At 42.0% G+C, this 72,089-nt stretch overlaps 2 protein-coding genes and 1 long non-coding RNA gene across 4 annotated transcripts; all 3 read left to right on the top strand.

Annotated features, from left to right (window-relative positions):
* Positions 1-9,453: 9,453 nt before the first annotated feature.
* Positions 9,454-21,665, top strand: LOC125308569 (olfactory receptor 52D1-like). The gene is given in 4 exon segments (XM_048265132.1): positions 9,454-10,128; positions 10,130-10,339; positions 21,416-21,529; positions 21,612-21,665. Coding segments are annotated over 4 exon segments (1,053 nt in total).
* Positions 21,666-25,235: 3,570 nt separating this feature from the next.
* On the top strand, positions 25,236-26,013 carry LOC125308039. Its single transcript, XR_007195817.1, has 3 exons — positions 25,236-25,374; positions 25,686-25,736; positions 25,892-26,013. It is a non-coding gene; the product is annotated as an uncharacterized LOC125308039 (long non-coding RNA).
* Positions 26,014-27,406: 1,393 nt separating this feature from the next.
* On the top strand, positions 27,407-55,229 carry si:ch1073-429i10.1 (delta(14)-sterol reductase LBR). 2 transcript variants are annotated; one of them, XM_048264220.1, is made up of 12 exons: positions 27,407-27,435; positions 45,197-45,254; positions 45,369-45,480; positions 45,586-45,773; positions 47,016-47,070; positions 47,977-48,171; positions 48,268-48,368; positions 48,472-48,591; positions 49,437-49,605; positions 49,743-49,823; positions 49,935-50,057; positions 54,862-55,229. In XM_048264220.1, exons 2-12 carry the CDS (start codon positions 45,228-45,230, stop codon positions 55,020-55,022), a joined length of 1,332 nt encoding a protein of 443 aa, XP_048120177.1. In that variant the 5' UTR covers positions 27,407-27,435; positions 45,197-45,227; the 3' UTR covers positions 55,023-55,229. The 2 variants fall into 2 exon arrangements, with proteins under 2 accessions (XP_048120177.1, XP_048120178.1); XM_048264221.1 differs by lacking the exons at positions 27,407-27,435; positions 45,197-45,254 and having other exon boundaries at positions 45,401-45,449.
* The last annotated feature ends 16,860 nt before the right edge of the window (positions 55,230-72,089 follow it).

The following is a 72,089-nucleotide window of genomic DNA, read 5'->3' as shown; positions in this document are numbered from 1 at the left end:
CATCATAGCAACTCTGGATGCAGAAAAGCTTTTGATAGGGTGAACTGGAATTTCCTGTTTTCCACATTAGGAGGTTTGGCTTCGGGAGTCGTTCATTAACTGGATTAAACTTCTATACACCTCTCCTTCAGCCACAGTAATCACCAATGGACTAACATCACAAAGTTTCACTCTTCACCGGGGAACTAGACAGGGTGCCCACTCTCCCCTCACTATTTACAATCTTCATTGAACCCTAGCAGCTGCCATCCGTCAGAACCCCTCATCAAAGGTGTCCAGACTCCATATATGCATCACAAAATCAGCCTTTATGCTGACGACATTCTTCTCTTTCTTCAAGACCCCACAACATCAGTAGAAGAAACCATCAAACTCATTGACACATTCTCTAAAAATTTCTGAATACTCAATCAATTGGAATAAATCTGCAGTTCTCCCATTACATCCCAACAGCTGGGATGTGACAGCCAACTCTTCACCTATCCCACTCTGCACTAACTATATCACTTACTTAGGGATAAAAGTCTCCTCCAGGCTGTCAGACTTATTTAGCCTAAATTATTCCCCTACTCACTTCAATAGATGATGACCTTCAACGCTGGAAGAACCTCCCATTATCCATCATGGGCAGAATCTCAGTAATCAAAATGACAATACTGCCCAAAATAAACGATCTATTCTCTATGATTCCAACCCAGCCCACCACCCTCTGGTTTAAGTCTCTCGATTCATTAATCACTAAATTCTACTGGAAAGATAAGACCCCAAGGATCAAACTCACCACTTCCAAAACCAAAAGCAATGGGAGGACTAGAGGCCCCACACTTCCAGCACTATGCTCTGGCCAACCAGCTCCACTTCATCCACAAATGGCTACACCCCACCCCTCAGACAACACCTGGTTAGACCTAGAACAAACAATCTGTAAAGAAATTAAAAATCTCCCTTTCTGCAGTCAGTCGGTCAAAACATCCATCCTTCAAAGCCCCAACAATTTCAGCTACTCTGACAGCCTGGTGGAGATTCTACCACATCACTGATTCACCTGTAGCACCATCAATTAGCACCCGATTTGGAATAACCCAGATTTCACCGTCAATAAAAAAACACTTAACTTTCACACATGGATGGGAAGGGCATCACTCACCTTCAACACATTCTTCAAGACAATAATCTGGCCTCATTTTCCTGTTTGGTCCAGAAGCACGGCATCGAGAGTAAACACTTCTTACAATACCTGCAAATTAAATCATCTATCCTAGGAAAAATTAACATCCAGACAGCTAACCTTGACATTCCCCACCAATCTCAGAGCTGCTTAATATTCCCTCTCCCAAAAAAAATACTCTCCCAAATTTACAAAATTATATCTCGTTCAGAAAAACAATTGGCCTGCCATATCACAAATGGGAATCAGACTTATCAATTACTCCCCGGTGCCGACTTCTGACCAAAATGTGCAAAAACATCTACCTCATGACAAAGAATAGTAATCTACAACTAATACAATACAAGGTTCTTCACAGATTCCACTTCACTGCACATAAATTGGCTAAAATGGGGTTTGGCTCGGATCTTTGCACTCACTGCACACTAAATAACCCAGATACATACATTCATGCGGTTTGGCATTGCACTCCAATCAACCACTTCTGGGTGAGTGTCACAAAATCTCTCTTCCATCTTTGGCTGTCACATCCCAGCATCCCTTCCTTATGCATACTTGGTGATACATCCACAGTCAATTTAAGCAACTCCTGCAATAAAACACTGCTGGTAGCGCTGACTATCGCCAAGAAAACAATCCTCATGAACTGGAAATCTAAGAACAAAGCTCACATCACTCATTGGAAAAACTTGTTAACAGACTATATATCATTAGAAAACCTATCAACTACAAACTTAATCAATACTCAGGATACAACCTCTCCTTGGTACCCCTTTATCACCTACTTACAGTCCTGACCCTCTTTGCCTGAGTTCCATCTCCACACCATCATAACACACTTCATCAACAGATACACATATCATCGAACACTGGGCAGGGGAGGGTAGCTGGAACTATTATTGTTATTATTATTATTATTAGTAGTAGTAGTAATATAAATAGCATCCCCTTCTTTCCCTCCCCCTTTTATTTACATTCTCTGATAACTTTACTAATTTCACTCTTTCTCTCTGCCTCTCCCATCGTTATTCTGATGGGGCCCCATTGGATGGCTTGGGAGACTCGGTCCTGGCAGGTCGCTGTGTGGTTTTGGCATTGGTTGGGTCCTGTGGGTTATCTATTGGCCCTGGGCCCCCGGTGTGCACCCTCCTCATACGCTCATGCACACGCCTTGTCCTGGAAGCACATAGCACACTTTACTCTCTTTTAATTGCACTACATGTTAGGTGACATACATCAAACATAAACAAAAACTACAAAACAGGCTAGGGTAAGAGTGGAGTGCAGGTAGATGCCTCATCAGGTGTCTATCTGCATGCCTCACTTATTTTAATGCACACATTGAGGAGGTATACATCTTACACAGGGTAAGTGTGGTGCATGGGGAAATCCTGACAGATATTCACCATGCATGCCCACTTCTTTTAATGCTACACTCTAGATAGATCCCTCAACCTAGCCATTCACATACTGTACATATTTAGGTCAAGAGTGGCGTATTGGGTGAAGGTCTGGGGGCGAGGTGTGGTTGGTCGTGGTAGTGGGGGGGGATGTGCATATGCTGAGGGCCTGGGGGATGGGTGGCACGCAGGTCCTCCCTCTGTCAGCCTCGTCGCAGTATAACTGCGGGGGCTGGGTGGAACTGTGGCCATTAATGGGTGCCCAGGTTGGCAATCAGTCAGGCAATCAATCAGGCAATCAGTTATTCCTATTATTATACTTATCTTTAATAGAATAATTACAACTCCTCTCCTCTCTCCTCCTGGCCCAACAGCAAGCCAGCCTTATACTGTACATATGCACACACACACACACACACACACACATACATCCTCACATCCTCACCTCACCCCCCATCCCCACCCCCATCCCAACACCACCTCATTCACACTCTCAGAGCTACCATCCGCACCCCGCCCCCATCCCCCCTTCTTTTCATTCCGGTCATCAATTTCATCCCTGATAATCATATCTGTAATCATCCTGGACGCTACTCATCCTTAGCCTTTCTGTTATTAATGTTATGTTGTGTTATGTTTGTGGAAGCCAAGTCAATGTGATGTCTTGTTAAGTTACAGTATGTGTTTATGTAATGTACATCTGTTTGTCGTTTGTAGTATTCTTGTGCATGTCGTAGTGTTGCATTTTCTGTAATGTCAATGATGTTTGCAAATAAAAAAAAAACCTGATCCCAAAAAAAAAAAAATACAGAAAAGTGTGCCTTGAGACAGCAAAGACTACATTTCCTGGGTCACGAGATCGACGCAGACGGCACACGGCCTGACCCAGCCAAGGTGTCCGCTATAAGCAATCTGACTCCACCCACTAATGTCCATGAGCTGAAGAGAGTCCTCGGGATGGTGAACTATTTAGGTAAATACATCCCAAACTTAGCTGCAGTGGGGCAGCCCATGGACGAACTGCTAAAGTCCAAATCTGCGTGGACATGGGGTCCAGTACAGCAGTCAGCATTCCAACGCATCAAAGAACTTCTTACAACCCCACCCACTCTGGCGTTTTATGAAATCAACAAACCCACTGCTGTCTCTGCAGATGCCAGCAGCTACGGCATCGGGGGCGTGCTGATGCAACTGCACACTGAGGGCTGGAAGCCTGTAGCCTATTGTTCACGGCGTCTGAGTGGGGCGGAGACCAGGTACGCTCAGATAGAAAAAGAGTGCCTGGCGAGCGTCTGGACCTGCGAACGATTTGAGAAATATTTACACGGCCTAGAGGGGTTCAGGCTGATCACAGATCACAAACCGTTAGTCCCGCTTATGAACTCCAAAGACCTGGATACTGTCCCCATCCGCTGCCAGAGACTCCTAATGTGACTGATGAGGTTCAACCCTACAGCGGAGTATGCACCAGGTAAAACCCTTGTCACGGCAGACGCGTTGTCCAGGGGCCCAGTAGGAGATGCGCAGGATGGAGGCGATACAAACGTGGATGTGGAATGCTACGTAGCATCCATCATCGACAACATGCCGGCTACAGAGGGGAGAATAAACAGCATCAGAGCTGCCACGGCTGTTGATGACACACTACAAGCTGTGACCAGATACATATAGTCCGGTTGGCCTGACCACATAGGTAAGACACATCCAACCGTTAGGGAGTTCTTTCCCATGAGAAACGAGCTGTCAGCTCACCAGGGCCTGGTTATTAGAGGCAATAGGATAGTAATCCCAGAGAAATTGAGAGTGGATGTGTTAGAGCGTATCCATGATGGTCATCAGGGATTGACTAAATGCAGAGACAGAGCTAACTCTGCCGTCTGGTGGCCAGGTATAGCAGCTCACATCAAGCAGAAAGTCTTAGCCTGCCAGCCTTGTCAGGAATAAAGGAGAGCTCAGTCCAGAGAACCTTTGATCTCCACACCTCTCCCGGACAGGCCGTGGAAAAGAATTGGCATGGACTTGTGTGAATGCAACAAACAGAACTATTTAGTTATCTCTGACTACTATTCACGGTTTATTGAGATTCTCCACATGCCTACCACCACTACTGCCCAAGTAGTCACAAAACTGAAAGCTACTTTTGCCCGCTATGGGATAGCACGCCGAAAGAGCGGTGCAAATAGCCAAAGGGATCCTGAGACAAAAGGACCCTCTCCTGGCACTCATGTGCTACAGATCTACTCTGGGAGCAGCACTGGGGTAAGCCCAGCAGAGCTCTAAATGGGCCGCAAGATTCGAACCAAGATTAGGGCAAGATTAGGGCAGGGCACCACGTCCTCACCAGACTGGACCATCAAAAGTCCTGGGTCACCCCAGCTGTGGTGACTGGCGAGAGCATCACACCGAGATCCTACCTTGTGGAGACATAGCAGGGAGCCACACTTCGCCGCAACCGTCGCCATCTTCAGGCGGTGCCCAGCGTGGTCAGCAGCATCGGGTACTCTGGATCCTCCACCAGAGCAGCCGTTCAGCGACCCAGGGAGAAGCCCCACAGAGGTTGACACCAGCTTGAGCACAGTTGCTGATGGCTTGACTCAGACTAGGCCGGGCAGGTTCAGCAGACCAGCTCAGAGACTGGACTTGTCTGGTCGCGACAATGAATGTATTATTAATGTGAAAAGAGTTCCAGCAATGACAATGAATGTATTGTTAATGTGAAAAGAGTTCCAGCAATGACAATCACACTGTGTACTGTGATGTAAGAGATTGGTAATATTGCACTGAGTTCCAATGCAAAGAGTTTCATCTTTAATTAATGGGAAAAGAGTTCCAGCAAAGTCTATTGTGAATGAATGTACTGGTTGGTTTTACAATGAGTTCCAGAAGACCATACACATTTTCCTTTAGTTTGGTAATATAACTTACAGAATATTGCTTTAATAAGGCTTAAGTTATGTTTCTAGCCAATGTTGATCATTTTAGTGTTAAGATTGTAAGAATCTCAAGGGGGAGATGTAATAGAATGATCACACGCAAATGAGGTGCCAGGATGTTATACGTCATCATGTGATACGGACATGCGTATATGTGAACCTGAAGTTGACTGAGTAAAGACGTGAGTTAACGTAGAGCCCAAAGTGTGGACATCTTTTTTTACTAGTTACTAAACACATTACACGCTCTGCTGGAGAAATTGTGCATTATGCCATTTCAAACTGTGGGAAAAGGTAACGATAAAGCACATGGATTTGTTTAAAAGCTAGCGAACGGTTAACATAAGTTTGGCAGAACTATGTGAATGTTACAAGGTAAGAAACACGATTTAAAACGAGTTTCTTGTTTCTCACTTCTCTTTCGGGGACGGTAGACTCAATGTTGCAAGGTTGGTTTTCCACCTGGGGACGCTAGGCGCAGCGAGGAAAGTCACCATTTTCACCGGGACGGGTCATTTAACTATCCAAATGATTTCTAAACGGGTTTATTACATTGAAATAGTTGCCAAGTTCTCCTTTAAAGGTACCGTGTGTAAGAATTGAGGTAAAAATATCCAAAAAATGAGCTACATGCATCAAAAGAATGAGAAGAAATAAGGGCGATGATGTCATTAAAAAATGACAAGGTATAGTGCTGCAGAGATATCAACCTGAATTAGCTTGCTAAATCACTAGCCACAGCCCGACAGGTGTCATAATACCAGTTTCGGCCATGGGAGGCAGTATGCGGGCAACATAACCGCCAGCCAAACTGCAATACACGTTTCTCGGTTATTATTCTAGGGTAAACCAACTCACTTTCTGGAGGTATACTGCCCCCATCTTTTATGGAATGTGGAGTATGAATTTTGATTTTTTTTGTATGAAAAATCGATTTTTTGGCTGACATTACACATGGCACCTTTAAGTGCAAGCATGTTGCGATTTCCTTAACCAAAAAAAAAAAGAAAATACAATATTTTTGAAGGGGGGGATTTTGAACATCTTGGGGGGGCTTAGCCACCCCAAAAGAGGCCTTACGACGTCCCTGGTGCTCAGTTCAAAAACCAACATCTCTGAGGGGTTGGAGGAGCATTAGAGCCTACAGCATGGATATCTTGCACATTTCGCACAAAGCACAATCAATTCCAAATGATGAAGGTTTTGAGCAACATATACTGCCACTAATCGTAATTTCATGTCAAAGTCAAAGTCAAAGTCTGCTTTATTGTCAATTTCTTCACATGTCAAGACATACAAAGAGATCGAAATTACGTTTCCCACTATCCCACGGTAGAGACAAGACATATTTTACCAATTAGGTCCACAGACAAACATAACATTCAAGTAAACAATATAAAAAGTAAATAAGAAGGCACATACAATGAAGAAATAAGAGCAGCAAAATTTGGGTTGAAATTGTGCAATTGTGCATACAGTAGACAGTCAAAATAATAGTGCAAAAGTCAGGCCAATAAATGGCTGAGGTAGTTCTGTTTGACCTAAGTATGCAAGTGGCATAGTGGTGCAAGTTATGTAAGAGCAGCAGAGGAGTGTTTTCAGGACAACAGGACAACAACAACAAGTTGCAAAGTGTGCAAGTGTACAAGTGGAGTAGTGCAAGTGGAGTAGTGCAAGGCAGCCATTGTGGGTCCAAAAGTCCAGGGTGTTATGTAGCTGAGGGTGGAGGGGGGAGAGAGTTCAGCATCCTAACAGCCTGGTGTATGAAGCTGTTGGTGAGTCTGGTGGTGCGGGAGCGCAGGCTTCTGTACCTCTTCCCAGAGGGCAGTAGATCAAACTAATTGTGAGCGGGGTGACTTGCATCACTCACAATTGTGGTGTCCTTGCGGGTGAGGTGGGAGGTGTAAATGTCCTTCAGGGAGGGGAGTGAAGCACCAATAATCCTTCCAGCTGTGTTCACTTTGCGTTGCAGGGCTTTCCTGTTGTATTCAGTGCAGCTTCCGCCCCACACAGCGATACAGCTGGAGAGGATGCTCTCAATGGTGCCTCGGTAGAATGTGGTCATGATGGCTGGTGGAGCACTTGCTCGCCTGAGTTTCCGCAGGAAGTACAGGCGACGCTGAGCTTTCTTCGCCAGTGATGCAGTCTTGGTGGTCCAGGAGAGGTCTTCACTGATGTGCACCCCCAGGAATTTGGTGCTGCTCACTCTCTCCACCACAGCACCGTCGATGGTCAGTGGCAGGTGTTGGGTGTGACCTCTCCGGAAGTCAACAACAATCTCCTTGGTATTGCTGACATTCAGCAAGAGGTTGTTGTCCCTGCACCACGTGGTCAGAAGGTCGACCTCCAACCTGTATTGAGTCTCGTCGCCCTTGGTGATGAGACCCACCAGAGTTGTGTCGTCAGCAAATTTCACCATGTGGTTGTTGCTGTAGGTTGCAGTGCAGTCATGCGTCAGCAGGGTGAAGAGTAGCGGACTGAGCATGCAGCCTTGGGGGGCCCCCGTGCTCAGTGTGATGCTGCTTGAGATATTGTTGCCAACACGTACTACTTGAGGCCTCTGACAGAGGATGTCCAGTAGCCAGTTGCAGAGGTAGGTACTGAGTCCCAGTTTGTCAAGTTTGCAGATGAGTTGTTATGGTATTATGGTGTTGAATGCAGAACTGAAGTCTATAAACAGCAATCTCACATATGAGTCTCTTTTTTCCAGGTGGGTGAGGGCTGGGTGGAGGGCAGAGCAGATTGCATCCTCTGTGGACCATTTGGCTAGGTATGCAAACTGGAAGAGGTCCAGGGTGGGGGGGGAAATGGATTTGATGTGTGACATGACAAGCCGCTCAAAGCACTTCATGATGATGGGTGTCAGTGCCACGGGGCGGTAATCATTGAAGCAGGATGGAGCAGTTTTCTTCGGCACAGGTATGATGGTGGCAGCTTTGAAACATGATGGGACAATGGCTTGCTTCAGAGAAGTGTTAAAGATGTCAGTGAAGACATCCTTAAGCTCCTCAGCGCAGTCCTTCAGCGCACGACCTGGGATGTTGTCTGGGCCTGCTGCTTTACGGGTGTTGATAGCAGCAAGTGTCCTCTTCACGCTGTCGGCAGAGAGGCACAGGGGCTGCTCGTGTGGAGGGGGAGGGGTCTTCTGTGGGCAAGTGCTGTTTTGTGCTTCAAAGCGAGCAAAGAAGCGGTTCAGATTGTTGAGCTGTGTTGCTCTCACAGCTCTGTGGCGCGGGCTTGTAGTCCGTGATGGCCTGAATGCCCTGCCATAGGCTTTGTGCGTTCCTGCTGTCTTTGAAGTGGGTGGTTATCTTGTGAGTGTATTCCTTTTTTGCTTCCTTGATGCCACTGTTCTCATGCCAACTTCATCCAGGGAAGACCTTGAATATTCCAGGAAAACAATAGCAAAATGAATTCTGCACATATTTAAACAGTATTTCTCCATAGATGAAGAGTCCAGGTGTAACATGGCCTGTCTGCAGTCTAGAGTTGTCCATTTAGGTGCATAATGGAATACCTAATACAGTTGAGCAACTGAAATTCTATATCAGGGAGTAATGGGACAGCATTTCATTCTAAAAACTCTAGCAACTGATCTCCTCAGTTCCTAAACATTTACAGAATTAGTCCAAATGTTCATTTTCAACATTTGATATGTTGTCGATTTCCTTTTTGCTGCTAAATATGGGTTTATGGGACTTGTATATTATCATATTCTGTTTATTGTTTTTTTGCATTTTAGACAACATTTTTCTTTTTTGAGGTTGTACATCAAATACTGTACATTATTAGCATCTGCTGAAACTGTCTGCAGTTTTTCCCACTGCATCCATCATCAGAGCTGATACCATCCCCTGTGGTACCTCACTGAAGTCCTCCAATGAGATTCAGTAGGATAGTCTTTGTTAGTCAATAAAAGTTCACACTGGGCATTCAGATAGAATTTAATACAATGGAAAACTCATCAGTTGTGTCTTCAGTCGTATTAACCGCTTTCTATGGAATGCAGGATCATAAATCCCTGTACTTTATCCTTTTTCTAATACTATACACAGCTATTGTGTTTGAAAATGTTGCTTTGATCTGTATTATATACAATGATAAGGCACTACATGAGCCCATGTACTTATTTATTTGTAACCTGGCAGCAAATAATCTTTATGGTAGCACTGCACTTCTGCCTTCATTGTTAAATAAGTTAATATCTTACTCTTATGAGGTATCTCTGACCTGTTGTCAACTGCAAATATATTGCATTCATACATATGCTATCATAGAGTTTACAATTCTGGCAGTGATGGGCTACGATCGTTATCTGGCCATCTGCCAACCACTACAGTATCAGAGAATTATGTCTATAACAAAAGTGTACAGTCTTGTTGCATTTTCATGGTTTTATCCATTGGGTGCATTTGCCCTGTTTTTTACTTTCACTTTGCGATTAACATTTTGTGGTAGAGTAATGGAACGTGTGTACTGCATGAACTATTCTCTTGTCAAGTTGTCCTGTTCTAACACCTCAGTGGAGAGTATTGTAGGATTGTTTTCTGTAGTTGTGTATACATTCCCTCAGCTTATTATGATAGTTTATTCCTATGCAAAAATTTTGAAAATTTGCTTTTTTTGGTTCTAAAGAATCTAAAATCAAAGCAGTGAAAACATGCACCCCACACATCATAGCGATCATAAACTATAGTCTTGGATGCTTTTTTGAAATAATACAGAGTCGTTTTCCCACAATTAATTTACCTTTTGAAATGCAAATATTTATGTCACTGTACTTTTTGATACTTCCACCATTTCTAAATCCAGTCATTTATGGGCTGAGCATCCAAACTGTGAGAAAAGATATACTGAAATTTTTGTCTTATGAAAACGGATTTGTCATCAAAGTAAAAAATATGTACCGTTAAATTTCTAAAAATAGTTGCTGGAATCTTATAGTTGCCAAGTAGAATGTTCTAATCAGCAGCCCATATGAGCACATGATCCATGCAAATAAATTTGGCTTTAGGGATGAATATACTTTCACATACTTTATTTTATGCAATGATTGTGGTGATGTGTGGTATCCAGGTTGGCATAAAATGCTTCAAGTCATATACCTCTAATCTTTTACATTATTGTGGTTGAGGTTGTGTTTGCTTGAATCCAATAGCTCGATTTTACTTTGCACTTTGCAAATGTATTTAAAGGATATATGTATAGTTTTTTAGTTAAAATATCTAGACATGGCAACAGAGTGAATAACCATTTCAGTACAACTTTGTAACTCAATGCCACTGTATCAAATACAATTCTAGTGGAAGAGTATCAAATGTAAAGATGTATTCAAGACATCTCAAATCCAACAAAATTCTACCTGAAGTCCCTATTAATACAAATCATACCGTTTTGTTCATACAGCATGGTATATTGTTGTAATTGTGATGTTATAAAAATCTCCGTTTCAAGATCAGCATTGTATTATGGATAATGTAGTTGTTAGTTACATAAATAGCCTAACTGTGATGGTATAAATACTATGACAAATATATGTGTAAAAATGTGCTATATTCAGGGGGAAATAATGTGGATTTAATCATAAACAATGATTATAAATATGCACTACAAGGTGTAGGCCCTACTTAAATTTCTGATTGACTTGCCAAACCTGAGCATTACCATTGGCATTACCATTACCATTACCCATATTCAACAAGGAAGTGTCAAATCTGTCTGAAACATTTGTAACTCAGGAGAGATTTGTACATGTAGCATAGATTTGTGACTGCAGAACAGATTCAGGCCTGGGGTGGAGAATCGGGAGAATTCCTGGTGGGCCGTTTCCCTTTTGGGCCAGTCAAGGAAAAACATATTGACATTTGTCATGTTAGTCTATCGTAGGCTACTTATGTTCCGCAATCTATGCCTGACATCGTAGCCTCTGCATGGGTTGTAGCCTGGTTGTGGCCTACCATGTGAGGGAGTTCTCCCCTCCCAAAAAGAGTTGGTTGAGTCCATATAGCCCATCTTTTCCAAAAGGTTTTCTCAGATAGGCCTACCGATAGCCGGGCCGGCCCTACTGCATCGATAAGTGCCAGGGAGGATGGATGGTATAAAGAGGCCCGGAGGGACTGAAAAGGCCAGTTAAAAAAAGAAAGGAAGACATCGGAGGAGGATGTTGCCAAATGTGCCAAGCTTCCAGATTTTTTTAAAGACAGACACTGGCAACTGGTAAGAGAGATAGCAATGATTAGCAATGTAACTAGATGTACCGCATAGCGGTACAAAATATGACCGCCGCTCAGTCCTGTACATCCATTCCGCGAAAATAAATCACACTTCAATTTGTCTCCATCTTTTACTCCATCCCCCACTCTTGAAACTTTTGTGTATACTTGTTTGGCATGCCTGTGTGTGTGTGTGAGCGGCTGCACAGAAAGTAGCCTACTGGCGGTGAAAAGGTGAATAGATTGTAGAATAGCCAAAGAAGTTGTAGCATTGTTATAAAACCTTTAAAATCTCCAAACAATCACAAGTAGGGCAGTTCATCACAGTTCATCCATTGCAACTGGATTGATGAAAGGTCACTTACACCTGTAGGCTACATTGTATTTGGAAAAAAGCAAAAGGTATCAGCATAATGTTATATTTTTATGTATGTATTTATGTATGTATGTATTTATTTATGTATTTATTTATTTATTAATAAATTAAATAAACAAAAACATCTCTGTCAGTTCCATGCCGTTTTCAACAGCTGTCAAAAACAAAGGTCATTTTTGGATAGATGGATTTTTTGTAGGGATGCACGATATATCAGCGGCCGATATAGCCTATTATTAGCCGATAAGTGAAAAAAGGAAAATATTATTATCGGTCCGATAACAGAATTCTGGCCGATAATTTGCGCCGATATTTTTTAAAGTTCTAATTTAGGCCTACGTAGGGTCCGTCCTGCTACACTGAGCTACTTGAGCTTGGTTGGCTATACTTTTTCCTCAATATAATGTCAGCGGTGTGAATGTATTTCACCACTCTAACAAAATCTGTGGATATGCGTTCATTTGGGAATCTGTGCTCAAAATCCTCTCGTGAATGATCCGCCATTTAACCTTAACAGAGCGGAGCTCAGCCCTATCTAGAGCCGTCTTGTGCTGGTGTGTTTGCACTTTACCGCGCTGGTCAGGGAAACAAATAAACAAACTCGTTAGTGGGACGAGTACATAAGTAGGCCTAGTTCTAAGTTGTGTTTTAGTATTATTTTTGCATTACTTTAGCTTGGGTTTTGTATTATTACCTAGAAATATGCTAACCATTCGTGCTTTAGTTCCAGACAGGTCATTATAATAAGTTATTAAAACCTTCGGGGCTAACGCCTTTCATTTCTGCTGCAGCAGGTTGTGAGCAACAGAGTAGACGGACATAAGATACAGTCTGAGGAGTTGCAGCTTTATTATTCAGTTACCCGCAGTAGAAACTAAACCTTCCCTAAGTTTCCCTCACAAACTCTGATTTGGTCGCTATACTGTAGCTTATTCCAAGCTGAGCCGTTTATGAGCATTTAGTCCTGAATGAAAACGATTCAAACTCTTTAGCCACTCACTCGCAATTCACTGACGTCAGGTTCACTTAAAGGAGCTACACATGTAGGGCTAGGCTACTGTTATGTTGTTGACTGCCGTACTATTGAGGACTATTATGAGTTCTGTCCATCATTTGATGGTAGGTAAAATTTCTGCAATAAAATTATGCTTATTAAATGCTTTCCCCAAATCACTTCACATATTTTTTTTTTCAAGAGTAATATTATCGGTTATCGTATCGGTATCGGCCACAACAAACCAATAAATATCGGTTATCGTTATCGGCCCTAAAATTCCATATCGGTGCATCTCTAATTTTTTGTGAATGTTTCTTCTTCTGCATAAGATTTTAGTCATCTTTAGTTCATGTGATACTTTATTGTCAATGCACAAATTAAGTAACAGTAGCCTGAAACGAAATGCTGTTTTACATCTAACCAGTGGTGCAAATAACTGACATGTCCAAATGTGCCTTGATGAAATGCGTCGCTAGACTGTTCATACACATTTTTTTTTTTTTTAAACAATATTTTTTATTCAAGAAAGGTAATACTGTACAGGATGCATATAAATAGAAAATCTTGAATTGGTTTAACATTACTTTGTCAATCAAATCCCACCCACCCACTCACAACAACCACTTACTGCCATTAAAATAATTGGAATTAAGGATAATAATAATAATAATAATAATAATAATAATAATGAAAATAAGTACATAATAATAATAATAATAATAATAATAATAATAATACCAACAATAACTTAAAAAAAAAAAAAAAAAAAAGGGGGGAGGGGCATTCCACACTTACATTTTACATGCCTTTAGCTACACTTGGTTGAAAAACACATCAGGGCCCTATTGTCTTACGGGAGAATATTGAGCTTATCAAAATACAAAATCAACGGGTCCCATATTTTGTGAAATTTACTAATTGATCCTCTGGTGAAGTACTTAATTTTTTCTAATTTCAAGAAAAACATTAGGTCACTGAGCCAGACAGACCCTTTAGGTGAATCAGGAGATTTCCACTGTAAAGCTATTCTTCTACGGGCTAACAAAGAGGCAAAAGCAAAAGCATTCTTCTTATCAGTGGGCAACAAGATGTCATTAATCAAGACTCCAAAGATGTCCATGTCTGCAGAGGGTTTCACTTTGGTATCAAAAGCATCGTTCAAAATGTTGCAAACATATGACCAAAAATCTCTAAGTTTAGAACAGGTCCAAAACATATGTGACATATCTGCTGGTGCAGAATTGCAGCGCTCACACCTATCTTGAATGTCGGAATAAATTCTGGATAGTTTGGATTTTGTGTAGTAAATTCTGTGAAAAACCTTGAACTGTATCAAGCTAAGGCGGGCACAGGATGAAGTGCCATTAACTCTAGCCTGAGCGCAGTCCCAGACTGCATAAGAGATTTCCCTCCCTAGTTCTTCAGCCCATTCGGTTTTAAGCCGCTCTAGTGACGTTTCCTGAAGAGAAGTTATTATTTTTGAAATGTTTGAGATCAGTCTCTTGTGCTGAACCGGAGTCCGCAAAATTTTCTCAAGTCCTGAGTCTGTTGGTAAAGCAGGAATTGATGAACTCTGGGTCTGATGAACTCACATGACACTGGGTCTGAAATATAAAGAAGCAGGTCATCTGCATATAAAGAAACTATGTGCTCAGTTTCCAACCTATGAATTCCAAGGATGTCGGGGGCTGTTCTGAACTTAATTGACAGCGGCTCAATAGCTAGTGCAAATAACAAAGGGCTGAGGGGACAACCCTGACGTGTACCCCTTGACAGAGAGAACAGATGGGAAGATAATTTATTTGTAAGTACTGATGCTTTAGGAGCAGTATATAATAAGCGGATCCAAGAAATGAAATTTGAGCCAAAACCAAAATTTCCCCAAGACAGCAAATAAATAACACCACTCAACTCTGTCGAATGCTTTTTTAGCATCCAGGGAGACAACAACCTCTGGTGTCTCCCCGGATGCCGGTGAGTGTATAACATTTAGGAGTTTGCGTATATTTGTGAAGGAGTGACGGCCTCTCATGAATCCAGATTGTTCCATTGAGATGATTTGGGATACTACACTATCCAATCTTGAGGAGAGAAGTTTAGCTAGAACCTTGACATCTGAATTTAGCAAGGATATAGGTCGGTAGGACCCACAATCAAGTGGGTCCTTGTCTGGCTTTAAAAGAAGTGAAATGGATGCCTCAGTCAAAGTCTGTGGTAAATGATTCTGATTAAAAGAGTGATTAAACATTTCAAGTAGGATGGGGGCAAGTTGAGAAGATAACTTTTTGTAAAATTCCACAGGGTAGCCGTCAAGTCCCGGTGATTTGCCACTTTGCATTTTCTGAATGGCATCAACAATCTCCTGCATGGGCTTATCAAGATTGTCTTTAGCAGCTGCATCTATGTTTGGTATGTCTATACTATCCAAGAAAGTGGTCATGTTTGAGTTATCTTGTGGGGATGTAGACATATATAGTTCTGAGTAGAATTCTTTAAAAGTATTATTAATTTCTACTGGATCTATGGTCAATGATTGTGAAGTATTGCGAATCTGTGGGATTAAACGAGAAGCGGATCTACATTTCAGCTGATAGGCCAGAAGACGGCCTGCTTTCTCCCCATGTTCGTAATAATGACCTTTTGACCACAGATGATGTTTCTCAGTCCTTTCTGTTGATAATAAATCATATTCGGTTTTCAGTGCAATCCTCTCTTTATATAACTCTGGAGTAGGGGTGATAGAATATTGCCGGTCTATGCTTCTAATTAATGAGTTCTTGTTCCTTCTGCTTTCTCTCTTTATTGCGTGAAATAGTGTATGATATAATCTCTCCTCTTACAACTACTTTAAGTGTCTCCCATAAAGTGGATGGAGATATAGAGTCTGACTTGTTAAATAGCATAAAGTCATCTATTTCCTTAGATATGAGATTGCAAAAGTGACTATCTGTTAGTAGGGCTGTGTTCAATCTCCATGTGCTACGCTGTGTCAGGTTTTGAGCAAACAAAAGATCAAGAGACAATGGAGCATGATCTGACTCAACAATGGCACTATATTCCACCTTCTTTACAGCAGGAAGAAGTGTTTTGTCAATTAGGAAAAAGTCTATCCTACTATATGTATGGTGAACGTTTGAAAAATAGGATAATTCCTTTTTATGTGGAACCTCCACGGATCAACACTACCAGTCTGCTCTGCAAATTCACTAAGAGCTATAGACATCTTAGAGCGTACTAAAGTCTTTGGGTTGGAGCGATCTGTGGCTGGGTCCATGACGGTGTTAAAATCACCTGCAAGAATTAGTTTATGTGAATTCAAATTCGGGATAAGAGAGATAAGTTTATTTATGAAGCTGACATCATCCCAATTTGGGGCGTATATGCTTGCTAGTACTACTGGAGTGTTAAAGAGTGACCCTGATACTATTATAAATCGTCCTTGGGGGTCTGAGATGGAGTAAATAATACTTTTTTATGAATTAAGATCGCCGCCCCCCGTGCTCTAGTGTTGAAGTTAGAATGAAAACTCTGCCCAACCCAGTTCTTCTTAAGCCTGACTTGGTCTACTATTTTCAAATGTGTTTCCTGTAAAAATATTATTTCTTTAAGTGGGAAAATATTTTTGATCTCTTATTTGGCCCATTCATTCCTTTTACATTCCAAGTAATAAAATGAGTTGATGTTGCACCTACTTCAGCCCTGACTTTAGTTGTATCATATGACATGTTCTGTTAAAAAGAAAAGAAGAAAGTGCGCCCCATAATATTTGCCAAAAACATAAGCATCACATAAAACAAAATGAGATACCATTGGGCAGTATACAATCCCCATCCAGTACTAAATATACTATCAATTGCTTTGATGGGCCCCCTCCTAACCCTCAACACTCCTACTGTATGTCTGCCGCTAGAACATGGCCAGACTGCAGGCTCCCTCCTAACTCTTGAACCTTCCGGTACATCCTATCCTACCGTAAACAGTGAAGAGCCTTGACCATTTAGCAATAACATTATGAAACAGAATAGCATAATACAAAGCTCTCAGATTATAACCTTAACCACAAAGTACAAATAATCAAATAACCAAAATCCTTCACCAGTCACGTGCACCACTTTACACACACACACACACACACATGTATAGACATATAGCCTATTTATAAAAGAAATGAATTGGCTAGGTTAGCACTATAGAAGTTCAAAGTATATCGTTAGTTAACCAAATCCAACAGGTGGCAGCCGGTGACCATTATCAGTTGGAAAAAAAAAAAGAAAACAGAGTTCTGAGTTCGCGTAACCCAGTAGGTTAAGCAAAATAACAGTTTGTAACCTGTACATATGTTTATTGTCCTATGAGTTGAATAATGTGTAAGATAGGATAATAACTGGAATGTTTATTTAATTTCCTGCCTATAATGTTGGTAAGAGCCTTCTAGTTGTATGAATATTACACAGAACTGAACTGGAATGAAATATTTGTTTGAGAAGAAAATGTATTTTGTTTTGCCTACCTGGTACCTGTAGGTAATGAGGTCACGTGAGAGGTGTACCTAGCCTATTCCTGAGGGGAGGGAGGTTTTAAAAGGGTAGCTGGGAGGCCAGACGGGAGGTGCTTTTGTGGAGAGTAAACGTTTACCAGAGATCATAAATAAGAGATTGAAATAGACGCTGCATACAGGTTATTCTTGGCACATTTCGTGCGAAAAAAGGATTAACGCTTCTCCCGCTGGAGTGGCTACTGTCTGGGGAGAAACGAGGAAGCAACGGGACAGTTCGAACATTCAGGCCTTCGGTGTGGTGAGCCCGCGGTGTTTATTTTTCCTACGCTGTAGGCCTACAGTTTATTTTCGTGGATTTTTGATTACGGGATTATTGCATTTTTTTCCGTTTCGAGGAGCGACTCCTTTTTCTTCTGTTGGACATTGTGCGCACCTGGAATTGCGGTAGCGCTTTATATGACTTTGGGGTTGGGGCTGGGTAGAACAAAGTGATCAAGTTTATCTGTACATGCTTGGACTGAATTATATATATTTCTGTTTGGGGTAGGGGTTATTTTGTTAATTGTATGGGATTGGTTGCATGTATGAAATGAAATCAGTTAAGCGAGAAAGAAAAAGCATAACGTGACCGTGAAGCCGCACTAAAGGGCAACTAAACTTAAACTCAAATGACTGGTGTCCGAATTATTTCTTTCTGATTTTAGTAGCGTTCATCTCATATATAAAATTTAGGGTTGAATTGTTACAAGTTTACCTCAAGAAGGGACAAGTTAACATTCTCAGTCTGTGCTCTGAAATTTCTTCAGACGTGTTAGCCACAAGCTAACTGCAGCCAAAGTGGCTGACTCCACAAGGCTATCAGTCCGAAGTCCAGTTAGTCCTAATTGTCTTCACCCATCACCTTTTGGTCGTAGAAAGCTTTTGCTTCCTCTGGTGTGTTGAATTTGAAAGTATTTCCGTTAAACGTGACTCACAAGATGGCAGGGTAGAGTAGCTGGAATTTTATCCCCTTCACATATAAGGCTTGTTTGACGTCATTGAATTCAGCCCGTCTCCTAGATAAACTGACGCTGTAATCTGGGTATATCCTCAGGGTAGCATTTCGGTATGTAACTGTGTGCTGTCTAGCCCATTGCAGCATTCATTCTTTTTCTTGAAATCGGTGAAAACATACCACAAACGGACGTGGGGGTAGACCAGATTTTTCAGGCTTTTTGCCGACTCTGTGCGCTCTCTCCAGAGCTGGGGCAGATTCAAACAACGCATTGCCCGTAAACTCCATCAACATGCTCGATACAAATTTGACAGTGTCCTCAACACCCTCACTATCTTCTGGAACACCCACAATCCTCAGATTGGCTCTGCGTGACCGATTTTCTAAGTCTTCAACCCGATCCAACAGTGTAGCATTCTGGGTTCGTAGAGACTTGATAGCTGCTTCGGTTTCGAAAATCTTGCCAAAGTTCTCCCCAGCCAAGGATTCCGTTGCAGTCTGGACGTTGTTGAAATCTGTCCACGGTCTCTTTCAGTGCATTCACTGAAGTGTATAACGGCCCAAGAGATTCCTGAATGAGTGTTGAAATATCTTCTTTCAAACTAGCGCGTTGTTTGGACAGTTCTTCCACCAGTTGTGTCATGGTTATTCCATCGTCGTTGGAAGAGCGGTCACTAGCCGGAGAAGCCATTGCTGTTAGCTTATTAGCAATTGTGTTTCGTGTGGTCACCAAAGCTGTCTGTTTTTGCCTGGTAGAAGCCATTAGTTGCGTGTGGCTATATAACGCAATATAATTCTTATATAACTTCAGTCCTGAGATCCTAAAATTAAATTCCATAAAGTAACATGCAAGTTAGGTCGTAGCTCCTCACATGTGCTGCCTACTCCAAAGTTGAAGAGCTGTTGTCCGTTATTGTTTGTGCAAATATAGGCTGATTCATGTTTCCTTGCATTGTGTAACTGAGGTCCATGGCTAGTCTGGCTTTCACCAGACCAAGCTCAATCTTTTAAGAAATCAAAAAATAAATAGCAGGCACATCAGGCTGGGTTCACCCTAGTCCATAGGCACCCGATATTGTTTAATTTTCCGATTGAGATATCCACGCTCTGGCTATTCTAAATGCAAAAATGCATCAGGGAGTTATGGCAAAACTGTAACTAACAAACTAGATCCTAATGGAAAGCTGTTAGCTTCCCTAAGCTACAGGTAGGCTTATAAGGTAGGCCTATCTACAACATAAATTGTCAATAGGTTATGCTGGCGACACAAATAAAATCTCCTTTGGAAACCAATGGCTTACGCCTTACAGTATCAAGCGGACTTAAACTGCCATATCGTGGCGAAAAGTTATAATAAAATTCACGCAGCTCCATGAGTCAAGGGAAAGCGTGGTAGCCACTTCTAAATGGGACCCACTACACAGTAGCTTAAGGTGTGTTGCTAAAGCAGCCATAATGAAATTAAGGTGTCATTGTTTGGATACTTCACACACACATGCTTTTTAATTTCAGACTACAACTACCAAGCTGGAATCAAAGCACATCGATTCCCCTCTCACACCCTGCACACACTTAAAACAAATAAACAGGCGTCTCAGTCTCACGCATGTATAGGCAAAACTGTATCAGACCGGTGTAACGTTGGTAAATCTTCCATTACACAGAATGATTTTTGTAGCACGTGCAACAAATGACAGTCGAAAGATACAATTACAGTGCTGCTATCAATTTGCTTGGTATAACCGCATTTATAGTTTTCTACAAATGCAATCAATCAAATTGGCCTCCATCACTCAACCAACGCTAACGGTAACATTACCTAGGTCCTTATTGATATTATAAGATTAACGTACCTGCAGTAAAAACCAAGCATGTCCGATAAACATCCTCAGATTTATTTCGGCTTCAAGAAGAAATGGGAATGGCATGTGAACATCCTATCCTTATTAGACGGTAAAATACAGTCCTTGTAGGAAGCGTCCATTGTATCTGTTTCGACCTCACTCTGACCGTCACTACGGTCTAAAAAAGTAATGATCACCTTCGTTCTGCCTATCACCGAGACCATATGTCAACAAAGTCATGCCCATGACCTCCGGAAGCAGAACGACTCGAGCTTGTAAATAGCGGAGATTGCTCCCGGTTCAGTCTCTCACCTTGATCGCCTCATCTGAGACCTGTGATAATGAGTGCATTACTTTCACTGCTTTCTTGCTTTGACTGTGTTTGTTAGTCTGCATGTGGCAGTAACCTGTGTTTTTTTCAGGAAACTTCGTTAACTTTGTTTAACTTGTTGACGCCTTTCCTGAGTTCACCCCATACCGCGACGGGCGGGAGGGGCTAGTGTGAGCCTGCTGCTCCTGCGTTCACAAGCGACTGCTGCGGGCTGCCGTTTCAGTGTTATTTTCCTTTTTGTGTGCCAGGTTTCCGGGTTGTTGTTTGTTAACTACTGTGTACCTTATCTGGCTGTTCGCGGCTAGTTGGGCTTGGTGTGAGCCTGCTGGGTGCATTTGCGCACCGGCGTGGGCCACCGTTGTTATTTCTGTTTACTGCTCTGGCAGCGGAACCTGTGTGGGCCTGATCAGCCCAGATGTGCTTTCGGCCGCTTAGGCTAATGTTACTGTGTGCTTCTTGTTAGCTTTGTTGTTGTGTGCTAGGCTACTTGCAAAAGGTAAGTTTAGCTGTTTGTGTCTGCTAGGTGCAGTCTTGCACGAGGTGCGCTGCTGTGTGTCTTTTCTCCAGTTGTCCACTGGTGTATGCGCCGGCGGCGTCGCGTTCACGCACTGGTGGCCGCCTTCTTTGTGTATCTGTTGTGTACCCGCCGCTGCTGTCCGCAGCTTAGCTGGGCCAGTGTGAGCCTGCTAAGCGTGTCCGCCGCGCTGCTTCAGGCCACCCGTGTACTGTATTACACCACTGCTGTATCTCTTCACGGGCTGCTGCTTGCAGACCCAGTGCGTTAATGCGGCCAAGGTAAGTGCCTTATTGTATTGTATTGTATTGTGTTGTATTGCATTGTGTTTTTTTTTGTGGTAGGCAATGGCGGCACACTACTGCAGAGTCTGTAGGGCCAACGATGGCCCCCAATGACGGGCATAGAGAGTGTCCCGCTTGCCTTGGGGCCGCCCACCTCCTGGAGGATGTCGACAGCCCCTGCAGCGCAGCCTGTGACCTTCCTAGGGATGAACGGCTCCGCCGGGCTGACCAGGCATGTGGCCACGTGCGTGGACGGGACAGGCGGCGCTCACCCGACCGACCGTCCCACTCTCATAGGCATGGCCGTAAGCATACGCACCTGCCGTAAACGGCAACATGAGTCCCCTTCCAGGCATGATCAGGTGGAGGTCCCTGGACCTGCTAAGCGCTCGGCTCCAGCTGCCGTGACCGAGGGTAATGGCACGGAGTCGCTTCAGATTCTCTCAGCTCTCCAGGCTCTGGCTAGGAGGATGGACAGGCTGGAGGGTCTCCAGGGCACGTCATCCCCTTCTCTGCCCCCTGGCCAGGAAGGTCTCTCCCCATCCAGGCCTGAGAGCCATGGTGCGGATGTTGATCTGGGTGATGTGGATGTGCTGTCGCTCCATGCCCCTCGTTCTACGATCGATGACGTAAGCGGCGACGGCCTCCTGGATGAGCTACATTCAGATATGGTGCAGCCAACTGATGAATCCACGGTGCCAGGGGAGGTCCCCGTCGGCTCCTTGATGTCACGGGTGTTGAGTGCCTCCAAGATCCTGGGTCTTCAGGCCCCTATGCCAGACATGGCTTCCCTTGGGGGCGTCTGGGAAGGCGTCTCGCACAATAGCCCACCACCCTGTATACCCGTGGCAGTGGATTACACGAAGGTGCTGCAGACGGCATGGGGTAAGTCGCTACAGCGCCCCCAATTCAATCCAGGTTGCCGTCAGCTGGCAAAGGCTGCCTATCCGGCCGACTCAGCGCTATAGCGACCCCCACTCACCGGGGTTAGTGGAAGGTGTTAATAGACGATTGGCGTAGCCTACAGTGGACTAGGGCTGTCAAAATTGCTCAAAAATGACATTCGAATATCCCCTCTAAAATAAACATGTATTAGAATATATTGGAATATCTAGGCTATATTATTTGCGCATTATGTCAGTGATGCGCATTATGTCATCTGTTTTTAACTTTTTGTATGGTTATTGCTTGACAGGGGGGATCCCAAGCAGCTTTCAGCCATAAGGCATTTCCTAATTCACCTGACACTGATATTCAAAATGTTGAAACTATTTCGGCATAGCCTATAATCAGTTTAATTAAATGTAATGTTAGTTGTAAACAAACGGGCTACTTGGTGAGGCTTGGCCTCACAGATGCGCTCGTGCCTTAAATGGCAATACAAATCTTCACGATAGGCCTATTAACTGACCGCCCGATTCACGCTTGGCTGGGGGCAGGGGGGGCCATCAGACATTTGTTCCCAAGGGTCTATGAATTGTTAACCCGGCCCTGCCCCCAACGAACGCAACTTTCCACCTCTGAGATAGCTGAAAAGAAGTCTAGAGGACTCCTAACTCACTAGACCTACTTACTGTAGGCTGCGCAAACCACAAGCCTGCATTCGAGGCAGGCCTTCTGTTGAAGAATTTTATATAAATCCTGCGCTAACAGTAATCCTCCTACCCCCGCTACCACAGCTGTGGATAGTGTGGCATGCTCACGCTTTATGTCTCCTTCTTGCAAACTAGGCCTATAGCCCAACCATTTACGTCTTCAAAAAAAATAACAACTTGCCAGATATGCCTTCATAAATTTGGGCTTCATTCAGCATTTTGTTCTTCCACTGGAAATGACTCTTCTACATTTTCTGCCTGCTGCATCCTTTCTGTTTGTATTGTTTAGAAAATGTTTGACGTCTTGAGTTAATGCATTAAACATTGTTTGCTGGTAACCATCCACAAATAGCCTACAGATTCTTGCGTGCGTTCTCTCCAAAATGTGCCCGTTCTATAGGCTATCCAAGTGCATAATTCTGCGGCATAAAGCAGATGTATTTGTGTATTGTACAGAAAAATAAAAATAACCTGTCAAGCAGTCAATTGACTACATTACAGTCAGTAAGTAGTGCAAATTATGAAACCAAAACGTGGGTCATAGTTGTCTAAGCCTCTGCTGTGAGGCCAAACCCATGAACAAAGACGCGTTGATATCTAGCAATAGTTTTTTTTTTTGGCGAAACAAGCTCACAGCCGAACAAGTCATACTGAAGGGAGAGGCAACTGGCATGTGATCTCCCCACGGGCCAATGGATGTACAAGTTTTCTCCTGTGCCTACGATATTTAATCCAGTGTTTTGTCAAGTTGCAAAATGCTATTCGTTTTAACAAATTTTTATGATAGTATGAAGTACTTTTTGTATAGGGTACTATCTTAATTGCTTTATACTCAATACTTGACCAATGGCTATTGCACCTGTCTATTGAAAGTGAGAATGTGGCATGTGATATACTGTGTAGGCTTCATAAAATAAAATAAACAGATTGCTAATGGCCTACAAGCTGATCTGGGGGGCGTTTCCCGTACAACTACGGAGGTTAGCTTTTTACTAACAGGATGCATCGTTCAACTAACCAACATGTAAGTTACGACTGTTTCCCAAAACTGTGTGTCAAAAAGTGCGCACCACCTTATTATTATCTGCAAGTGTGTGACTTTTACTTACGTGCACATGGCTGCAAATTGACTTTTAATTTATGTATTTTCTGCCTTGGGCATTTTAAAATATGGATGTATGGTGGTTAGAAGTGTAAATATCAATTAGAAACCTAAATATATTTATAATTATTAATTTGCAAACAAATAACTGGCGTCAGTGACGCCTTTGACATGAAGATCCCTGGAACTATGCTTCTAGCATTCTACCACAGGTCGAGAGGTGTACAGTAGTTGTAACTACACAACTTTACGATAGTGGTTCGCGAACGCTTCGTTGCTACTATGGTTTTGGGAAACACTAACGTGGTGGAACGATGCATTGACTATGTAAGTTCCAAATATGAATGTAATTCTGCGCATAAAGCAGATGTATTTGTTTATTGTACAGAAAAATAAAAATGACATGTCAAGCAGTCAATTGACTACATTGCAGTCAAGAAGTAGGGCAAATTAATTCTGAAACCAAAACGTGGGTCATAGTTGTCTAAGCCTCTATTATGTAGCCTGTTAAAAACGCCGCCAGATAGTATTAAATCGGCAACAACATTGTTTTCTGCAGAAGCCTACCCAAGGCTACAGATTAATTCTGAACAGTTATTTCTCTACTGGCTCAATTATCACACCACTGTTTTGATTTATGAAGTTCGTTAACCCCAACACTGACAATAATGTAGACAGCAAATTTCGATTTCGATTTTCGTTACCACCGTAGTCAAGCCTTAAGCCATACCCAAGTAGCCTAAATCGAGGTAATGTTTAATTATGCATGATTTATTTTGTTATTGAATTAAGTAGGCTGGGATTACTCGGCAACAATTATGTTTAATGGTAGATCCTGCTTTTTCAGAAGGGACCGCAGGCAGAGCGATGTACAGTGGTAGAGCCGACGCACAGTGGCTGAAAGTGGTACTAAAGCTTCACGCCGCGTAATGCGCGAATGAAGTGGTCATTTGAAAGCGATGCCCACTGTATTCTGTTCACTTGCAGGTTTCAGAGAAGGCTGGTAGAGCTCTCTATGAGTGTGAGCTGTGGGAGATAACCAAGAACTGACAACCACCTACAGAAGAGGTGGCGATAATGGCTCTCCAAGAGGAGGTTGTGAGTCTGAAGGCTTTTATTCAACAAGGTTTGTAGAGTGTTTTCATACAGATGTGAACTTTTACATTAAAATGTACATGTTTAACTTTAATGAAATAGCAGCTTCTTGGTTGTACAAGTTTAGTAAAAATTTGAGGATGAAACCAACTTTTCCTTTCAGTGTGTATCTGTGTGCTTCTCTCTTCTGTGTATATAATATATATTAGTTGTGTTATCTCATTTAAAAGTGTTAGGCTGTCTGTGTGGACTGCTTCCCATTTTCGCCTCACCATCATAGATCTTTTCTGTGTTAGTAAACTGTAACTATTTGAGGTCCGAATTGATTGTGCTATTTTTTAGGAGGCACTTAGAGGGAATGCCTTGACCCTGAGAAGACTAAGACGATAATTGGTGAGTTTATTTTATTTGTATGTCTTTCTCTCCAACTCACTTCGTATTTATCTCCAATTATCGTGATAACACAACAGTGTTTCTGCACTTTAGCATCTGTATTTGTGTCACTAATATTTTGCATGTTCTATTTGTATATGTTCTGTCTTATTCAGAGGCCACCCTGAAGCAGTTCCCAGGCCAGACACTCACTCCAGATTGCTGGGCCAGGCAATAAATGCCAAAGTGACAGAACTGAGGTTCCATAACAAAAACAAAGATTTTCAATAAAATAGAATAAAAGATAACAGAAGTGTTGTGTGTTTCTTCCTCTTTATACTGATACTATGGTTAATTTTAAGTAAACACAAAAGTGAAATATTTAATGATCAATGCGGAAAATATCAAACCATAGTAGAATATGAACTATATTAGAGAAATATATGTCTGAAATATATAGATCATGTGATCAGAATCTTCATCAAGGGTCATGTGATCATGCTTCTTACTGCCATATATTTAAATATATTTAATATATGCATAAAATATAAGAAAGTGGCTAATATTGAATATTTACTTATATTTTGAAATATATTGATACATACATGGAAATATATGTATTTCACATAGATGTAAATATATTTATTTAACATAGATGTGCTTATACTGGAATATGTTCAAGCTGCATATATGTGAATATATTATTTTTCTGTATGGGTACAGTACTTATAATATAATATATATAATATCAACCTAGTCCCAATTATGTCCTTTATTTACTCATTCTCTACTCTAAGCTATTTTCATACATAATCTGTAAGATCGCTTGTACCTTCATCTGTGACCGGAGGCCACTGTCTTAACATCATCAACCCAACAAGCCATACTGCCAGGCTGTAGCTGTCATTGAGGGTGCGTTATCACGGAGGTTTGTTTACATACCAGTAGCAGCTCAGTAATGGCGTCGCCACAAGATGGCAGCCTCCACAGAACGCTCGTCGGATTCGTGTATAGACAAGTGTAGCCTTAATAATTTAAATATCAATATGATGTAATCAAATTACTAAATATGTTTAGCTATTAGCAATTATGCAGATTATAAAATACTATAAATAATTATCAATATACATTTATCTTTTATATGAATTCCAAAATATGAAAAAGAAACCTATGACAACCATCACTTTCTATGTGTGTGTGTGTGTGGAAGGTCAATCAAATTCTATGATTGCCACTCACAAATCACACAAACCAAATCAAATCGCAATAGTAGGAGTTGTGGATGTGTCCCCACCAAAGCTGAGACCAAACCTACGCCCTTGACACATAGTATACGTTAATCAAATAATTTTGGTTCAAAACCTGCTAAATACCACTGATAAAAAAAATGCTCACTTAAAAGAAAAGTGCAGACAGATTTTGAGGGTTTTGCATCTGAAATCTTTCATTTAAATTTAATTTCACTGTTAGCTATGCTGGAAGTCACACAAGTGCTAAATTCAGATACGTTGAGGGGGGTGGTGTGTCTTTTTTCAAATCCGTTGAATTTCAGCATATCTAGCTTACTAGGAAACTGCAATCAGCTGAAAGTATTGCTTAAGTGCATGTTGGTGCAATGCTAGAAAATGAACCAGCCTCTTACATGAATGCGACATATAAATAGATGTTCCACAAGAGTTCTTAGCGTATCTCTGTAACTTCCCAAACCAGTTGGCAACAGGTAAGAGATTGATATCAATTTCACAACATTCCTTTGTATTATATGAAACAGTAATGGTAACATTAGATTCAATTTAAAATGACATGCCAATCCTTCTCATATAATTTGTTTGTCAGAAAATATGCAATAGACAAGCCTTTTAGGCCACACAAACAAATTTCTGGTGCTAAGTGGGAAGCTGAAATTCTCCTGTATTCTATTCAATACTCCCTACTGTATATCGTAATAGTAAGCCTATACCCACCACTAAATGGTTTCATCTTCAAAAATGTCCACAAAGATGTAATAGCAGCCAATCAAATTTCCACTTGCCTTCACTATAATTTTGCATTCATTTTGAAATGTATAGTGGTTATAAATATGAGTTTTCAGAAGAGTATTTTTTTTATTTTCACCCGTATTGTTATCATTTGGCAAGACAAATACTCTTACCTATAAATGAAGATTGTTGTGCAGGATAAATCAGATGTTCACTAAAGAGTCATTACACAGTTTGCAATGCATCTAAAAAAAATAAAACTCATGGAAACGTTATTTTTCAAGTAATTATTTCAAAAAGTGAAACTTTCAAATGATCTAGATTGATTATACATTAAGTGAAATATTTCAAGTCTTTTTTGTTTAAATCTTGATTATTCTAATCTTGATGATTACAGTTTACAGCTCATGGAAATAAAAAAATCTAGTATCTCAAAATATTAGAATAGATAATTTATACAGATAATTATAATACAGATATGTCAACCTGAGAAGAGCTAATCAGCTAGTTAAGTCAAAATACCAACAATGGTTTTGTGAGCCTTTAATCTCTGTCTGGGCAGGGCAATGGACTTTTCCACTATATAATATTTTTTTGAGATGCACCCGTGCCTGATTAAAGAAGCCCTATGCAACAATTTGAGCAAAAATGACCTTAACTAGATGTACCGCATAGCGGTACAAAATATGACCGCCGCTCAGTCCTGTACATCCGTTCCGCGAAAATAAATCACACTTCAATTTGTCTCCATATTTTACTCCATCCCCCACTCTTGAAACTTTTGTGTATGCTTGTTTGGCATGCCTGAGTGTGTGTGTGCGGCTGCACAGAAAGTACCCTACTGGTGCTGAAAAGGTGAATAGATTGTAGAATAGCCAAAGAAGATGTAGAATTGTTATAAAACCTTTAAAATCTCTAAACAATCACAAGTAGGGCAGTTCATCACAGTTCATCCATTGCAACTGGATTGATGAAAGGTCACTTACACCTGTAGGCTACATTGTATTTGGGAAAAGCAAAAGGTATCAGCATAATGTTATTTATTTATATATTTTTATGTATTTATAAACAAAAACATCTCTGTCAGTTCCATGCCGTTTTCAACAGCTATCAAAACAAAGGTCATTTTTGGATGGATGGATTTTTTGTGAATGTTTCTTCTTCTACATAAGATTTTAGTCATCTTTAGTTCATGTAATACTTTATTGTCAATGCACAAATTAAGTAACAGTAGTCTGAAACGTTATTGTTAATGCACAAATTAAGTAACAGTAGCCTAGTCTGAAACGAAGTGCTGTTTTACATCTAACCAGTGGTGCAAATAACTGACATGTCCAAATGGGCCTTGATGAAATGCGTCGCTAGACTGTTCATACACATTTTAACGGGCCAAAGTTGAAGAGCTTTTGTCCGTTATTGTTAGTGCAAATATAGGCTGATTCATGTTCCCTTGCATTGTTTAACTGAGGTCCATGGCTAGTCTGGCTTTCATCAGACCAAGCTCAATCTTTTAAGAAATCAAAAATAAATAGCGGGCAGATCAGGCTGGGTTCACCCAGCCTAGTCCATAGGCACCCGATATTGTTTAATTTTCCGATTGAGATATACACGCTCTGGCTATTCTAAATGCAAAAATGCATCAGGGAGTTATGACAAAACGGTAACTAACAAACTAGATCCTAATAGAAAGTTGTTAGCTTCCCTAAGCTACAGGTAGGATTATAAGGTAGGCCTATTGACAACATAAATTGTCAATAGGCTATGCTGGCGACACAAATAAAATCTCCTTTGAAACCAATGGCTTACGCCTTACAGTATCAAGCGGACTTAAACTGTCATATCGCGGGCGAAAAGTTGTAATAACATTCACGCAGCTCCATGAGTCAAGGAAAGCGCCAAATGAAGTAGCCACTTCTAAATGGGACCTACTACACAGTAGCTTAAGGTGTTTTGCTAAAACAGCCATAATGAAATGAAGGTGTCATTGTTTGGATACTTCACACACACGTGCTTTTTAATTTCACAGACTACAACTACCAAGCTGTAATCAAAGCACATCGATTCCCCTCTCTCACACCCTGCACGCACTTAAAACAAAATAAACAGGCGCCTCAGTCTCACGCATGTATAGGCAAAACTGCATCAGACCGGGTGTAACGTTGGTAAATCTTCCATTGCACAGAATGATTTTGTAGCACGTGCAATAAATGACAGTCGAAAGATACAAACAGTGCTGCTATACATTTGCTTGGTATAACCGCATTTATAGTTTTCTACAAATGCAATAAATCAAATGCCTCCATCACTCAACCAACGCTTAACGGTAACATTACCTAGGTCCTTATTGATATTACAAGATTAACGCATTCTGCAGTAAAAACCAAGCATGTCCGATAAACATCCTCAGATTTATTTCGCTTCAAGAAGAAATGGGAATTGCACTTCATGTGAACATCGCCCCATCCTTATTAGATGTTCGCTGCGTAAATTACAGTCCTTGTATGAAGCGCCCATTGTTTTTCCAACCCTTTTAACTTCCAACAAAATTACGCCTCACTGCAACGATCGCCATCTAGTGGACAAACGACTACTTCTACGCCAATACTGAAAATGCAGCCATGATGATGATGATGAATATTTATTTTGGCTTTCTTTTTAATCCTACTGATTTTCATTTTTACCGGGGGCAAATCACAAATGAGTGATTATGAGCCAGGTTTATGTGGGCCCTTGAGACCAACATACCATAAAAGATTCACAGAGAACTGTGTCTGCCCTACCCTCCTTTCGGGGGTCCAGTCCAGCGGGGGCTGCAGATGAAAACGAAAAATGACGGTTCCATGCTATCCATATGGGGGTACATGCTCACCAAGTTTTGTGTACCCCCGGTCTTTCAGTGTCCCGAATCCTTGTTGGTGTACGTCACTAAATGTACACATAAATTATTTTATTGTAAGGCCCCCATGAACGAAAGTACACAAAACTTGGCATGCATTCAGAGGGTGTCATAATGATCCTACACTTTTAATTTTGTGCAGTTTTGACCTTGTCAGCCAGAGATATTGAGATGAAAACACCTAATTTTATGCTTTTAATGTTTAACTAGGTGGCTTATACATGAAATAAGTGGTAATGGGATGGGTTGACATGCCCCTTAAGACCAACATACAAAAAAAAAAGGTGGACCTCCTAGGCCCTACGGTTCTCGAGATATTCACAGAAAACTGTCTCCGGCCACCTACAGGCCAGTTGGTGTATAGTAACATAAATTAATTTATTGTGTGGCCCCCATGAACGGAATTCCACAAAACTTGGCGTGCATACAGAGGGTGTCATAATGATCCTACACTTCCAATTTCGTGCAGTTTTGACTATGTTAGGTCACAGATACCTTCAATTACACCACCTCATTTTTACTTTTTGTGTTTAACTAGGTGGCGCTATACATGAAATGAGTGGTTATGGAATGCGCTGACATGGCCCCTTGAGATCAACATACAAAAAATAATGGTCCTCCTAAACCTTACGGTTCTCGAGATATTCACAGAAAACTGTGTCTGCCCTACCCTCCTTTCGGGGTGCAGTCCAGCGTGGGGCTACAGATCAAAACGAAAAACGATGGTTCCATGCTATCCATATGGGGTTACATGCCCACCAAGTTTTGTCTACCCCGGTCTTTCAGTGTCCCGGGAATCATTGACGGAAATTTGGACATGCGCGAAAAAAAAAAAAAAAAAAAAAAATCTGACTAAACCTATATGACCGCCCGCTTAGCTGCCGGGCGGTCATAATTATGCAGGTTGAGAGTCGTTCTGATGGTTCTACAATACTTTTTGGGTCGTTTGGTGGGTGCTTCGTCTCCCCCTAGTGCTTCTCCGCGGAAAAAAAACCCTTGAGGATCAATAAAGTATCTATCTATCTAAAACCGAATATGCAACTTTTGACTGTTTTATTGTGAGCCCTGTATGTGTTTAGCTTGGTTTCTTGATGGCTAGCTCGCTAGCTAGTGGGGGTGTAGCCAGAGTCCTTTTAGGCAAGTCCCTTCACTCGGCGGCCATATACCAATGTTTTATGGGCACTCATCGGGCACAGTCTTTGGGTCGAACTGCCCCATGCATTTCTATGGAGTATTTTTTTAGTGCTATGTCTCCACATTAGAAAGTCTCTGGTTTAGCGTAGCAGTCACTTGCTACCGAAGCTGCAGGGGGAGCCATGTCATGAAAAATGCGAGCCCATATCAGGCGAAAACCCAGAAACAGCGAAGGAATAACCAGACTTGCATAGGGCTTCTTTAACTGATTTATTTTTTTCATTTGGTAAGACTGTGCTATAAAAGCAGTTGTAGCATCTGAAGTGGTGCACAAACTGTAAGGTTATGCATATAACCACTCTTCGCTGAAGGAAAGAAAGAAAGATTAACAGAGTTTGGACTCAAAACAGAAAGACTTGAGCAAAACATTGGAGGTTCAAGTTCCCATAGGTTTTGTTTACTCACATAGAGTGGCGGCTGGTGGTATTTTTTTCTAGTGAAGCAGTTATGAAGCAGGCCCCCCTCCGAAACGAACATTCCGCCTAACACACCTTGAATGTAGGCTATGACATACGGGGACGGGTGGGATTTGTCCCCACCACTATTTATCATTTGAATTTTGTCCCCACCACTTCTAAAAATGTGCAAACCAATTGCGACCGAAAAAATCCCCACATACAGAAATCATTGAGTCTAATGCCTAGTCCACACGTACCAAACCGTCTTCCCTGGAACCGTATCAAGAATATTTGCGACCAAACGGATCCATCTCAACACGACTCAACACGTTACTTCATGCCCCAGGCCTATAGGTGGCACTGTGTCTTTATAGAAATTCACCAAAACTTGCAAAACGTGCGCTTTAAAAACAGACAGAATAGGCTACGGCGAAATGGCTAGTGCAAGGAAACCAGAATTGTTTGTGTGGACTGATGGTGAACTGTCAACTGTAGCCAACTGTAAAACTAATAAACTTTATTTTACGGTTTGTGAAGGGTGCAGTCCCGTCCTTTATTTGGCTAACGAGGTAGGCCTACTATTCACCTTTTACTTTCTTTGGTTGTAGGATAGTCCGTGATTCACATTAGTTTTGGCTATCACCGCAATTAGGCTACTAAACGCAAGGCTTACCCAAGTTCTAGGCTATTCTGTCGCCACATTTATAATATTGCTATAAAACCTTCGTTAGTAACAGTCAATACTTTTGCCTGCATCAAATCGCGTGCATTAAGATTCAGTGTGCTACCATCGGCTTAACGTGAGTTCTAAGCGCCTTTGTATGCTTATATCTGATTTCACTTTCGACTGTGAATGCATGTATATATGTTGTAAGACATGTAAAATAAATGAATGACACTGGCACTACGCACAAATTAATGTAGCCTAAACTTACACCGCACTTTCCTAATAACTTAAGTTCTCTCGCGTCACTGACAGTAGCTAGAATACATAAAAAAAACACCGGGAAAAACAGTGTTCAGTCCACCAAGTCATAAGCTATCGGCGCTGCGCAGCATCAGTTGTGATATTTATCTTAACGGAGTGTAATCGTAGGTAATGTCATGTATGAAAACTAGTATTGTTAGGCAATACTACAAGTGCAAGTCCAGGGCAGCTGAGGTGTGGCGATGACATCATCGATACGCAAGCAGGATGTGCGGTTTCGCTGTCTAAACGAACTCAAACGGGCTACGGTTTCAGATTTCTCCACTCTGGGACCAGGTTTCAGAAAAGTGCGGTTTCGGGCAGTGCGTTTACAGCAGAGGTGGGCAAACTGCTGCCCGCGGGCCGAATCCGGCCCGCCAAGCACTTTCATCCGGCCCGCCGAGCATTTCATTTGGTTATCAGGCTGCTCGCTATTTTTTTCCTGCGATAGAGACGACGTTGGTTAGCTTTACGGCAAACTGCTTTTCACTCTCCTTGGAGAACGTTTACAATGTCAATGTAAAAACATCATGTTAAATAGAGATAACATCATGTTCAACTAAGTTAACTCTTAGTTATCTCCTTTGCAGCAGATCTAACGTGAACATTATGCGATCCATTTAATTGGGAACGCGTCTGCACTCAATGAGGGGAGAGAGAGCCGCAGGTTCCAGCTGGCTTGTCATTGTTGATAATTGATATCTCCTTCTTATAAGAAACTTTTAAAAGGAAATCATGAAGGCAACAGTAGTTCCCACTACTGACCATTTAAAAACTGTGAGAGGGCCCAGCCGTAGGTACAGCACTAGCCACAGCGGAGCAGGCAGAAGATCATTGAGAAATAAACGTGAATTAAAGCGACTGTCTTAAAGCAACAGTGCACAGTTTATACATGTGTTAAACAGCATAAAATTAGCAGTAGCCTATTTTTAAGCAATTAATATTTTAAAATAAATATTTTTCATACTAAATTATAGTCTATAAAAAAATGTATTTTTTTTTAATGTGTGTCGTGGGGGGGTTGTTGTGCGGCTCGCTGGCCAATTTTAAAACCCAATGTGGCCCTTGAGCCAAAAAGTTTGCCCACCCCTGGTTTACAGGATTCGTTTGGACACTCAGCCAAGACGAAGCAAAACCTCTGCGTTTAACCTAAAAAGCGTCTCCGTGTGGACAGGCCCTAAACCATGCGATAGGCGCACACAATGACATCCTCACAGCATGCACACCTGCCTAGATATGTGTGGATCAAAGCGGTTAAGGTTTTTTAACATCCGCACCCACCCGACCCTCCAGTCATGTAATGCCTGCTAGAGTTGACTGTAGCTCGGAATGCAATCGGTTGCCATAGTAGGCTATGCCAAAATCCAGCGATAAAACAAAGCATGAACTCATGAGCGTCGGTCTGCCCTATATGTATATCCTCTGATTGTAATGTTTACAGATAGGCTATCTAGGCGATTATAACATTTATTTTGTATTTGGCCTGTTATAAAATCATGTAGGCCTATTGAACAATTTAAACACATTGTGAACCCCAAAGTTGGAGACATGCATATAGACATTGCTGCAAATTTAAAACTGGATTACTCTGGAATGGCTAACTGTACAGGGGAGTGCTTTAAAGGAGAATTCCGGTGTGATATTGACCTAAAGTGTATTGAAACATGATACCGAGTGTGAACGTATGTCTCATAGCCCATCTCGGCTTGTCCCCTGCACTCCAAAATCTGGCGCTAGTTAGCCGATGCTACCAACAGCTTTTTCAATAGTGGTGCTTCGCATCGGGCTAGCCATGCAAATAAATCACTGTTTTACACCCATTTCACGAGGCTCAATGTATCTCCACACTTCATTGGTAGACTTCGAGGGCTGACATTTAAAATCGAGACATTGAGAACTTTGAAAAAGCACTGGTAGTTTACTTACAAGACGATTTATACAGACAGTATCTTCACGAAGTTTAAGCGTTTGCAGCCATCTTGAATTTAGTCAATGATAAGTCGAAATCAACGAGTAAGAATGAACAGGTATGATAAGGGATCAGATTCCAAAAATAATTCAGTGGAAATGCATGGATTTCAGTTGCTGCTACTGGAAAAATTACACCTGCTAAAATTACACCTTTATGTTCGGTACGGTCTGCTGTTTATTCTGATATATGGTTTGTCATGTGTTGGGGGAAAGTTCGCGAAGCCAAGATGAATGGGTAGGGAGACGGGTGCAGAAAATAGGCTATGATTAAATTAAAGTTAGGCTACTTTTCTCGCAAACCGTTTACCACAACAACTAACCACCAACATCGTTTAAAAGCTGAGAAAAAGCCTCGTTCGTGTGATACATGTGATGTCTGTGATGAATAGGCTACTTCGCATGTAGTTCAGCAAATTTGGTGGGACAGAAATACCTTACAGAGCAGCAGATCAGGGCTGGCCATATCGGCTCTGATGTACATTGAGTTAAATGCATCACTTCACTACCCAACACGCAAACAAGAAAGAAAAGAAAAAAAGAAACCAATGAGCTTATGTCGCGATTTCCGATAGGCCTAGGCCTAGAGAAAAGACAGCTATTGGTAACCTAACAAGTAGGATTTGCTTTGCCTACTCTGCTGTTTGGTTGTCCCAAACTTTGAGACGACCTATACTCGCATTAACTGAATCTTATCAACCCGAACTGCGATGTTCCAAACAGAGTGACCGGATGCAATGCCTAATAATATCACTGCCTACGGCTGCTGTTTTCTTTTCATGACGAGCACTAGGCCTACATTTGAATGATTTATGACTGAATGGTACGTTGCGTTTTTAAGCGCCAGAACTGCTTATCACGTCATGTGACAAAGTTTACACCAACCATCATCTTCTAATGTAGGCCTATCCTTATGTTGAGATGTCAATTCTCTTTGCCCAAGGCTATCATTTGTGCGTGAAGCATGTTTATATTAACACAGTACACAAGCTATTTTTATTGTTGAATGATTTCATGAATGAATTGTACGCACAGTGCGTAGGCTACAGGATTACGGCTGGCGGCGCCACTGACCAAGGCCACAGTAGCCTGTGAACCTGATTTTCAAAGGGGAATCACGGCCAACGCAGGGGGCAACTCTTCTCTTCAATTTCCCTTCCAAATTACTTTTTATTGTCTGAAGACATCTATCGCAAGAATCTAACATTCTAAGCAACAGCAAAGCAAATGCAAGCTAACCAAAGTGCAGTCGGTTCTCCCGCCATGGTTTTGGAAATCACACACCTGCTGCATCTGAAGGCCCACGCATAATAAGGCCTACGCCTAGGCACGCCCCTGTTGCACGTCACATTAATAGCTGATGCTGCCTCCCCAAAATTCCGCATCATGTGAACAGATAAGCAGGCCTGCAAATTTTCACCTCGTTTTCAGACACACGTTTGACGTCAGACGTCTCATTGTTTTTTTTTGTCGGGTCGGGTCAGGTTCGGGTAGTTAATCAGTGCATATTGAGGGTCGAGTGGGTGCAGATTGACTCTCCTGATGGGTCGGGTGGGTGCGGATGGTAAAAAATCTTACCCGGCGCAACACTACTGTTGAGCATATTGTAATGCAGCGTTGAATGGATGAATAGCTTACATAAGGGTAGCCTACCCCGCACTTTTCAAAACACACTCAAGCTTATGGTTATTGTCCCCACCACTTCTAAAAACAAACTGACGCCCTTGGGCTATGATGACATTGAACTGTCTGCAATGGCATAAACAAAAGCTATGTTGTGTGATCAGTCAGAGAGCTCAGAGTAATTTGTTGAGAAATCAAGACCTGTTTACCACCATCTCAAAGTACAGGCCACAAATGGCCAATATTCTAAGCTACTAATTATGCCCCAAAGCAATGTTAAATAATCAAATTCAGTAGCCTATTTAGAGACACATTCTTGCCTCTGGGATACATTAAGAAATTATACCAGATACACTGAATAATCTTATTTTTCTGAATCAATCAGTGTCTATTTCGTTTTTAAATGGTAGTTGAAATTTAGCTTCAAGCAGATTGTTCTGAATTGTCTTTGACAAAGTTGAGGATTTAAAATGGGAAGCCAAGACTTTATAACACATCCATACACATCAGTGAACACTTACAGGACGGCTACGTTGAGAAGCTGCACTTTCTAATGCATAGTCTACATGGAACAAGTTTATCCTCACCGTAGCAGCCACAAACTGTGTTAATTTCACAGGACGTCTCTTGGTCTCCCCTCTGCATTCACTCATAGGTACTCATTTCAAAAAACTGTAAAGAATCCTGTAAGTTGCGGTCAACAATCTCTATGTCAACGATGCTCATCGCCTGAAACTTCCGTCGAATCTATCTTGCTAGGACTTAGCGAGTCACTAACGTTAGCCAGAGCCTGTGGTGGGGAGACCGCTAGCAAGCTTTCCCCCCTTGCTGATGTTAGAAAACACAGAGCTACACACAATACTCCTAAATAAAACGTTCTCCCCTACACAGGAAAAAATCCAATGTACTTTACAAAATGAATGTAAAACAAACTATGTAAATGAGTTACCCAATTTATCTAAACTCTAGTAGTAAGGTCATTGAAGGCAACTGAAAAGTGATGGCAAGCTAATTGAGACAGTGATTGGCCAGAGTGTTGCGTCAAATTCAACGGCAGGAAGTGTGAAATTCTAGCCTGGCTAGCGCCACCACTTCTCAATGAGACGTGGTCTGGGAACCAAACGTTCATTTTCTCGTATTTGAAAAAAATGCCCAGATCCGTTTATTGGGTGCCACGGATGTCTATCAAATGCGTCTGTGCATAGCTCATCATCGTCTTGCTTTCCCCCCTGTTCTGTGATTGGTTCCCTATCTGAGACAGAAATTAGGGCGGTAGTTTCCAGGCTGCCTTAGCAGCGTGAATCAAATCGCGCGCAAGGCAGCATGGGAACACCCAGGCTAGTGAAATTCTGCCCAATCGGTCACTGCTTCACGGGTGGGACTTATCTGCCATAAGGATAAATTAAAACGGAAAAAATCCACGAGCTGCCTGGGGTTTTAGTCCTGTTGACAGCCCATAGAGCCCCATTGTGGACCCGGAAATGTTGAGTACACCAAAGTTTTATGATGAAAATATATAGTATGGGTTCCCAGCATGCAGAAACTGCCAGATGCTAATTTGCATATGTTGGGCAATTTGTGTAATTGAGCTAATTAGCATAAATTAGCATAATCACCTATATTGATCATATTAGAAGAGCTGCTTGGCCAAAATGAACAATGTTAGTATGTTTTTAGGGGTTACTGGAGATGCTGAGTCCATATCAGACATTTTCAAGATTCAAAATCACTATTTAAACATGGTTTGGTCACGTTTTTACTCTCATTAAAGGAATTATCCGGAGTAAAATGCACTTTAGATCGATTTACGGATGATTGGGAGTACATACGTTGAGTTGACATCCAAATCATGTCATTCGGATGTGTTTTGAGAAAGTTCGATGTTACTGTTTTTAGTCAAAGCTCGTTAGCGTGGAAGTGAGAAGGGCATATTATTTCGCCGCCACAAAACGCTATTTTTATACCTCTTCTACAGTTCCAAACAACATTGCACTTACGTGGTAGTGAGTAGAGGGTCCCTAAAGCCAAACCGAAGTATCCCGAGGTCTTTATGTGGTCGGATAGAGAGTCCGGAATGAATTTCATCAAGCCAGTACCTTTCCGGAAATGTTGCCATCTTTGCTGCCATCTTTAGGGGAAAGTCCGTAGGAGTCGATTGCCAAGTGTGCTCTGGAAATTCAACTCAACGTATGTACTCCCAATCATCCGTAAATCGATCTAAAGTGCATTTTACTCCGGATAATTCCTTTAAGCTGATTTTGCTGAGTTTTTTGGTCCAATTTAGACAGATTTTTGGAGGATAGGGCTGTAGCGATATACAGTAGGGCTGTAACGATACACCAACCCATCAATTCGATTCGTATCGCGATTTTTGACCCACGGTTTGATACGAACCTCGATGGGGGGCTAGACATTTCAATAGCCTACCTTAGAACACCAGAGGATTATAATATAATATATCTGTATTATCTTATATCCTGAATACTGAATGTCTGATATTTATGACAGCACACTTTATGCATATTAGCCTTTATAGCTTAGGCCTACTATTTCTATTACAACTCCACCACATTCAGCTGTCTGGTTGAAGCCTGGAAATATTGTAAACAAAGTAGCATAGTTGGCTAGCTTATCATAGTCTACTGATTGGACTGTTCAGTTTCCTCGTGTGTGTTTAAGGTAATACTGTTCTCCTTGGGACAAGCCCTTTTGGGAAACATTGGTATTGAGATGATCATTCAACTTGAATGCAAGAGCTTTAACAAATATGTGCAGCATGCTAATGATGCTAAGCAGATTTAATAGTGTAACGATTGATGAGACAGCGTTGTCTAATCAAAAGCTTTATTAAAGGTCGGGAGCAGGGACATAGGCACAGAACATAGCACACGCTAGGGAAGTCAAGAACACTCGCACCTAACACACATAGGGTTGGACGCAGCCACACCATACAGACACAAGCACACACAATAACAACCCCAAAGTTCTCCCAGAATCCCCAGTGCGAAACATCGTGGGAATCTCAAGCACAGTCCAGCACACTGACACACAGCAGGTGGGGTGCACACACCGCAAGAGCCCTACTCACTCCGGGGAACCACAACCACCAGTGGCCCAATGCGGGCGTGCTGGCAGTCACCTGGCCATCACCGCTCGTCCCCAGCTCCCTTCAGCGAACGCCCTCAGGTTGCACTTTCGCATTGTGCACCACCACGACGTTCCTCCAACACCTGACGGGGCCTAGCCTCCACTGCCACAGACTCCCCGGCACTGAGCACCGTAACTGGCACCGCACCTCCGATGCTCCGCTCCGTCGTCTCACCAGTCCGGGCGGCAGACTCCAGCTCCATCGCAGCCGGACCACGCTGCGCTACAGCTACCGACGTTGGCGTCCCTCCTCTGCTGCCTTGTCGCAGAGCTGTCCTCCGCTGCTCCCGGCCGCTCCACTCCACCACGGTCGCGCCAAGGCCTAGACCTTCTATCTGGCTCGTGCCATCGGATTTCACACAACCAATTTTTTTTCCCCCCCTTATTTTTCTAAAGAGCGCCGGCGAACAGGCCAACTCGAATAGGCACCTGCACAGCATGGTGCCTCCCACACGCACCCAAAGGCTTAGAGTTCAGTTTTTCAGAGGGCCCTTCCGCCGAAGCTGCCCAACCGTCGTACCTCAAATGGCTCCGCCAACCGTCCATCCTCAAGGCACCACCTCCTTGCCGCTCCACCTGCTCCGCAGCCAGGGCCACTGCCAACTCCAGCCTAAAGCCGCCCTACAGGGGCAGGGCCAAGGCCGCTTCCTCAGGCCACTCTCCCGGTCGCATGAAGTCCTTCTCCGCCGTGGCCACTGCATGGAGATCCTCTTCAGGCAAGCACTCCTCCCGTAGCCAGGCCCAGGCGACGGCTGGTCTCCTCCCGCGGCTTCTACTGAAGGCCTCTGTAAGCTTTTTAGTACCCCTTACAAGGGCTCTCTTCGGATCCTCTTGCTTGGGCCTCCACCTAGCGGTGAGCATTGACGGATTAGGCATAAAAAAATAATTTGACCAATCATCATAGTTTCACCGTGAAATTTCACCTACCACAACAGTCCCTCGCGCAGAATATTGAGCCAGATGGCACACTTACTTCTGCACCTTCTGCATGACACCAAAGACTGCCCTAACGTGTTCGTTCCTAGAAGGCTAACATTAATGATCTGCTTACTTGCATCTCTCAACCTGGTGTTGCTAACCTACCTAGGCTATGAAAGTAAGTTAATTAAGGCTTACTTGGTTTACTGACATTTGAGTAGGCTATGCAACCCATTGGCAAACGTTTACCTGGATATGTCCTTTTAGCTTATGTCATGTTTGCTAGCTTGTGGGGTTAGTTTGAGTAGTGCTACCAAAATCATAGAAATTAATAAAATTGCAAGACATTTACCTCTTCTATGATCCAAGAATGATTTCATTCGAGTTGTTTTTTTTACATTTATTTTAACTAATGACATAGAAGACATTCCCAATTGCATCCACATATCGTAATGCACTATGCAAAAAGTGATTTACACTCGTAGCCGAACACAGTGAGATGCAAGCCTTCACTCAGAAATGTAATTAGGCTACTCTCACATCCTTAAAGGGGCAGGCAGTCAATTAGACGTACACCACCAATGTAATGACATTAAACAGAAGTGTAGTCAAATAGTTTAAATCAATATGAAATTACTAGATACTTACTTGGCTATTAGTAATTATGCAGGCCACAGACTATGAATTATTAAAAAGATATGAACTTAATATGAATTACAAAATATATGAATGTATTGAAACATATGACATGATGCCATCTCTTTAGGTGACAGTTCTACGAAAGGTTATACTGCTTTGTGAATTACCTCAGTCAAAGCATTTTCACAAATAAAGTAGGCCTACTTTGATTTTCTGTAATCCTTACTGTTTACCTTTGATTATCCTTTTTTTAATAAGCATCAAGATTATCAGTGTGATTTTGGTCTTACTAACCTTAATTGCCCTAAATTAAAAAAAAAAAAAAAATCGCAACTATTTTTGCAATTTTCACTTCCTCCCTCAATTTCTCCACAAGAAACAGCTAAAAACACCGCAACTTCCATCCAGGCATTTTAGGTCGGAACAGTCTCAAAAAACCTTGAGAAATCCTGGAGGGACTGATTTTCTACCTATCCCTTACTGCCACTGGGGAATTTTGTTTTTTTTTTAAATTCCCTACCGACCCATGGCCTCAACTGACAACCAACAGGAACCAAAACTTTTTTTTTTTTATGCCTTATTTATATTGCTCCTCCATGGAAAACGTGCCCATCTACAGGTGCTGCTTTGGAAACTCGCCCACCCTCGATTCAAGTCCTGTTGCTCCTCCTGATTTGTTAGATGTTATCAGCTGTAACTGCAAAGCTGGGTTAAAACTGTGTATACATGTATCTGGAAAGTGCAGCTGCAGGCCTGGCCTGTACTAATTATTGTTTCTGCAAAGGCAGTGATGTTACAAGGATACAAGGAAGTTTATTGTCACATGCATATAGTTACTGGAAGTAAGAAATGCAGTGAAATTATGTCTGGTGTCAGCCTATTTGTGCATTAATGGGGGGTAAAGAGTGCAGTAGAAGAGGGTTTAGTAGATTAAGTGGCAAGGGCTGCATAAAAAGGTGGGGAGGATTGGGATTGGGTGGGGGGCACCAACAAAGGAGCACCCAAAGCAACAGGGGCAAGGAAAAACTCCCTTACCAAGGAAGAAACCTTGGGCAGATCCACGGCTCAAGGGGCTAACCAAACTGCCAGGGGTCTTGGTTTGTGTGTTGGGGGGATGACGGGAGATGGGATAGTGTGCTGTGTATGTGGGGAGAGGGCAGTGTGCAATATGTGTGTTGGGGAAGCTTCCTCATGAGACAATGTGCTGTGTATTGGGGGTGGCAGTGTGCTGTAAGTATGTTGGGGATGTGTGTTGGAGAAGCTTCCTGATGAAATAATGTGCTGTGTATGTGGGGGCAGGGACTTACTATTGCAAGCAGAGTACTGTATGTATGATGTATGTGAGTGATGACAGTGAAGATGTGTGTGTGGGGCGGGAGGGTGGAGCAGTGACTGTGTGTGTGTAGTGTGTAGGTGGGGGCAGTGTGCTGTAAGTATGTAGAGGATGTGTGTTGGAGAAGATCCTGAAGACAATGTGCTGTGTATGTAGGGGTGTGTGCAGCAAGTATGTAGAGGAGGCTTACTGTAGCAAGCAGTGTGTTGTATGTATGTGAAGTGATGACAGTGATGATGTAAGTGTGTGTGTTGGGGGTGGGGGTTGGGGGGGGGGCAGAAAGGCTAGGCAATCAAGGACATGGGTAGATGGAGGAGAAATCAAAAATAATAAATAAAAAGTTCTATGGAGATGTGCAAAAGTTGGAGAAAGTCAGATATGTGTGTGTGTGTGTGTGTGTTTTTGACGTGTGATGAAATAAGAAAATAAATAAAAGGTCTGTAGCATAGGGAGAGGGATGTAAAAGTGCTAAAAGTCTTGTAGGTGTGTGTGTGTGTGTGTGGGTCATGAGTGCTGAGTAGTGAATGAGTGCAAAGTCAGTATAGTGTGAGTTCAGAGTTGGGAAATGTTTGAGAGTGCTGAGGAATGAATGTGTGCAAAGTCAGTATAGTGTGAGTTCAGAGTTCGGATGGCCTGGGGATAAAAACTTCTCCTGAGTCTCTCAGTTCTGGCTTTGTGACTACATAGGCGTCTTCTTGATTTCAGCGGTAGGAATAATCCATTGTTAGGATGAGAAAAGAGTCCTTCCAGAATCTTTTGGGCTCTTAGGAGTACTCTTCTGGAATAGATATCTTGTAGAGCAGGGAGTTGAGTTCTTATAGTACGTTCAGCTGAGCGCACTACTCTCTGCAGAGTACTACAATCTCTAACTGTGGAGTTCCCATACGAGGTGATGATGCTACCAGTTAGAACACAGCAAAAAGAGCAGAAGGAAAGGGATGAAGAGTCTGGAGAAGATGACGACAGGACAACGGATGAGGACAGTGAAGAGTAGTAGAGGCTAGTTCTTCCCTTTGTTACTCAATTGTGAGTCACAGCAGCGGGCCAGTGAATAGCTATTTCCAAAATTATTGTGGAATTCAGAAATAACTTGAGGATCCAAATTATTCCTGAACACTGAACATTTTTATCCTCCGTCTAAAAAAATCCGTCTAAATCGCCCCCAAAAACTCAGCTTAATCAGCTTAATGAAAGTAAGAACGTGACCAAACCATGTTTAAATAGTGATTTGGAATCTTAAATGTCAGATATGGACTCAGCATCTCCTGTAACCCCTAAAAACATACTAACATTGTCCATTTTGGCCAAGCAGCTCCTATATAATATGATCATTATAGGTGATTATGCTCATTTATGCTAATTAGCTTAATTACACAAATTGCCCAACATTATGCAAATTAGCATCCGGCAGTTTCTGCATGCTGGGGACCCATACTATGTATTTCTATCATAAAACTTTGGTGTACTCAACATTTCCGGATTCACCTTTCTGTCAACTGGACAATTTCACTCGATTTACATTGATTGATTTCAGGAAAAAAGCTTGTGTTAGTGACTGGATTTCTATTTCAAAGGAGTAAAATTGGGATTATTATAATATTTTTTTGTGTTTTGTTTTTTACTTTTTTTGGCGAAGCACTGCTTCACCTGTAGTCTTATAGAAGCCTCCTCTAATACGAGCTGTACCTGGTAATGTGCTGAATGGCAAATGTAAAAAATGCAACAGTTTAGGCTACAATTTAAATGGACATTTTAATAGCATTTCCCTTTCGTTTCCATCTCTTAAACTCCAAGTGGTAGCCTGAAGAGTAACAACAGGTTAAGCACTGCACTGAGTCATGTCACTGTGGGGAAACTGAAGAGGAGTCAGTGCACCACCGTGCATATTAGGCCTAGTGGTACTAGCATACTAGTAGTAGTAGGCTGGTAGTAGGCAGTATATTTATCAAACCATATGGTGAGGGTGGCTTAAAATAAGGTCAGGGGGGCCTTCATGTAGAATGTTTGGGGTTAGAAAAGTTTGAGAACTCATGTACAAGGCTACTGTTTGATTTGAAGGGTTGAGACTACAGTAAATAGGTCTAAAAATTATGTTTATTGTGTGTGTGACTTCAGTACTGTTCACATTGACATTTTAAAAGCAGACAAAAGTAACTCAAAAGTTACTTTTTCTATTAACTAATTACTTTTGATATACAGTAATTGGTAAAGTAATTCAATTACTTTTGAAAGAAGTAACTAGTAACTGTAACTAATTACTAATTTCCAATAACTTGACCAACACTGTTCACAAGTAAGGCAGAGTGGTAAATTGACTGTACATACAAACATGGAAACGGAGCCCAGCGTTGCAAGGATTGAAAGAGGTATGACATAAAATATAAAAAAAAAGTGCTAAATGTCTCATTCTGCTGTCAAGGTTAAACCAAGGTTGAACCGAACAGTACAAGATGAGTGAACACACACATTTAAAGCAGGTGAGACATGCTCTGTTTCTTTCCCTCTCTCACACACACACTCACTAAAATTTGAACACAATTGTTAAACTGCACATAACCATCATCTACAAACTACTCAATCTCCCCTGTCAGCTTAATGGAAGTGCTGCAACACACTGCGCCAGAAATGAGGAACAACACAACAAATGCAGTGATGGAAAATGCAGTAAGAAGGTGCAGCAGGACGACACATGGAGCACTTTCCGTGAGAGCTTCCACCACAGTAGACCATGATGTTGGTATACCACGGCAACCCTACTGTCTGTCTGTCTACTGGGCTACAACATCTATCTCTCCAATGTTTTCACAGGCATAATTCGAGTGTGCACCCTGATGACACCAACACTAACACTGTTGTACGAAGGCTGTCGCCATCCGTCTGAGCCCTGGGCCCTGTTGGGTGACACAAACATGCCATTGTGGGACTGGACAATACTGTTTGTAGTTCTCATATATACTGTACTGCAGGGAACTCTCTACTATTTACCATTTGGCCCAGTAAGTCACTGAATAATTGAAGTCTGCTTAAGGTACACTGTGCAAGATTTTCGGGAAGAGCTCACAGATACATAGAAATTCTTAGAGTTGAAAAGGATGGCCAAACGATGTACAGTATATGGGATTAATGCAACACCAATACACAGAACAATGGTTCTCAATATTGTATGCTCTCTAATTATGTTAAATTAAATCAGACCCGGCGCCAGATTTAAAACGGTCAGGGTGCGACTGAAATGTGAAGAGAGAGCGTTGCCAAAAACCCAATACCTTAGGCATGCAGTGTACATTTTTATGTCTACAAGCAATTACCTGATGTAGTGCTATCACATAAACACACACACACACACACAGCGCTGCCAGTAGGCTACGCACAGGAACCGACAAAACCCAATGCTATTTGAACCTCTATGATAATTTTATCATAGTTCCAGTACAATGCCACAAACGTAAAGGTCAATTTGCTATGGCAATGGTAAAATATATAGCTTAAACTGCACGTTTGCCCTCTCTGACTGAGCTGACCAAAAAAAAAATATATAGGCCTAAAGCCTAAAATTTTTCCACGAAACTTGGCATGCATTGATCCTACCCTTGGAACATGATCCTATCCTTCAAATTTTGTGCAGTTTCAAACAAATCAGCCAAAGATATCTGCGATTGCAATGCCTCGTTTTTGCTTTTTCATTTTTAACTAGGTGGTGCTATACCTCAAATGAGTGGATATATGATGGGTTGACATGGCCCCTTGAGACCCAACATACAAAAAAAAGTTGATCATGCTAGACCTTACGGTTCTCGAGCTATTCAAAACGGTGTCTGGCCTACCCTTCTTTCGAGGGGCCTGGTGCGGCGGGTGGGCGACGGATCAAAACGAAAAACAATGTTTCTGTGTCATCCTTGTAAGGGCTACATGCCCACCAAGTTTCATGCAGCCCGGTCTTTCAGTATCCCGGGAATCGTTGACACAAATTTACTTCACCAGCATGGTAATAAGAAGCCTAGTGATAACAGTACAGTGCATTTTCATGCACTCTAATAAAGAGAATGTACTGCTGTAACCTTGGTTCTTTAAAGGAGAAAAACACTGTGCATGTATGTTTACATTTATCACAACCATGTGAAGTGTGCACAACACTATTTCTATATTTGAAATTGTGAATGTGTGTCCTCATTTAAAATAAGATAAGCAAAAATCATAAATCACAAGGACAAGGACTATAATGTGTCTTTGTTTTGTAGGTAGAACTTGGTGGAAAGGGTAGCAATGGAAAGGTCTTGAAATACAATTGCAACAGTAAGTATTTAAGCCTAATAGGGGTGTAAAGATGAACCGATACGTATCGGTATCCATTTTTAACATGTAAGATACGGCTACATCGATACGTGAAGCCCCGTATCGGAATAAAACTCAAATGAACTGGTCGTTATATCGATTTACTTGTTACGAATCAGATATCAGAATCAGTCAGATATAGGCTAACTATAAAATGTATAAAGTCTATAAAAAATATGTTGTATTTGGCTGCTGTGTTTGACTGAAATGTAGACTATTCTTTTTTTATTTCATTACATATTCATAATCATATTCACACATTTTTTTGCCTAATTGACAACCACGATAACTGATCATATAAAATTAATGTGCACCTTGAGCAAATGATAAAAAATCTTTCAGAATGCTTTCCATTCTTGAACTGCATCGAATCGCATCGAATCGTACTGAAACGTTTTTTATGAACATGTATCTTTTCTTGTATCGAATCGTGCCCATGTATCTAGATGCGAATTGTATCGTCTTTTACATGAGAGATTCACACCCCTAAAGCCTAATGACTCTCAAAGGAGAATTCAGACGATTTTTCACATAAATCTCTGTTTCTCGAGGTTACCAAGTAATGTCGGTATGAAAGGGAAAGGGGGAGGGGTCAGTGCTATCTACCTACCTACCTGATTTTAAAGATGCCCCCAGAGTGTAGCACTGTAGCTGCCTGGCTGCTCTAGCTGTCAGCTGCAGCAACTTGAGCTAGGTAGCACCTAATTTTTATACCAACAGTACTCAGTAATCTTGAGAAACAGAGATCTATTTTCCTTTGTCCTGTTGTCCTTTAATAGATTAAAACTGATGTTTTTCAGACACACATTATTATATTTGGCTATTGAGGTTTGTATGATTGAATGTATTTTCAATTTTCTCCAACAGGTTTGCATGCATTTGTTGTGAGCTCAGCTGTCCTGGTGGGGATGTGGAGTGGTTGTGTGTTCCAGGCATGTCTGATCACAAACAGAATCTATTCTCTCATGTATGCCTGTTACGTGGTCTCTTTACTCATGGCTATAGTTGTATATCTGCACTCATGTAAACAGCAAACATCAAATGAAATTCACACGAAAACTGGTCAGTGAATTTTCTTTTTCAGCATCCCATTTAAGAAATGTTTTTATATTTTCATGAAACGTTTTTTTCTGTAGTCTTCTTTTTATTTTCTCACAGGACTGCTTCGAGAATTTTCTCTTGGTAAGGAGATTAGCCCTCGGATTGCTGGCATTGACATGAAACAGTTTTTCATGGTCAGGATTGGATTTATGGGATGGGTAAATTGGAGCATTATTGCACGATGACACATACAGAAATTACCTTGAATTTTATGTCATTCCTCATAATCTAATTAACCATTTTATCTTGTTACATGTGCAGGGAATAGTTATGATATGTTATCTATTGGCTGAGATTGAAAGAGACGGACTAGTTTCTCTCCCTATGCTTCTCGTGGTGATCTTTCAACTTCTTTACATAGTGGAGTTCTTTATAGACGAGGTTGGTAAATTGAAATAAACAAAGGCTTTGATTGCTTGTTTACCTTTTTCCTCTTAAAGTAATCTGCCTGAGTATTACAGGGTTGTGCACAATTCAAATTGCAACTCTGCTTCCTGTTTGCTACCTCAATTGAAATGCAAGTGAAACTTGCACAAGCCTCAGCTGAGTAAAGGTACACATATCAAAATAGAGAAGTTCTCTTAGATGTATCAGATCTTTGTCAAACAACTATACTTCCCTCCTTCACACATTGTTTGTTATAAGATGACATAGAAGGGATGAACAGTATTTTGCATTGTTCTCACGTAGAAGGTATACAAATTTGATTTGTCAAAAAGTCCTCATAGGCAAGTCTTTTCAAAAAGTCTTCATAGGCAGGTCTTGCCACTCAGGTAACATCTCCAGGCAGTTATTTCAGACTAACAAGCTAAAATAAGGCTAAAAAGACAGCATTTTTAACTTGCTCACTGCGTATGCACCAACATTCGTGATAAGGGTTATTACCATTGTGATAGGGAAGTAAACAGAAGGCAACGCCAATCATGCCATTTCCATGGTTACATAACAGGAAGGTGGCAGGATATGTGTAGACAACTGCTTGTCGTTACAAACTGTCCCCACACATGTCTATGGGGGATTCTGTAAGTGATATGTCTCCTCAAGGCTGGGGAATAAAATGCCCCATTGTATCAGATACCTAGTGCCATTCACGCTTAGCTAGTATCGACACCTTATTCAAGAAAGCCAAGGTAAAAGAGGTTTTGCATTCTATGTCTGCTTAAAACGAGGATGTTGACAATGCATTAAAGACCATATTTTCATATTTTGTGTTGCATCTCACGCAGGCCTCAGTTTTGCCCACCAGGGAATTCACAAATGAGGGTATTGGCTTCCTCATGATCCACGGAGAATACATTTACCTTCCCTTTTGTTCAAGCACTCCTGCATTCTTCCTTTTCCATAGGCCTTTACAGATCAATCTCCCCACTGGCATTCTCATTTGTCTTCTCTATGGTACTTGTGTACATAACACCTTATCTACTTTATCCTTGGAATACAGCTATATCTGAAAATGTGCAAAATAGAAATGTTCATAATAGTTTTATTTCTATTATCTATATCTATTTATTTCTATATCTATTTCTAAATAGGTGTAGGTTTGGTCATTTATCATTTTTCCAATGAACAAAAGGGTCGTTTCCGGAAAGACCCCAGTGATCCTGCTATTTCAAGTAAATACTATACTATATGTGTATATATATATATATATATATATATATATACCAATTTTGGTAGTATGCCATCTTTCATCATTTTATTATTTTATTCTGAATCAACTGTAGGTCTGAAAACTATTTCAAGTCCCACTGGGCAGAATCTGTTAGTGTCTGGCTGGTTTGGATGGGTTCGTCACCCAAACTATCTTGGTGATATTCTGATGACTTGGGCGTGGACTCTTCCTTGTGGTAAGATTTGTGGAGGGTTATATTGGTTACTCTCCTTTTTCACTTTACTTATATTTTGGTGCCAGTATTATTGTATAATTGGTTGGCCTTGCAATAAGTATTCATATGTATACATACATATGTTTATCCTTTCTACTTTTTAAATGTGGTTACTTTACACTGCTAAACTTTGGGGGCATGTTCATGATACCCATGTCAAGTCAAGTCAACTTTATTTATACTGTACAGTGAATTTCATACACAGAGGTCATTCAATTAGCTTTACATAAACATAGCCAAAAAGTAATAGCAGATAAAAGCATAGAAGTGCAACAGTCAAAAAATAGTTAAAAAAAAAATAAAGATCATAAAAAAAAGAAAACATAAAACACACAAGGTAAAATAATGTAAAAATAAAGAATAATTAACAAGGAAACATGAAAGACACAAGATGGAATAATTAAGACAGATACAGAACTCAATGCAGTTAGTAGAAGGCATCCGAGAACAGTTCTTGATTTAAAACAGGGCTACAGAGCTGAAAAGCATAGCAGCTAAAACCTGCTTCACCATGGTTAGTTCTAACAGCAGGTTTTACGAACAGGTTTTTCTCCCGAGACTTGAGAGGTCTAGAGGTGTGTACTGCTGAAGCATGTCTGATTGGTATTTAGGTCCTGCTCCATTTGCTGATTTATAAACCAGCAGTACTGGAGTACTGCTAGTTCTTTTAGTTTTTGTGAGAACCCTTGCTGCTGCATTTTGCATCACCTCCCCCAAATAGCCTATACCCGGATAGCAAGAGACCAAGTGTTCAGTTATACTCCATATATTATTTTATTAACTTTTCTTAATATTCATGAGTCATGACAAGTTAAATTTAAAGAGATGGTGGTCCAACGGCGGACCACAAGTGGCACGCCACCGGCGGCATACCACCAGCGGTCCTCTATCTGATTTTAGCGCCAAGTTGCTGTGATAAATGGTTTCGCGAGAAAATTATCATTGAATTTACATGACATTTTATCATATTTCTGAAAATATCTCTGTAAAATCAGCAGTTCCCCAGAAATCTGGTTTCGAAATTGCAACAACTTGCTGCATGGTTTCCAACTTTAGGCCAAAATTATAACGTAGCCTATTCTAAAGTAAACTATTTCTACATACATTAACCATAGAGTATCCCACCACAATGGTTCCTATAATTTGGCAGATTTCAGACTACCCCACTTATGACAGCATGTTTCTTCAATCTCCTTCACTGACGCATATGGAAAAGGTTTAAGCCTAACGTCCCAAAACGTCCCATTGCTCCTCATAACCATCATCCCGAAGTTTTTTCTTTCGGAGCACGGGCATAACGCACTGTAGCCTACCTCATAATAGGCTCGAGATATAATTCAAAAGGGGACAGATAGGCCCTAGCTACTGCACTTAAAACTTAAAAAGATTGAACGAACCTTCCCAAACTTTAAAAATTGCGGTCAGTGGCTGGCATCGGGTGAACGAAACTTTCTGAAGTTGAATAGGCTATCAAAAACTATTTGCGCACCTCCATGTCACAGGAGAGACTATAGTGGGCTCCAGTGGCAAAAAAAAGTGGGTATCGCTATATCGCACGCGTGCATAGAGGCACACCATTAAGTAGATGGTAAAGCGATGGTAAAAAAAAAACATAATAATAATATATTTGGTATATTCTATTTGTAGCTACTGTTGTACGTTTCTAAATCATTTCTGCATTTCCTCAATGTTAAATAACATTTTAGAGGACTAACAGGCTAGAGTAAGGCACCCTATCTCATAAGATTCCATCATAGAATTTTGACATAGAAAAGGGAGTGGGGGCACCGTGAGCGCTGAGTGAGCAGGTACGAGTAGTGAGTTTTCGTCTATGGAAAAAGATGGATACAGCAAAAAAAGGGGCTGAACATAGAAAAAGAAAGAGGGAAAATGAGATGGCATGTCAAGGGATGCGACAGTAGTTAAATAAGTGGATGGTGAAAAGCAACAGGTAGGATTTAAAGTGTGACGTCTGAGCTTGGAGGCTTGCAAATATTCATGTTAACAGACTAACTAGCGTTTGCTAAGCATATGCCGATTGAAACATAACCTATTCCATTTAGATAGAGGTGGCTTCCATGTTCATACTGAACTTTTAATGGCAAACTGCAAACAGAAATGTCACGCTAGCAACAACTCATTACATGTTTCCATTTCCTAACAATCCTAGTATAATAGCTTAATATTGTGCTGATAATGTGGCAAATAAGGCTAGAGTTGGATCAGCCTTATCCTTTGTGAGCAACAGCTGGCTGTCTCTTAAAGTGACAATGCACCATTTAACAATACTTCAAGTTCAAATTGGCAGAATTTCTTAAAAAATAATATTGGCCTTTTGTTTTACTTTAGTTGTTTTGTTTTTTTTGGGGTGCCAATTTGTTGTTGCATACCCCTCAAAAAATGGGTAGCTGCGCCCCTGGTGGGCTCGCCCTTCTATGAAGACATTAGGTTACCTGCAAGCTGGTATGATTTTATGGCTGAGTTTGCGGCAAAGTAAGCAAAGAGTCAGGATATGGCGAGTCAATGTCATTTATTTGTCCAATGTTAGCCTATACAGACCAGTTTCCATAGTGCACATCTTATCAATAGCCTAGTTTGAATGTCGAGTGTGTTTCTGCTCATTGACACATAACGTTCAGCACAATAATTCAAGCCCAATTAATTCCCCCTGTTAAAGTGCTTTGTTACACTAGTTTGGTTTTGTGATGTAGCCTAAACGGCCTATAGTCAAATAGCCTATGTGACTCAGCTAATGTTATAGGCTATACAATTTCCCCTCTTAAAGACAAGCTGGTGTAGCCTACTATTAAAATGCACCAACAGGTAAAGTAGGCTATCGCATGACTTCATGCACGTAAGTGAAAATAGCCTCGCACCCGTCGAGTTCGCACGGCCCTGCAGCTCTTCCTAAGACAGCGGGAAATAAAGTTCAAATATGTGATAAACCCGGAAAAAGTTGTCAGGTAGCCAATGTTTCGGTTCCGGTGGTTATTTGTGAAATTGTGCAAACGACAGCCTTTTCTGGCGAGGGAGGGTCACGTCTTTTTTGACTAACGCTCCCAAAAATAAATAACAAACAGTCCCTAAATTGCTAATAAATCCAATTAGCATCATTAGCATGCTGCACAAATTTGTTTAAAACTGTTGCATTCAAGTAGCCTGACATAGTCATTCTCAATTCTAGTCAGAATATGAGTCTGATACTGCTCCATTGGGACGTAATTATGGGGCGTGTTTCAACCGATACAGGTGGGGAATGCCTCTGCACTCAATTGGATAGACCTAACCAATCAGGGGGTCGTTTCTTTTGCTAACTTGCGTCGCAACCTTGGTAGTTCGCTCCATCGTTCTTGGATTTGGTGTTTCTAGAAAGGGTAGTTCGAACTCTCAATCGCAAACAAGGACGCAAAGTTTGGTCGTTTGAACTACTGCCCCTAGGCAGTCGCACTTGTGTCGTTCCTGGGAAGTTCCTGTTGGTATCCGGAGCGCCTAACCAAAAATCACAACCGCCTAACCAAAAATAACGAAGTGGATGTTTATCTCGTGACTCAATGATTGATCTATCCTGTAGCTTTATTTTGATTAAGTGACTGACTCCCCTACTTGGCTCATTCTTGCTATTTATGTTAATTCGAGTATTGCCTTGCTTTTTGATAAGCTAGTATTATAATCTTCACAGACTCTTAAAATCAGCACAGTGATAAATGATGTAGTGGCTAAAGCAAGTGACTTATTATCCCAGCGTTGTAGGTTTGATTTTCTTATGATGTGAGATTTGCTTCTCGCTACCTGCAGGTGAACTAGTGTAACACGTAAATTCAATTGTTTTTGACTGATGTCTTGTACTTATGGTCTCTCGATGTAGAGTAACTATATACATTAATATGTATGGTCAAAACCTATTGTTGTGTCTCGTAGGCCTACTCTTACTCAGAGGTGAAAAGAAGAGATAGGATGCGAACTCCGGCCGAACGCGTAGTGCACTGACGCGCTGCCGTTAAACCACGAGACAATTAAAAACATATGCGATACCCAGACATTTGTCCAGGCTATATATTTTTTTCACAAGTCGAGACTAAAGTTCACATGATATTTCAACATTATTCTCGAAATTTCAAGTTTAAAGTCGACTTGTCGAGTTTAATCGTCATGGCAAAAATATTTTTTTCTTTATGTGTGACCCTAATACTCCATCGTGCAAAAGGGCCTGTCCAAAGGATAAAATGTATTACCTTGAAACTTAAACACACTTGGTGAGACTGAACAGTCCAACCAGTAGATTATGATAAACTAGCCAACTAGGCTACTTTGTTTACAATATGTCCAGGCTTCAACCAGTGCTGTTGACAGCTGAAGCAGCAAGAGACATAAAGGGGTAGAGCTGAAGCCTAATTGTAATTGTAACACTACCTAGGTTATACTATCTGCATAATGTGTGCTGTCATGAATAAATGATCAGAAATTCAGATTGTTTTCTGTTTTCAGAAGTAGTTTTCAGTATATATCAATATCATATTGATATAATATATTAATATCAGTCAGTCAATTATAATATTGTATATTTGACTGAAAGAGAACTGCATCCTAGTATTCTCCATTCCATCATAAAATAAATAAATGATGAGATATCAACAACTCAACATTTCAGTGATCAGCCAAGGTTTTTGGTCTTCCATCTCCACCTCCAGGCTTCATCCTCACCTCTTTTCATGAAAAGATTATGTGCATTGGTTTTGATTATTTTACATTTTGATGTGTCCCTTAGGATTTTCAAGTGTTTTACCTTACATACCAGCTGTCCTCTGCACAAACATTCTGAGAGAGAGAGCCAATGAAATTGAGGAGGCATGTCAAGAAAAACATGGTGAAGCATGGCAGGAGTACTGTCGGTGTGTGCCATACCAACTGCTTCCTTACATATACTGAAGATATTTTATTGTTAAAAATAGTCATGCCTGAATATTTGATGGGCCCCTTGCCAACGTCAGGTGTGTTCAAATTTGCAGCACTTTTAGTTTGGTAGTGGTCAAGCTTTCTGTAAACTTTAAAGCTTTCTGCCCTTTGCTCTCCATTTCTTCCATGTGTTGCTATTGGCAAACTCAACTAAAATGTCAAGGTCCAAATTCCTGACAACCTGACAATAAATTATCATGAGTGATAATGTACAGTGTCGTTCTTTCATTTTTAATTCTTGCCATCTGTCAAAATGATCCTTCTTCACCGTTTGTTACTGACAGCCAAAAAATAATGCAGGACCTTAAAGGATAATTCCGGTATTTAGCACTTTGAGTCCCTTTTCTGGTTTGTTTTGGATGAACTAGTGGTGGACACCAAAATTTTGATGATTGGTCCTGTCTCGACTTTTCTGACTCGTTTTGAATCGCCTTTACTGCTTCAGAGTGGCTGCCTACGGGCATGCACAAACATGTCCTTAAAACAACCCTTAACAACCAGCATAAATTGCCATGGCAGCATACCTCGGTTAAAACCTATCCACCTTTCGTAGTACGGGTTAATCGGGAAGTTACGCCACACGTGATCAAGTTACTCTCGAAGTTACCCAGATAAGCCAGTAACCCCGCTTCGTAGTACAGGCCCCAGAAGTATTCTTTGTTTACCAAACCAAACCAGTGCCTATTTATCGCTAAGTAAAATAAAACCCCAGCTGTGCAGTTTGCACCTCAGAAACGTACCTGGTGGTATGTTTGGCTGGGTCTGTGAAAAAGTTCCCAGGGGAACATTTCGCTAATGAGACCGGGGCCTCATGTACAAAGACTTCCGTGGATTTCATACTAAAACATTGCGTACGTGCAAACCGGAAAAGTAGCGTACGCACAAAAAAATCATGATGTATGAAACTGTGCGTACGCAGCATTCCACACAGCTTTTCTTTGTACATCCCAATTAACATGAAATTAAGTGTACATGCACAAGCATTACACTCCACCCTCTCTCATCCCTCAATCACACTCATTTTAATATGCTAACTAGAAGGCTAACTAACAAGAGCGTAGACCTCTGCGAAAACAAAACGGCCTATCCCGCAATATTAATAACAATGAAAACTCATTTGTAGATCCATTCATACTCGAACCTGCTCCAAAGTGTACAGTAATAACTGAAATTATCAAATTAACTCATTGAGTGCCAAAAACTTAATATTACGTTTTCAATTCAAATACAATTGTTTATTTGTCACATTCAGTATACAGGTAGCCTATAAATGCAGTGAAATGCTTGTTCCACTGACTCCAAGACTGTGCAAAGGATATATATATATATTTTTATATATATATATATATATATATATATATATATATATATATATATATAAAGGGAGAAGAATAAAGAAAGAAAAGTGCAAAGTGTTTAGGCTATGCTCCTGCTACAATCCTCATTTAGAATCCTGATAGCCTGGGGGTAAAAACGTTTCCGCATTCTCTCCGTGTTGGACTTCAGGCAGCGGTAACGTTTCCCAGACCGTAGGATAGAGAAGAGGCAGTTGTTGGGGTGACTGGGATCCCTGATAATTTTCCTTGTTCTCAACTGACATCTCCTTATGTAAATTTCCTGTAGGTTGGGTAGGGCACTTCTGGTGGTACGTTCAGCTGATCTCACTACTCTCTTCAGAGCTTTACGGTCTAGCTCAGTGCTATTTCCATACCAAGCTGTTATACTCCCAGTGATAACACCTTCAATGGTGGTTCTGTAAAAGTTATTCAGTAGTTGTTGAGGTAGCTTAAAGTACTTGAGGCGTCTGAGGTGGAAAAGACGCTGATGACCCTTTTTCACCTGAGAATTAATGTGCTTGTCAGGTCTTCAGTAATATGGACTCCAAGATATTTAAAACTCTCTACCCTTTCCACTTGAGAGTCATTGATCATAAGTGGTTGATACATCTTATGCTGATTACGCCTAAAATCTATAAACATCTCCTTGGTCTTCGTAACATTCAGGAGGAGGTTGTTTTCCTGGCACCAGTTAGATAACATGTCTACTTCACTCAAGTAAGCCTGCTCATTGTTCTTTGAAATGAGGCTGCTGTACTGCTGTGTCATCAGCAAACTTGATAATGATGTTAGAATCATGTACTGCTGTACAATCATATGTGTAGAGGGAATACAACAATGGACAGGCGCGCGGGAACCTATTTTTGACCAGGGGTGCTGAATAACAAAAATAATGGATGTCCGACGATTCCTCCCCCCCCCCCGGACATGTTTCGGATTTTGACTGCTTAACAGCCTACGTCATTTTAGTGTGGTGTGCGGGTGATAGCGAGAAGTTTTAGAAAAGTAGTCCACTGCACCCACCCTAACCCCACAGAAGCGCACTTGACATCAATAGCCTATTTCAGTATAGCTAAGGAAAATTACTTTTCTGATCGTCAAAACCACACCAGAGATGTTAGGTAAGGGATAATGCCCGACGAGGTGTCCATTATCAGAAATAAATGGACGACGCGGAGGCCTGAACTGACGCAAAGCGGAGGACGGTTGCTTTTGCGAAGTCCATTTATTTCTGATAATGGACGAATCGAAGGGCATTATCCCGTTTATATCATGGTCACTTACGAAATAAATAAATATGAAATCAATTATTAATACTAAATGAGTTTTAGAGTTAAAATCGTTCGTTTTTTCAGCTGTTTTTGCAATGCTGTGGAATGTTGATAAGTCACAGAGCGGACTAACTCAGGCATTGTCAAGCAACGTCATAATAATTTTATAGGTGTAGTAGGCCTATATCACTTTTTAAATGACACCCTTTTCAACCTAGACCATGGTATAAGCTTTAAATATAGGCTAATAATCAGGCTGCAATGATCTCGCAAATAATTTCTGAATAGCCTAAAGTGTGTCGTCTCCACAGCAAGTATGTGTCCTAATCATTTCTATCTTAGCGACTAGGATAGTGAAATGATTTCACTAGCTATACATTTATTAGTTTCTTTCAGCTTATCCATGCTTTTTTTGAACGTGTAAATCGCATTGAATATGTAGGCCTATATCAACCGTAGGCCTACACACGTGATCGCTATCACATAGCTGAAACCACGCTACGGTTCTTACAGTAACTGACTCACGTTCACGTTGATCTCTATAACTGTTAATTTTTAGTAGCCTATTTTCGAACCTATCCATAACCCTTTTTTGCTATTTGACTCATCATTTCACATACAAAAATATAAATAATGTCAGACAGCAAATTAGTAATTGTTTAAAAAAAATATATATAATGTTTTTTAAAATCTATCTCCTGCCAGCAGGGGGTGCTGCAGCACCCTCAGCACCCCCTTCCCGCGCCCTTGACAATAGACTTAAAACACATCCCTGTGGCGCTCCTGTATTGAGAGTAAGGGATGAAGAGATGTGACTACCCACCCGCACGGCCTGGGGTCTACCAGTCAGGAAGTTAAAAATCCATTTACACAGAGATGAATTCAGTCCAAGATCTTCCAACTTAGTGAGTAGTAATACAGGTTTGATTGTATTAAATGCTGAGCTAAAATCTTCTCACATAATTCCCTGCCCTGTCATCAAGGTGGGTTAATGCAGTATGCAGTATACAATTGATGGCATCATCAGTAGATCTATTAGTCCGGTATGCAAACTGCAAGGGATCTAGATTTAGGGGCAATGATGAGCAGATGTAATTTTTGACCAACCTCTCAAAGCACTTCATGGCTATCGACGTCAGAGCAACTGGACGGTAGTCATTCAGGCCAGCAGGATGTGAATTCTTTGGAACAGGAACAATTGTTTATCTTTTAAAACATGTTGGTACAGTTGACTGAGCCAAAGAGAGGTTGAATATTTCGATGAATACAGGAGCAAGTTCATCTGCGCAGGTTTTGAATACTCGTCTAGAAATGCCATCTGGACCTGCCGCTTTCCTGGTGTTCACGCTCCTAAATGCTCTCCGCACGTCATGCTCTGAGAGCGTCATGAACGCAGTCTCCACTGGGCCTGGCAGGACTGACGCGCATACAACATGCGCTTGGGTGATTTCCTCCGTGTTTTGGTCAAAGCGCACATAGAATGTGTTGAGTTCATCTGCCAGCGAGGGTTCAGCGTTCACAATGGTGGAAGTTGGTGATTTGTAGTCCGACATCGCCCGTAGCCCTTGCCACATACACCTGGAATCTGACTGTTCAAACCATAGACTGTATATATAGAACTGGACAGTGTGCCGTCTGTTAAGAGTGATGCGAGCGTTAGTCCAGAGCCCCCTGGTGGCTGTCTGCAGTACAATGTGTAACTCCGCCCATCCCCATGTATTTCAATGGCCAAGTAGCCAACTTTCCGTGTCACTTTTCTCACCTAAAACTATTTTTGTATCTACAACTTTTTATTCGAAAAAATAGTTTTCAATATGCTTCAATACACACAATTTTTCTTTTCTCGCTGAAATATTTTTTTTTAATGTTATATTAACAAATCTAAAAAAGCCGTGTTTACACCTATGATTGATAGCTGGCTGGCTGCAGACACAACGCTTTGTCCATTATGTTTTACCGTCTATGCTGCAGAGACGACCACGCCATCGCTCCCTTATTTTAACGACACCAGATTTCGACACATCATTAGGCTATATCTTATCACAGTCTGACTAAATACATAGTGATAGTCATACATTGTGTAGTTGTTTGTAAGAGACACCGTTGTTAGTTGTGACAGATTCTTTGTGAAAAAAAGATGTGCTGTTCTTTCGTAGATGCTAAGTATATTAGCTCATAGCATGCTAAATCATGCTAGCATTAGCCAGTTGATAGGTAAAGTAAAAGGGCTCTGCTTTGATCCGAAGTTACGTTAGCCATACTCACCATCATTTACAGTCCTACTTGTTTCAAATGATTTAACGTAACCAGTGATTGCCGCCATCATCGTTGCAACTTCATTTGAATACACTTAAGTCACTGGGAGAAGGCGATGTTAAGTTTCATTAACGTTAACTCTTGCTTAGTTTTGCACGAATGGCAACAAACGTCACCTAGCCTGCTAGGTCGACAACCTTGATTTGACCATTTATTAATTAGCCCGAAAAATACCTTTATTTGTTTTTTAGTGAACACATATTAGACCATAGCTTAACGCGAGGAGGGATTCAAAGTTACAAATGGCCAATTTGCTTAGTATGCTCAGAACAGCGGCATCTGAAAATGCTGAGTTATATCGTTGTTACCTGCGATTGCACTGCTGGAGAAGCATTTTGCATTGTTATGATTTGATCAGGTCTTGCCAGTGATGTGTAAATCCTCCCGTACGTACGTACCCCATTTCAAAATAATATGTCTACTGTAAATTGAAAACTGTGACAACTCATTGATAGGCTCTCTCTGTAATCGTATGCCTCTACCACAGGCTTGCTAGTCTTTCACCAGAGATAAATCAAAAATGTAATATTGCGGTGGTCCCGGTTACGTCATGAAGGAGTAAGACGTGGTTAAGAGAGCTCCTGAAAATTTTTACGAAAAAATATAGCAAAACGAACAAATCAACCGGTGTAGACAGTACAGTGCTTAGTTTATACTTCGCAGTAGACTTTTTATGTGTTCAAGATGTCCAAGGTGTCCAAGATGTCTAAACAATCTTCCAAAAAGCCAGAACAAAACCAACCGAACAGCCTATCATCGGAATCTAGCGAACTCGAGGAAGCTAGTCAACATGTTAGCAAAACGGTGTTGGATGGTCTTGCTGCCCTACAGACGGAAATTTGCTCATTTAAAGCTGAAATCGGGGATATGATTGACCAAAGATTCCAACAGCTTTCATCCTCAATACGGAGCGAACTGACGGCACTGAAGACCGATACCAGTAATGCTATTTCTGCTGTGAAGGAAGTAGCTAGCGAGCAGGCTACAACTTTGGCCGAGCTCGAGCGAGGTGCCTCATTCACTTCAGATGAGATCACCAAACTTCAACAGGAGGTGCGACTCTTAACAAAATCTGTTTCACAACTGAACGAAAAATGCACAGATCTGGAAAGCCGGAGTAGAAGACAAAACGTACGAATTCTGAACATTAAGGAAGGCGAAGAGAAAGGCCAGAACAACAGGGATTTTATTGCAAAAGTGCTACAATCTGCCCTAGCCCTGGATAATCCCCCAATGATAGACCAGGCTCACATAGCCAGCAACGTTATCCAGAGCACACGGAACAACCTGCACCCACGGGCATTCATCATCAAACTGCACTACTTCCAAGAGTGGGAGATTGTAATGCGGAAGGCTGCACAGTTGAAGACCATCTCCTATAATCAAGAAAAGATCCTCATCTTCCCCGACCTGCCACCTGATAACTTGCGATTTAGGCCATGCGTGCCACGGGTACGCTTTTGGTTTTTGTGCTTATTACTGTTGCTTTTATTTCCCCGTTGTTCATGTGTTTAATGCACCACTGTTTATAGTTTACCTGGGTCTTTTGGGTTTACACAGGGTTTTTTGGAACGTAGGGAGGGTGGGTAGGGGTTTGTTTGTTAGTGAAAGTTTTGTCTGCCTCTGTACTTACGAAGGACTATGCGGGTCGTGGGGGAATGGGTTGATGATTGTGACCAGGGCCCATAAGAGTCCAAAGTCACGCAAAGGAACCCGACTACGCCACCCAGAGGGAAACTGGGAAATGTACCCTACTCAATTATAACACCTTAAAACACAAGTTCTTATATGGACAGAGAGAGCAGAGACCCAATTCTCAAGTTCATGCAAAGTTTTATTAATGTTTTTGGAAGCAAATCAACTGCTGGAAGGGAAATAGTTAGTAAAATATATATGTATTTTATTAGATGTCACTAAATTTAGTTCATTAAATAGGTAGTTTACAATCAAGCACAATCACAACAGTTTACAGTCCAATATAAATATGCATGTATCTTGTGTAAAAAAGGGACAAGAAATACTGTACCAGCTGGGAAAGTATGTCAGGTGGGCCACTGGAGGGAGGGAAAGCACCCAGAAGAGACACCAATTTACCTGTGCAAAAATAGTCACGCACACGCTCATAGCCACACTCACAGCAAAGGGTGGTGCAAACACGCAGTTAAGAGTGTACACAAACACGCTATAAGGAAACACACTAAGCATGCAGGTGACCAATAAGGAGGAGCAAAGAGTACCCAACCACCGGTGGGCCCGACCGATCCCCAGCTGTGGCGATATACAGCCACTAAGGGTGATGCTGATGCAGCTTAATTGTATCTACGAGACGAACACAGTTGGTCACAAACAAAACAAACAATAAAATGATCAGAGACGCAGACACAAACTTCCCCCTCTCAAAGCACACGGACATGCAGGCGAATAAGACAGATCACCCATCAATCAGCCAGCCCAGACAGCCGCCAAAACAAATGTGAAATCATAAATATAGTACAAGGCAAAAAAAAATGGCAAATTGTAGAAATCATAAATAAAATGCAAGAACAGCAAAAGATACGCAATGGCAATAGGTAGCTCTTCCTTGCATCCACGCTTAAACTGAGTGCCAATTCGACCAGTCAGTAGAACCCACCTGCAGAACCCACCTTATCAGCAGACCGAGGGGCTTAGGACAAGGGAGGAATGTGTTCGGGGAGCTCACCGAGAGTTCGCATAAATGTGAATTAAGGGGCATTAATACGAGCTCACCGGACAAAAATAAACCCTGCAATCTTCCTTGCAGCGACCGGGGGGGGATTATATTCCGAAAGAGCCGAGCCACACAGCACCATCCAAATGCTGCTACATATAGCGATTTAAGGCCTAGGCTAAATGAGGAAGTGATTTACGCCATGTGATGTAAATTATGGGGCCGGCCCATGTAATCAATTGGGGGCGTAGTCCCTGGCTACAATCTACCCCCGCTTTATGTCGGCGTCCCGACGATACAATATTTCTATCTCCAGGGCCTAAACAGTGCAGTGATCATGTTACTGGACCCAACTGACTGAGATGCTGCAACCCCACTGCCCCCCATTCTGCATAAATCTTGGTAGATGATGGGGATTAGTGTGTTTTCCTGCGGTTCGTCGCTGACTCTTACGAGGGCCTTCTGTGCCATGAAGGTTAATATTAGAGACCATTCCCTGGCGGGAGGAGGCTGCTGATGTACTGGGTGCATCATCTCCACGCGGACACGGCAGTGGACACTGTTGGCTTGGTATCGCAGTAGTGCTGGTTTCAGGCTGAGGTGGGAGCACAAGCCATAGATCACCATCAGTATCCTCAATGTCAACCGGAAGATCCTCTAATGGTTCAGGATTTGACCTAGGGGGATACAGGTGATTAGGGGGGACAGGCCTTAGTAGCATCCGATGGACTGTCTTGGCAGGGCCCAAGTAGCCGTCAGCATGAACTGGGGCGATTGTATACACCACACCACCCGGTGGTGGGGCTTTAACTATCTGGTACTTCACAGGCCCCCAGGTATCCTGAATCTTGGCTCGGCCCTGGAAAGCCTTAGTTTGGAGGTACACAAAGCCACCCTCTTGAAGTTCACTTCCAGTCACCCGCTGGTCGTTCCGTTCCTTCCGCTGGCGGGCAGCTGCCTGCAACCGTCCCTTGGCCCCATCAAAGGCAGTCTGAAAGCGTCGTCGATGTTCTCGCACCCAGTCATCAATGGAGCCTTGAGCCGGCTCTGGAACCCTGCCTAACAGAAAGTCAACAGGCAGTCGTGGCTCCTGACCAAACATCAACAGGTGGGGAGACTCACCCGTGGACTGATGAGTAGTGGTGTTATATGAAAAGATGACCTGAGGAAGGTAGGTTGGCCAATCAGCCTTCTTACTGAGTGGTAGGGTCTGCAGAAGGCCATGTAACGTCCGATTAAATCGTTCGCACTGCCCATTCCCTTGTGGATGGTATGGGGTAGTGTGAGTCTTCTGGACCCCGTAGAGGGTGCAGAGTTGTGAGATCAAGGCACTTTCGAAGTTACGTCCTTGGTCCGAGTGGATCCGTGAAGGAACGCCAAATCTGTAGAACCACTCCTTCACCAGGACGCCTGCGACTGTGGGGGCTCGTTGGTCTTTAGTTGGCACCGCCTGCGTGAACTTTGAAAATACATCAGTCATTACCAGCACACACTCAAAACCACTTCTAGAGCGTTCCAGACAGGGAAAGTCAATAGCTAGAATGTGGTTTGGCCTAGAACTTAACAAATGGCCCATGGCTGTCCTCAGAGGAGGGTGTACTGGTTTGGCTAACACGCAGCGTTCACAGCTTTGGCACCACTCCTTGATGTCTGTATAGAGCCCTGGCCAGTAGCATCGCTGTCTCACCAGCTCTGTTGTCCTTTCAATGCCTTGATGGCCATGTCCTTGGTGGAGCTGCTGGAGGACTTCCTCTTTGAGCACAGTTGGGAGGAGAAGCTGAAGCACCTCCTCACCGCCATCAGAGCGAAAAATCCTCCGATATAGGAGACCATCCCGTTCCTGTATCCGCTTCCACTGTCGGACTAACTCCAGTACCGGCTGTGAAAGAGCTGTCCGCTCCTGGTGAGTGGGGGGTTTCTTCTGTCGCCAGAAGGAGAGAAACTTGCCTATCATGGGGTCCTCCTGCTGCAGCTTGACAAGTTGTTCTCTGGGCTGATGGGGCAAAGCAGAAATGGCAGATTGCGTTACCTGTACAGTTGGGGCAACCACGGACTGTTGTAGATCGTCAGGCAGTGAAGTTCCAGGAAGGGCTGACTCCAATGCTGCTGGCGTGATGGCTGGCTGGCTCTGCCTGGATAGAGCATCGGCATTAGTGTTAGAGCGCCCTGAACGATACTTTATACTGAAGTCAAATGCAGCCAACTGTGCTACCCAGCGCTGTTCAGTTGTCCCCAACTTTGCGGTGCCTAGGTGACTCAAAGGGTTGTTGTCAGTCCAAACTATGCATTTCTGCCCCAGAAGGTACTCTCTAAATTTTTCAGACATTGCCCATTTTAGCCCCAGAAGTTCTAATTTCATAGAGCTATAATTTGGCATGTTCTTTTCGGCCCTATTCAATGCCCGACTAGCATATGCCACTGGTCTCACTCGCCCCCCTTGCTCCTGAGATAAGACTGCCCCTAGACCACTCAAGCTAGCATCAATTTCCAAAATAAAGGGCAAAGAAAAGTCAGCGTAAGCCAAGACCGGGGCAGTTACAAGCTTAGTTTTAAGGTCTTGGAAACTCCGCTCGCAGTTATTTGTCCAAGAATCCCCAATCAACTTCCCTGAAGTCCTCTTTATTGGAGTCTTAATTAGCTCTGCCACTACTCTGTGAAGAGGAGCTGCTATCTGAGAAAACCCCTCAACAAACCTCCTGTAGTAACTCGCGAATCCGAGAAACGACCGGAGTTCTGAGACAGTAGAAGGACGGGCCCATTTTTCCACAGCCAAAATCTTGTCAGGGTCTGTAGACACCCCATCTTTGGAGATGACGTGCCCCAAGTACCTCACCTGAGTTTTAAAGAAACAACACTTCTCAAGCTTCACCTTAAGGCCTTCGTGGTGCAACCGCGTCAGTACTGCATCCAGGCGTTGTAGATGATCCTGTATTGTAGATGAAAAGACAATGACATCATCCAAATACAACAGTAGTGTCTGAAAATGTTGTGCACCGAATTTGCGCTCCATCAGACGCTGAAAAGTACTGGGTGCATTGCAAAGACCAAATGGCATTCGGTTGAATTCAAAAAGGCCAAAGGGAGTACAAAAGGCAGTTTTCATCCTATCCTTTTCCGCTACAGGCACCTGGTTATAACCGCTTGCCAGATCAAGTGTTGAGAACCAATGGGCGCCGGATAGTGCATCTAGCGACTCTTCTATACGCGGCAAAGGGAACGCATCTCTCCGCGTTTTTGCGTTAGTTAAACGATAATCAACACACATACGGAGACTGCCATCCTTTTTCCGTACAAGAACAATGGGGGAAGCGTAAGGGCTACAGCTCTCCCGAATGACCTGGGCCTCCAAAAGCTGATGAATGTTCCTTTACAGCCTCATAGTCTGATGGGGGTATACGTCTGAACCGCTGTCTGACAGGGGCCTCATCGACTAAAGGGATCTCATGGGCTATGAGGTCAGTGCACCCCAAGTCACTGTCATGAGAGGCAAAAACCTCTTGGTGCTTTAACAACAGAGTTTTAACACTGGCCTGTTCCGACTCGGACAGAGAACTCAGATCTAAGGACCCGATAAAATCTGACACTTTGCTGGTCTGGACAGACTGAGTGTTAATAGTGGCCGTTTGTTCCTGCCCACCCATATTCCCAGGGACCTCTACAACTCCAGTGGGTAAGGTTACAAGGTGAGCCTGAGTCAGGGTACCTAAAGCACAACGGGGATACAGTTTAGCATCTACCCGTCCTACATTGGCCACAGGAATATATGCTGTACCCTGATGTACTTGAACCATAGATGGATATGATAACAAGCCCACAGGCAGAGTGTCACGAATGGGAAATGGCTCAAACAACACAGGGCAACCTGAGGAGAAAAGGTTCTGTGAACAAGTAGCAGCTACTAGCTTAATAGCACCCCCTGGAATAAAAACAGGGCATCTACCCCTCACCTTGGCAACCCCACAGTAGTGTCCACGATCCCCTGTATGGACCTGGTGGTAAGACTGGAGGGCCTGCTGGAAAATACTTGGGGCCTGCTGCACTGAAGGCTGGTGGAAAAGGGCTGGGCCATGCTGCCGAAATAAATCATCATAACAGGCACGTACAATATTCATCCCCAATACCCCAGGCACTCCCACCATAGCTGAAGACCCATGGTCCTTTACAATAAGGATGCCCCTTTTTGAAATAAGGGTACCCAGAACATTCACATCAAGCTCAACATAGCCTAAATAGGGGATATCCAGGCCATTGGCTGCACGGAGTTGTAACCACTGACATGCTCTTGGGGACTCGCTAAAATGTGTGCGGAAAAAGGATTCGGTCACAGTTGACACCATTGACCCTGTATCCAAGAGGCATTTAACTTGAACCCCTCCCATGGTTACAGTAACATAAGGACAGGACCCCACAATCCGTAAAAACTCTGGCCTAGAAACCCCCGACCCATTACCTGAGCCACTATTGCCCCCCTCTGAGTGGTGGCTCATCACAACAGAGGGAGCTAGTTTTCCGACACTTGTCTTTGAACATTCTCTCCCCCAACCTCCTGTGACTGAGAATTTACAGTGTGGGTTACCCTCACATTATCACAATTACGAGCGTAGTGACCAGGCTGTTCACATCTCCTACATATGATTGGGCCCTGAGTTATGGATTGAGGTCGTCTGGGATTCTGTAGAAGGGACACGCTGTGTGAAAGCTTATCTAGCTGTTCCTGTTGCTTCTTCAACATAGTCTTTACTTCATAAAGTTCTGATTGTTTAGGCATAGCCCCTGACTCTCTAGGGAAGTTCAGCGTTTGGGTGGCACAAATAGATGGTACAGAAAAACTCCTTGATCTACCCTCTGCTGGCCTGCCCTCTCTTTCCCATCTAATAGCTTCACCCCTTACATACAACAGCGTTGCATCTGGTTTGGTTCGAACCACCTGTTTCAGTGCCCTACGAAGATCTGGGTCATTAACATGTTCAACAAATTGATCCCTTAAAAGGATATCTGAATTGGGCACAGCATGTGGAGCGGCCTCAGTTACCCTGTCCATTAGTTCAAACAAAGCATGAGAGTATTCCTGGAGTGATTCACCCTCTAACTGCCTCCTTGAAAAGAAATCCTTCTGTAAAGCAACATAAGATTCGGCACAGCCATACAACTCTTGCAAAATAGCCAAAATTTTTGTGGGATCTTCCCGGTCTGCCTTAGGTCTGTATTTTATTTCATCCTTAGCTTCTCCTTCTAGATGGTCGAAAATAAAGTAAGCTTTCTCTACTGGTGTCATGTGTCTAATCCTCATACTAGCTTGGACTTCCTCAATCCACTCCCCAATACTCATCCCACTCTTACCACGGAACATAGGGCATCTCCGTTCTCTGGGTACATACACAAATCGTTCAGATGCACCAGGTGCAGGCTCAGGATCAACATCAGGACCCAATACATCGTCCGGAGGCTGGGCCTGTTTTAAGCGCTCATTCTCAGCTTGCAGCTGCGTAACCAAGTCTCTCAGCTGCTGTAGGTCAGCCTCCATATCTATGAGAGAGTTTTGACAGTCAGTTCAACCAAACTGTAAATGTGGCAGAGCCTTGGAGGGAGAGAGAGTCCAGCACGTCGTAATCCGCTGTGACTGGGCCAATTGCTGTTTTGCCGTGGGAAAAAAAAAGAAAAACAAAAGGGGGAAGGTACACACATACAATCACACGTCCACCATAGAACAAACAAACAACCAAAATATAACCAACTGTGAAAGTTTACACTTGAGAATCAAGCCTCTGCTTTACATTTATCCTGCCGACTACGCCAGATTGTTACCAGGGCCCATAAGAACGCAAAGGAACCCGACTACGCCACCCAGAGGGAAACTGGGAAATGTACCCTACTCAATTATAACACCTTAAAACACAAGTTCTTATATGGACAGAGAGAGCAGAGACCCAATTCTCAAGTTCATGCAAAGTTTTATTAATGTTTTTGGAAGCAAATCAACTGCTGGAAGGGAAATAGTTAGTAAAATATATATGTATTTTATTAGATGTCACTAAATTTAGTTCATTAAATAGGTAGTTTACAATCAAGCACAATCACAACAGTTTACAGTCCAATATAAATATGCATGTATCTTGTGTAAAAAAGGGACAAGAAATACTGTACCAGCTGGGAAAGTATGTCAGGTGGGCCACTGGAGGGAGGGAAAGCACCCAGAAGAGACACCAATTTACCTGTGCAAAAATAGTCACACACACGCACACGCTGATAGCCACACTCACAGCAAAGGGTGGTGCAAACACGCAGTTAAGAGTGTACACAAACACGCTATAAGGAAACACACTAAGCATGCAGGTGACCAATAAGGAGGAGCAAAGAGTACCCAACCACCGGTGGGCCCGACCGATCCCCAGCTGTGGCGATATACAGCCACTAAGGGTGATGCTGATGCAGCTTAATTGTATCTACTGAGACGAACACAGTTGGTCACAAACAAAACAAACAATAAAATGATCAGAGACGAGACACAAACTTCCCCTCTCAAAGCACACGGACATGCAGGCGTAACAAGACAGATCACCCACAATCAGCCAGCCCAGACAGCCGTCTGTGTGCGAGATATATATAGTACAAATAAACAAAACAAATTGTAGAAATCATAAATAAAATGCAAGGCAAAACAGCAATGGCAATAGGTAGCTCTTCCTTGCATCCACGCTAAACTGAGTGCCAATTCGACCAGTCGTAGTGCAGAACCCACCTTATCAGCAGACCGAGGGGCTTAGGACAAGGGAGGAATGTGGCCGAGTGTTCGCTGGGAGCTCACCGTCAAAACTGCAATCTTCCTTGCAGCCACCGGGGATTATATTCGAAGAGCCGAAATAGCACACAGCACCATCCAAATGCTGCTACATATAGCGATTTAAGGCCTAGGCTAAATGAGGAAGTGATTTACGCCATGTGATGTAAATTATGGGGCCGGCCCATGTAATCAATTGGGGGCGTAGTCCCTGGCTACAATCATAACTGACTCTGTGTTTAAATGGGTAGGCCTACTGTACAAGCCATTAGAAGCCTAAAGGCATGAATCACCCTATCAAGCGTGCTAAAGTTTTATCTCATCTGAAGGCACTGAATTCAGACATTATGTTTCTTCAAGAGACGCATCTTAAGAAGGATGCTCACTCCAGACTAAGATCCAACTGGATAGGCCAAATTTTCCACTCTACTTTTTCAGCGAAGGCCAGGGGAACTGCCATCTTAATACGTAAAGGCATTCCTTTTAAACACAAATCAACAATCGTAGACAGAGATGGAAGATACACTATAGTGACTGGTGAAATACACTCTTTACCAGTGACTCTCGTTAACATCTATGGGCCAAACTTTGATAATCCCCAATTTTTTCAGAAAGTGTTCTCTCTGATACCTGAGTTATCACTCACTAATCTAATTATTGGAGGGGACTTCAATTGTGTCATCGATCCATATTTGGATAGGTCTTCCACACAACGAGCTCCTCCATCCAAAACCAGGGATTTCTTAAAAGTATACATTAATAATACAAACATATGTGACTTGTGGAGATCTTTTAATCCTTCAGGCAGAGATTACTCTTTTCATTCCTCAGTCCACAATGTTTATACGCGTATTGATTATTTCCTGGTCGACAGGAAACTAATGCCCCATATCCTTAACGCTAAGTACCATGACATCTTCATTTCTGATCATAGCCCAGTCACATTTATTCTCAACTGATTTTTCCTCAACTAAGCCAATATGGAGAGTTGACCCTCAGCTTTTGAGCGATCCTGCATTTAGTGCTTACCTCCGTGCAGAGATCAAAATATTTTTTGACATTAACGACCAACCAAATACTTCTCCTTCATTATTGTGGGAGACCTTTAAAGCATACTTAAGGGGGTGTGTCATCGCATTTAAAGGGAGAAGAAATAAACAGAACAAGATAACTTTACTAAACTTAGAACAGGAAATCCACCAGCTTGACTGTGAAAATGCTGAGTCACCTTCCCCTGATCTGTATAAGAAAATACTCAGATTCAAATATAATCAAATTATCTCACAAAGGCTTTCAACAAAGTTTAAGTATGTAAAACAGAAGTATTTTGAATTTGGCGATAAGCCTCACAAGCTGCTAGCTAGACAATTACGTAAATTAGAGAATGATCGGTCAATCCATAAGATTAAATCTGACTGGGGCGCCCTTGACTTCACCTAAAGATATCAATAGTCGCTTTAAGCAATTTTATGAAGCGCTTTACTCTAGTAAAACTAATCAGGACCCAGTCCCCATTGAGACATTCCTTGCCAACATTGACGCAGGATGATCGTGATTTTCTTGGGGCAGATATAACACTAGAAGAAATAAACAAAACTATTAAATCATTGAAATCAGGGAAAACACCAGGCCCTGACGGGATACCCTGTGAAATATACAAAAACTTCAATGAAAAAGCGTTTGATCAGGTCGAGTGGCCATATCTATTTGCTGTTTTACAGAAATTTGCTATGGGTGAAACATTTACTGCCTGGATCAGAACTCTATATAGAAACCCAAAAGCACAAATACTTACAAACAAAACTTTGTCATCCCCGTTCAACCTCCAAAGGGGTACTAGACAAGGCTGCCCATTATCACCGTTACTTTTTGCCCTTGTGATAGAACCTCTTGCTGATACAATTAGGTCAGAAATAAATATTCATGGATTTAACTCTAAAAATACCTCTCACAAAATATCTTTGTTTGCAGATGATGTCCTCATCTACGCAACAAAACCACTCTCAAGTGTGCCAGTGATTTTACACATAATTGAAGACTTCAGCAGCTTCTCAGGCTATAGAATAAATTGGGGGAAAAGTGAACTTATGCCAGTTGGGCTTATAGACTCCTCTCAACTTTCACATCTTCCATTCAAAATATCTAAAGATAAATTCACCTACCTAGGCATTGTTGTAACCAAACTGCCAAAATCTCTATTTGCAGCTAACTACACTCCTCTGTTGGAGAAATTAAAATCAAATATTCAATTCTGGAGGTCCCTCCCAATCTCTCTAATTGGAAGGGTTAATACTATTAAAATGATCTTCCTTCCACAGCTGTTATACCTATTCCAAAATCTCCCTGTCTTTCTCCCTAAAGCATTTTTTAAACAACTGGACTCACTAAATCTACATCCTGCCACTTAGATGTTTTACCTGCACGCCTTTTTAAAGAAGTTTTTACCATCATCTGCCCTCTTGTATTGGCCATAATTAATCACTCACTAACCAATGGAGTGGTCCCCTCAGGTTTTAAACGTGCAATTGTGCAACCTTTACTTAAGAAACCTAACCTTGAGCCCAGTGACCTGAAGAATTATAGGCCTATTTCTAAATTACCTTTTCTGTCAAAGATACTAGAAAAGGTTGTCCTCTCTCAGGTTTCTTC

The sequence above is a fragment of the Alosa alosa genome, chromosome 15 (assembly GCF_017589495.1).
Source record: "Alosa alosa isolate M-15738 ecotype Scorff River chromosome 15, AALO_Geno_1.1, whole genome shotgun sequence".
Taxonomy (NCBI): domain Eukaryota; kingdom Metazoa; phylum Chordata; class Actinopteri; order Clupeiformes; family Clupeidae; genus Alosa; species Alosa alosa.
This window is presented reverse-complemented; position numbering and strand designations above follow the sequence as displayed.

What these genes read in the sequence shown, in the direction of transcription:
- si:ch1073-429i10.1 (XM_048264220.1), top strand. Translation starts at nt 45,228, where the DNA reads ATGAGTGAACACACACATTTAAAGCAG. An exon ending in CTTGAAATACAATTGCAACA is followed by an intron (nt 47,071 to 47,976) that starts GTAAGTATTTAA and finishes TTTCTCCAACAG; the next exon opens with GTTTGCATGCATTTGTTGTG. An exon ending in GGATTGGATTTATGGGATGG is followed by an intron (nt 48,369 to 48,471) that starts GTAAATTGGAGC and finishes TTACATGTGCAG; the next exon opens with GGAATAGTTATGATATGTTA.